Source organism: Prunus persica, chromosome G6 (genome assembly GCF_000346465.2).
Source record: "Prunus persica cultivar Lovell chromosome G6, Prunus_persica_NCBIv2, whole genome shotgun sequence".
Lineage (NCBI taxonomy): Eukaryota > Viridiplantae > Streptophyta > Magnoliopsida > Rosales > Rosaceae > Prunus > Prunus persica.
Window position 1 is genome coordinate 10,710,236 of NC_034014.1, and position 72,089 is coordinate 10,782,324.

The 72,089-nt window shown below is 39.9% G+C and overlaps 7 protein-coding genes across 10 annotated transcripts in view; 6 read left to right on the plus strand and 1 right to left on the minus strand.

The window, feature by feature from the left end:
• Positions 1-358, minus strand: part of LOC18773594 (beta-glucosidase 24) — a 4,303-nt gene extending 3,945 nt beyond the window's left edge. The window contains exon 1 of the mRNA XM_007208392.2: positions 126-358. Coding sequence (XP_007208454.1) covers positions 126-305 — 180 coding nt within the window. The 5' untranslated portion in view covers positions 306-358. The remainder of the gene's footprint in view (positions 1-125) is intronic.
• Positions 25,803-28,493, plus strand: LOC109949605. Its single transcript, XM_020565679.1, has one exon. It carries the CDS (start codon positions 25,803-25,805, stop codon positions 28,491-28,493), a length of 2,691 nt encoding a protein of 896 aa, XP_020421268.1.
• LOC18775332 (capsanthin/capsorubin synthase, chromoplastic) lies at positions 32,781-34,537 on the plus strand. Its single transcript, XM_007205040.2, has one exon. The coding sequence runs from the start codon at positions 32,873-32,875 to the stop codon at positions 34,364-34,366; it is 1,494 nt and encodes a 497-aa protein (XP_007205102.1). The 5' UTR covers positions 32,781-32,872; the 3' UTR covers positions 34,367-34,537.
• LOC18772100 (capsanthin/capsorubin synthase, chromoplastic) lies at positions 37,758-39,541 on the plus strand. Its single transcript, XM_007207039.2, has one exon. It carries the CDS (start codon positions 37,937-37,939, stop codon positions 39,434-39,436), a length of 1,500 nt encoding a protein of 499 aa, XP_007207101.2. The 5' UTR covers positions 37,758-37,936; the 3' UTR covers positions 39,437-39,541.
• On the plus strand, positions 41,693-48,716 carry LOC18774015 (mitochondrial fission protein ELM1). Its single transcript, XM_007207410.2, has 10 exons — positions 41,693-42,113; positions 43,153-43,379; positions 43,786-43,882; positions 45,113-45,262; positions 45,424-45,550; positions 46,854-46,966; positions 47,049-47,112; positions 47,199-47,292; positions 47,396-47,504; positions 48,197-48,716. The coding sequence occupies exons 1-10, from the start codon at positions 41,931-41,933 to the stop codon at positions 48,296-48,298; spliced, it is 1,266 nt and encodes a 421-aa protein (XP_007207472.1). The 5' UTR covers positions 41,693-41,930; the 3' UTR covers positions 48,299-48,716.
• Positions 49,854-51,264, plus strand: LOC18774363 (casparian strip membrane protein 2). Its single transcript, XM_007206741.2, has 3 exons — positions 49,854-50,396; positions 50,478-50,601; positions 50,771-51,264. The coding sequence occupies exons 1-3, from the start codon at positions 49,897-49,899 to the stop codon at positions 50,984-50,986; spliced, it is 840 nt and encodes a 279-aa protein (XP_007206803.2). The 5' UTR covers positions 49,854-49,896; the 3' UTR covers positions 50,987-51,264.
• LOC18773784 (OTU domain-containing protein 5-B) overlaps positions 67,992-72,089 on the plus strand; it is a 6,277-nt gene continuing 2,179 nt past the window's right edge. Inside the window, exons 1-5 of one of the 4 annotated variants that reach the window (XM_020566015.1) lie at positions 67,993-68,180; positions 68,609-68,649; positions 68,730-69,590; positions 70,360-70,521; positions 71,232-71,309. In XM_020566015.1, the coding sequence (XP_020421604.1) occupies positions 68,901-69,590; positions 70,360-70,521; positions 71,232-71,309 (930 nt within the window). In that variant the 5' untranslated portion in view covers positions 67,993-68,180; positions 68,609-68,649; positions 68,730-68,900. Of the gene's footprint in view, positions 68,181-68,608; positions 69,591-70,359; positions 70,522-71,231; positions 71,310-72,089 lie in introns of all 4 variants that reach the window. The other 3 variants (XM_020566017.1, XM_020566016.1, XM_007208403.2) reach the window with 3 other exon arrangements.

The window sequence follows — 72,089 nt, forward strand, 5'->3', positions numbered from 1 at the left end:
AAGATGCCAATATTCATGCTAGATGATCTGAAGTTGAAATCAAATTAAACCTATGTAACTATATGAAACACAAAATTAAAGCAAATTAAAGAGTAACACTAATTAAGCCCCCATAAGGCACTGACTTGGTAAGCTGCTGTAGCTGTGCCAAATGTGAACCCTGGAAAAAGAGTATCGAAATTGGTTCTGTTGAGAGTTGCACAAACAACGGGTGAATCTGTCCTGGCAGCATTGGTATTTGCCAATGCAAAGCCAAGGAGAAGCAGCAGCACACACATGAGCAAAGAGCGGAATTGCAATTGCATAACTGAGTGGAGGGTTTTTGGTGATCGAGCTAGGTTTGCTCTTCCTGCTATATTGCATAGGCTTTATATAGAGGGAGTACGTAACTTCTACAAGTGAAAATAATAAATAAATAAAGGTGTTTATTTCCTTGTCCTTTCTATTTTGTAAAGCTAAAGTATGGGGATAGACAGAGAAAATTTTGGTCCTTCCGGCTTTAAAGCATATTGCGAGAAATGTTGGTGGGTTGTTTTGGTCCCATGTCCGTGTCCATTAAAACAAATTTCTCTCCCATGGAAGTTCATAGCTCCATAGACTAATTTTCAAGAAATTTTAACATAAACCAAATAGGGTTTAACTCTATAGTGGATTGAACATCTAAGGCATTTTACCTAGATTGACCTTAAGTTCCTTCATGCATTCATATCATATATGAAAAGTTGTTTTATGTAAAAATATTGACTAAGTATGAAAAATGGGTTTTCGGAATAATCATTTCCTCAAAATAATTTTTGGCAGCTTTTATTCCTCACACATCAAATAAAAAAACTTGATTTTATGAGATTTTAGTATGAAGTATATATTGACTTAATGAGCCATCATTTTTAACCTAAATCGTATTTTGCACTAAAATCGATTTTTCATATTTTGATTTGGTAGGAATTTGATTTTCTAATATTTTTATTTGAATCCAAATGAGGGGTATTTCCTTATTTACATTATAAACTTAAGTAAATGGAGTAATATAAAAATAAATAAAGTAAAATGACAAAGACATTTACTTAAATGTTGAAAATAGAAATAAGGTAATCTGTATAGCGCCACTGACTAGATTAATATTGAAAATAAGTTAAATATATACTTTTTTCTTAAAATACCACACTGGGCTACAGTTTAGTGTGGTTCCACCCTTGCATGGAAGCTCTTGCTCATCTTTACGGGCGAACTCTAGGTCATTGGTTCCTTAGAAAGTATCTATCTCTCATTGTTAATTGATCTTCGATGCAAAATAGACTTAAGATTGTTGAGAGTGTGAATTTCACTCATTGCTAATCAATTTTGAGTTGGATACTCATATTCAAATAGAGTATCATAAAGTATTATAATCAAGAACCGTGCTAAAATGACTAAATTAAACGGCTTGCAATTTATTTTCAAGAGCTGTTCGTCACCAAACTTATCAACAACAATGAAGAAAACTACAGACTGTGCTTGTTTTTCTGCACTACTGTGAGAAATTTGAAACTTCTGTGAATCAGCGATGCTTAGTTAGGAATCAATGATTTGAAGTGTTGACTGAATGCATGCAATTGACTTCTGCTAACTAATTTGTAGATCGCCTCCTTTGTGCAATCTCCACCAGTTACAAATAACCTAACCATGAGCAGGGATTTCCATGAGAGAGCTAAATATTTTTTGACAAAGAGAAACATATAAAGCATGGGCATTACATTTAGATTGAAATTTACACTGTTAAATTATTATTTTTCTCTCATAAGAAATATGACAGGCAAAGGCTGACCATGAGTTACATTCTTTAACAAATGCCATAGTCATAGGAGGTACGTGAGGTTACACCATGACTATCCTCTCCTTGAATCTCTAGTTGACTTATGCTCTGTACATCACACCTCATTTAAATTCAATTTGAGAGCTTCAGAGTTAACAGACCGCAATTTAAATAGTAAAAAAATGACTAACACTTTGCTTCACAATTCCAACGTGAAAAAGGACATTGACTTGTAATGGTCTCAGGTATGAACTTACATGATACCTTGGCAGTATATGTGAGAAAACTCCCCTTTCTCAATATCGCTTGTATAAAAAAAATTATTAAAAATTATTAATATTCTTCTAAGTGTGAGGAAATCAGCAATCATCTTTGTAAATTAACACAAGTACGCAATAGTCTAAGAAAGATTGTGGGACTAAAAGGACAAGTTAGCATCTCCAAAGGAAATGTCAAATACCAAACATCAAATTTAAATGTGATGGCTGATGTGGTAATTTGACATCTTACACAGCTTTACACTTCACCCGATATGTCAAATTAAATTATTATTTTATTAAATTTTAGTGTTGATTTATTTTTAATTAAAAAGAAAAGAAAAGAAATAATAATAATAAAATATATATGCATTTGACATCTTGCTTTTGGAATATCAAAAATAACATCTCAACTTCCAGCCTTCATTCCACATCAACTTTGACACATCGATTGGAGTGATATGAGATGTTATTTCTAGCCGTTAAATGTCTATATGGCACTTTTGACATTAAGGGCTTGTTTGATAGGAAGGATTGAACTAAACTAGACTAGAAAAATGCATACATTTTCTGTGCATTCAAGGCATAATATGGATATTGTTGTCTAACTTGGAGTATGAAGGAGGACTATTTATAAGAAGTTGATGACTAAAACTTATCCCTCATAATCCCACCATTTTCAAGGGGAGGCTAAGTTTAAGTCATCAACCTCTTATAGATAGTCCCCATTCTTCCTCCAAAGTTAGACAACAATATCCATATTATATATGCCTTGATTGCACATAAATATAGGCATTTTGCTAGTCTAGTCTAATCTTCCCTGACAAACAAGGTCTAAGTCTTTCTAAATTGGACACCCATGTCTTTTGGTTCTTTGTCGAACAACCATTAATTACTATACCTTCTATAAAGCTTTCATATATAATAAAAGACGACCTCGCTGTCTTTCTATATAACTCTCAGAGTTAGGAGAAGGGTTTTGGTATTATTTTTCGTTGCGTTGTTACCATGTGGTTATGTCATTCCACTCCAATCTCTGTCCTACTTAAGCAGCTGTTTGGAAATTACAAGTGACTTAGTTGATACTGTCATATATTTTCCATGAAAAGAAAGAAAATGACTTCGTTCATAAGCAGTAAATCCTTTCAAGGTTTGTTAGTTTCCCAATTTAGGACTGTCACATTCACACTCTCACTCTCACATGCCCCTGCATCTGCCTACGCCCCCACCTATCCACCCAACCCCAAGCCCAATAAAGAGGGAATGTGATTCCACTCTTTGATCACAGCATTGGAGAGGAATATAACTTTTATTGCATCTCTGTGTGACTTAAAAAAACCTAAAGAAGATAACTTCGTTCATAAAGGGATATACTGCACCAATCTTTATCTACTCAGAATTTTCTTTCCGGTGATTAGACAAATTTGCTATACAGGTAAAAAGAAAGTAGATTCAGATTCTTTCTATGTCTTTCGACGCAAAAAGCTAGAGAGGGGGTTAAATTTTTTTTATTTTTTTCCAAAAGTCCATATATATGCTGCACCAATCTTTATCTACTCAGAATTTTCTTCCCGATGATTAGGCAAATTGAGAAACTAAAATGTTGTAAGAATTTTCTTCCCGATTATTTGCTTCACTACTAAAAAAATCTCACACTAGGTACTAGTTTTGATTTGTCCCCTAAATTTATTTTTGGGACAATAAATTGTCTCCACTAACAATAGAGACTACGCAGCCACCATTGTTTTATCAGTTTCCTAGTTTGGTGCGGCTATTGCTTATTTAGGGAGTCAGTCCTCTATTTCCCCTTAAACTAATACCTAATTTCCAAGCCATTTCAATGAAGTCAAGCCCAGTTGAATGGCTCCAAGGCTTGCCTACTGACATTTGAAATGGTGTCTACCTTATCGGGAACGCATCGTGATATATCAGTATGCAATTGTATACTGATGAACCAATACAGATGTCATGTCATCAGTCCCATTAATATTACTTTTAAAATTTGAAATTAATATGCACTTTGAATATTGATTTTTATTTAATAATCTGTAATTGTGAAATACAATTTGTGGGGCTGGTTATCAACTTATTGTACTATATTTAATTCCTCAAGGTTTGATCATCTGAAAACTCAGGCACACGTTCCATTGTGGAGGCGGGAGGAGCTGGTTCCCATCTGCTCTCTTCCAACTATTTTATTTTGTAGATATTAATGGTCTTCTCATCTAGACTACTCAAGAGAATAGTCCAATGAACACTTTCAAAAGTCGACAACAAATACATACAAGTCACTCCATATTTGATGCTTGGTCCTCATCTAGTCTTGTCTTGCCCTAAAAAAGAAAATGCATATGCTTTCTTTCATTGTGCAAGATAGGGGATAGATATATAGAGAGAGAAAGATGGGATAACCCAAAGAAAAAGAAGAGATTCTGGAAGAAAATAGCGAAAAAGATTGGCTCACTCATTCAATGTCATGGCCACAATTCCATGCATCATCATCTAACATCACTTCCCTCCTCAGACAAAGAAAAAAACATTGAAGAATTTATAGAAAGAACAATCAAACCATCTGGAATGTAGGTAATGTTGATGTGTAACCCTTAAGCTGAATGCCTTGGAGCCAAAGTCACAAAGTCCTTTCTATTTCATTTTATAAGTTTTATTTTTTTTCTGATGTAATTTGAGCCATTGGATCATAGTCCAAGTGGCCTCTTATCTTGCCTAGGATCTAAATGTCAGATTATGACAAGTGGGATCATCTCATAGGATGATAGGATCAAAGGCTAGGATTTAATTCCCTTGTAAATCAGTTAGAGAAGCAGCTCACTTCTCTCACTCATATACCAATATACAAAAACAGTGGAATACAATGAATAGTAATCTCTGAAGTTTTTCTACTTTTCTGAGAGCAACGTTCTCTTCCTCACACTCACTCTGTGATCTCTTCATTCTTCCCAAAACATCCAAAATGCTGAAAACATTGAATTCTAACAGGTAAAGGACAATATTTTTGCATGCAAAGAAGTCACCCACTTTCTAAAACACCTTGTGTACAAAAAATTAAAACATAGACTCCTAATAATTATAATTTAGGGAGGTCCCTCATTAGATCTTTCATAAAGACTGACCAACAAGAAGAAAAAATGTCTTGTAGAGGAGCGGGTTCATGTCTGTTCATATCAAACTAAAGGTTCTCTGTTTTATAGAGACATTCTCCTGCCTATTGAAATTTCGTATTTTGAAATCAGCAGGAAATAGTACTTATGCTGCCAATAAGCTTACCATTGTAAATGGAAATTTTTTTAGGAAAAAAGCTAATTTGATTACTCTTTAGTAAGGCTGGGCTCGGTGCAGTTTGGTAACCAAACTCAATACGGCAATACTCTAAAGTCAACACGCTTAACAAAATCATCAAAGAGCTTTGTTTGTAATGACTTTTGAAAAACTGGGATTTTCCAATGTGGGACAAAAAACAGAGCATTTACTTTCAACACTAACATAGTTTGGTTTTGAGCCAAAACTGAAAGCCTAGGTGGAGGAAATTTCGGCACCGATGCCAAACCACTGCCAGACATTTTCAGTTCACTGAAATAACGGTTCAGGTCGGCTCAGTATCTGTTTTCGTTACGGCGATGAAGATGGCAAGCCAGATACGAGACACAGACGGCAAGGTGGTTTTACACCCCAAATCTCCAGATCTTGAGATTGAAGAGAGAGAGAACGAAAGACAGTGACATAAAAGAACAAGGGAGCAACACTAAGGGAGAAAGAGGGAAGATAGAAGAAGCAAGCGGCACAACATCATAACATTATATCACAAGCATTAAATACAATTAAATATTGTTTATCCATAATATTATAAGGTGTTGGTGCTGTTCCGAATAAATAGTCTAACTAAAGAGACAGTCGCTGGTGAGGGATCTCCATCTTAACACTATGGTAAGCATAGTTTTTGTATCGAGAATTTTGTTGACAAGGCAGAGAACCAGCCTCGAGGGGTCTCCAAGGTCTCCTGATAATTCTCCTATGGAACATTCATGGACTTGGCAACCAATGAACATTCCTACTACGAAGATCTTTCTTGGGAAATTTCTTCAGGCTAAGAGGCCAATTTTGGTCTCCCTTCCTTGTCAGCTGGGGTTATGATGCTCATAGTACATTTTTGACTCTGTACGAAGAACTATGATTCTTTCTTTAGATCATAGAAGGCTTTCTTTGACAGTATCTGCGTAGTGATGTGATGTGTTTCAATGGTTTTTCGGTTGGGTGATTGGCTAGATCTGTTTTAATACCCATAGTACGTTTTGGACTCTATACGAAGAACTATGATGCTTTCTCTAGATCATATGAGGACTTCTTTGACTGTACCTACATAGTGATGGGATGTTGTTTTAAGGGTTTTGTGGTTGGGTTTTAGGTATGTATGTTTCGTATAGGTTGTTTGACTATTCTGTTTAGTGAAATAGCATGGGTGGTACTCTTTCCTACTTCGGAGTTTTGTTTTCTCTAGAAAGGTTTTAACGAGACCACCATTAACATGCTAGTTCTTACAATGTAATGTTCCTTTGGGTTTAATGAAATACAATCTTTTCTCAACCCAAAAAAAAAAAAAAAACTAGTAAACACAATTCTCTAATTACTTCTTAAGTTTTGGCAAGAAACACACAGGTTTAATCAATTAACATAGGTCTAGTCACAATATACACACAAGTATACACACTCAAAACAAAACCTCATTAGTGATTTGGAATTTCTATCTTAGGGAGGCTGGTCAAATGTCAAAGTATATACAATTATATAAGGGACATATTGAAATCGGTACTTAGGTGACGATCGGTAAACTTAAAAGATATTCAGCCAAAAATGCAACAAACTTCACACACTCTAGACCTTGGTCAATTACTCTTATGACTAGTCAACTGTCAGATATGAATTATACCAAACAACAACATACACAGAGCATACCATGATGTACTTGTAGGCCTAGAGAATTATTAGTGACAACCTAGGCACTCAGAAGGACCCGTCAATCTAGGCATCCCCTGTGCTACCAACAACTATGGTGAAAGTGTGTGAAGACAGCATAATCAAGCAAACACCAAACAGCAGATAATGATGACTAGTCAACCACAATTCATATGATGACTAGTCAACCACCAAGAACACAAACCTAGAAAAATTACAAGGATGCAATCAGAAATTGTTCACCCAGAAACCCACCATTGGAAAAAACTGGGGGTTATCAACCGACCAGGCAATCCACTAAGTAGAAAAAGATTCTTACAAAGGAACACAAGCAAGCTCAAGCAAAACCTAGATCTATTTAGGAAGATGAGCCATATCTCCTTTGTGCAATCTTCTTCTCCAACTTAGCAAAGCTTGAAGCTCAGTTCTTCATGGCAATGGCAGCTCCTTCTCCAGCTCATTCATCCCATGGCACCAGCTTGCAAGCTCAACTCAAACAGAAACCAAAATTTGGATTCAAAGGAGAATGACCAATTTCTTCAAGAAACCATACTCTTTAAGAAATCAGTAGTGAATCTGACCTAGATATAAATGAGAGAATGTTTTATGAAACTAGATGCAGATTCGTATTTCAAATGCAGTTTTTTCATAAAGAAATCAATTTGGAAAAACTCATAGATGAAATATTGTTCTCTCTTGAGGAAGAAGAACGGAAAGATAGAAAACCAACCTTTCCTCCAATTCCACACAAAAGAGATGGCTTGCCAAAAGAGAAATCCCTTAGCCTTTACAGACAAAAATTCCCTTAGGTCAGAATGACATGTGGCAGCCAAGAGAGAGAAAAGAGAATAGGACAATTAAAGTGGTTATCCAGCTGGAGAGCAAGGATGACTAGTCATACAAGAAACAGATGACTAGTCATCATTGTATGAAAAAAGTTTAATGCAATGTTATGCAATGCACAATTTATCTTTGCCAATTTGCATGAACCTCCATATGATAGTTGTTAGTTAAGAACACCTAGAGAAGCTATTCTCAATCTAAACTTGAGCTTGATAAATAACAATAGAAATCCTATTACAAAGTTGTCAAGGGAAGCCAAAAAAAAAACCCAAAATGCATACATTAACACACATATTTTGTTAAGAATTAATTTTGAAAATTAAGTGGCTGTTTAGAAAAGTCATATGAGTTAATTGTGTAAGGTAGCAAATATATACCAAGTAGGCAAAACATTTAGAAATCGTTCACATGAATAAGCCCTCCCTGTCCAGAGATTCTGCACTTCTCTGTAAAGGAAAAAGAAAGCGATGAGAAAGACATAAGATACCTGGAAAAACAAAGAAAACAAAATAAAACCAAGAGAACATATGCTAACACATGTACAGAAATTGACTGTTATAATCAAATGAGTACGCATCCCTTCTTGGTGCCTTTCAAACTTATATGTTCAAGGGAATCTAATAACCAACTTCCTCCCTTTCCTATATGCTCTAAGCTGCTCTTTCTCTCTAAGCCAATCAAAGCATCTTTGCAAAACGAAGTCCCTTGCTTTCACCATAACAAATATCAAACAGTCGATAATTGAAACCACCAATAAGATAATGATAAAAGACTGATCAGGGGGTGTTCAATTTGGATTTTAAAAGACTATTTTGAGATAAAAAAAAGTCATGTGGTATTTGATTAATGTTATAAAACTAGAATAATCAGAGGATGAGAAGTACCACTGTAATATTGGGAGTGGAATTATATTTCTCTTTGTGGTGTTTACACTGACAGAATTTCTCCTCAGATAGACTCCACTCTTTCTCTTCTCTCTGACTCTCACTCTTTCTCTTCTTCTCTTTCGTATGTTTACAAGCAAATGTCTATTTATAGGCAAAGCAAATGGCCTTTAAGGGAGACATAATGATTTCTCCCCAACATCATTATCCCATCTTTTGACTAATACCCTCTAGCTATATCTCCATCTTTTGACTAATGCCCTATAACTTTATCTATGTGGGCTTCATTTCTTTATAACACTCCCCCTTGAAGACCACATGTCCCTAGATTGGTTGTCTCATTAAAACCTTGTTTGGAAAAACCCAGTGGGAAAAAACCTAAGCGAAGGAAAAAGAGTACAACTTTATTTGGGACATAAGGGTAATGCGCTCATGTTGTCTCGTTAAAACCTTGCTAGGAAAAACCCGGTGGGAAAAAACCCTAGTAAAAGGAAAAAGAGTACAACGCGCATATGTCCTGTGTTAGAGGATTCTTGAATGCTCCCCTTGATTTTGCATGCTCCAACTTGATTTCTTGCAGAGTTGTCGTAATCCGATGCTATGCACTAACTTTTGGAATGTACTTTTCGGCAATGATTTAGTGAAGAGATCTGCCAAGTTATCGCTTGAGCGGATTTGTCTGACTTTGATTTCTTGACTCTTCTGGAGCTCGTGTGTATAGAAAAACTTTGGTGATATGTGCTTAGTCCTATCACCCTTGATATACCCTCCTGTGATCTGAGCAATACAAGCTGCATTGTCCTCATTCAGGATTGTTGGAGTGTCTGTTGCTGAGGGTAGGGCACATGTGTTTCGGATGTGATGGATCACCAACCTTAACCAAACGCATTCACGACTAGCTTCATGGAGGGCAAGTATTTCTGAGTGATTGGAAGATGTGGCCACTAGTGTTTGTTTCGTTGAGCACCATGAGATTGCAGTTCCTCTGCATGTAAATACATACCCAGTCTGTGATCGTCCTTGATGTGGATCAGAGAGATATCCTGCATCAGCATAACCAACAATACTCTGGGCGTTGGTCGATTCACTGGAATATAATAAGCCCATGTCTGTTGTCCCATGAAGGTATCGTAGAACATGTTTGATGCCGGTCCAATGTCGCCTTGTTGGAGCATAATTGTACCTTGCTAACAGATTTACTGAAAATGATATGTCTGGTCTGGTACATTGTGCCAGCTACAATAAAGCACCTATTGCACTAAGATATGGTACTTCTGGACCAAGGACCATTTCATCATCCCCTTTTGGACGATATGGGTCTTTCTTAGTGTCAAGCGACCGAACGACCATTGGAGTGCTAAGTGGATGGGCTTCATCCATGCCAAACCGTTTCAATACTTTTTCAGTATAAGTTGATTGATGCACCAAAATTCCATTAGCACTATGCTCAATCTGCAAGCCAAGACAATATTTTGTCTTTCCAAGGTCTTTCATCTCAAACTCACGTTTGAGATCATCAGTGGTCTTTTGAAGCTCTTCGGAAGTTCCAATCAAATTCATGTCGTCGACATATACTGCCACCATTGCAAATCCAAACTCTGATTTCTTAATAAACACACATGGACAAATAGGATCATTTGTGTATCCTTCCTTCAGTAAATACTTACTGAGACGATTGTACCACATTCGTCCAGATTGTTTTAGCCCATATAATGATCTTCTCAATTTAACTGAGAACATGCCCCGTGGTTTATTTCTGGCTGCTTCAGGCAGCTTGAATCCTTCTGGAACTTTCATGTATATATCTGTATCCAATTCTCCATACAAATATGCAGTAATCACATCCGTGAGTCTCATTTCAAGTTTTTCTGAAACCGACAAACTTACTAACGGAATGTAATTGTGTCCATTACTGGAGAGTACGTTTGCACATAATCAATTCTAGGCCTTTGTGAAAAACTTTGCGCAACGAGTCGTGCTTTATACCTTGAGATCTCATTTTTCTCATTGCGCTTTCTTGTAAATACCCACTTGTAACCTACAGGGTTAACATTGGGTGGAGTTGGAACAATATGTCCAAAAACACTCCTTTTTTTCCAAAAGAATTTAATTCTGCCTGGATTGCATCTTTCCACTTAGGCCAATCTTGCCTCTGTGTACATTCATTAATAGAGCACGGCTCAATATCATCATCTTTTATGATCTCAGCAGCCACTGAGAATGCAAATATATCATCGATAATCATCTCATTTCTACTCCACAATTCATCAGTGGACGCATAATTTATGGAGATTTCTTGACTTTCAGGTACAGTTGCCACTCCAGGGGCACTTGTCTCACCAATGACGTTTTCCTTTTTAGGAAGTACCTGTCCCTCTTTGAGGGCGTTTGAATTATGAATTGTGGGCTCTCTATTTATTTCATTTGGATTCATTTTATCCATCAACTTCCTCTTTCGAGGAACTGAATCCTTTGAGCCTAGTGGTCTGCCACGCTTCAGGCGTGCAACAGATGAACCATTTGCTGGCACATTGCCTTGTCCATTATGGACATCAATCCGTGCGGGTGCATTTGCAGCTGGGATATGAGATTTCGTCACCTTTGCTGCATCATTAAATGCATCTGGCATCTGATTTGCAATACTTTGGAGGTGAACGATCCTTCTCACTTCGTTTTCGCATTGAGCAGTATGAGGATCGAGATGAGACAATGTGGATACATTCCATGATAATTCATGTCGTTCTTCAGGAATGAGTTTGCCTTGTTCTTTAGACACAGATTTTTCTCCACCTAATGATGGGAAGATTGTCTCATCAAAATGACAATCCGCAAACCGTGCGGTAAAAATATCACCCGTCAGGGGTTCCAGATATCTGATGATAGATGGTGAATCAAAACCAACATAAATTCCCAATCTGCGTTGAGGGCCCATCTTAGTACGTTGCGGTGGTGCAATGGGCACATATACCGCACACCCAAAAATTCTTAAATGTGAAATGTTTGGTTGATTCCCCAATACGAGTTGTATTGGAGAATATTGATTGTTGGCGATGGGCCTTAATCGCACAAGTAATGCTGCATGTAAAATGGCATATCCCCAAGCAAAAACTAGCAACTTTGTTTTCATTAGCAAAGTGCGTGCTATCAACTGAAGGTGCTTAATTAAAGCTTCTGCCAAGCCATTTTGAGTATGCACATGGGGAACAGGGTGTTCAATGTCAATGTCTAGTGACATGCAGTAGTCATCAAAAGTTTGAGATGTAAATTCACCAGCATTATCGAGTCTGATTGACTTAATGGGATAATCTGGGAATTGGGCTCGTAATTTAATTATTTGAGCCAAAAGTCTAGCAAATGTCATATTCCGAGTAGACAAAAGACAAACATGTGACCATCGGGTAGATGCGTCCACCAAGACCATAAAGTACCGAAATGGTCCACATGGGGGATGAATAGGTCCACAAATGTCCCCTTGAATTCTCTGCAAAAATGATGGAGACTCAACATCAACCTTTGGTTGTGATGTTCTGATCACCAACTTCCCTTGTGAACAAGCTTGGCAAAAGATGTCACTTGATAACATAATGTGTTTAGTCAACAAGGGATGTCCTTTAGAGTTGGTGATGATTCTGCGCATCATGGTGGATCCAACCCAACCTGCCATGCCAAAGCTTAAAAGCATTTGAGTCAATGGACTCTTGGTCCATGACACTATGTGCCTCAATTGTCCGTATGGTTGTATAATACAACCCTGATGAGAGCGCACAAAGCCTCTCCAGTATATGCTTTTGGGTATCACTGGAGGTAATGCAAAGATATTCCATGTTTTTCTCTTTCTTTGTTTCAACATGGTAGCCATTCAAACGTATATCTTTGAAACTCAACAGATTCCTTTTGGAGTTAGATGAATACAAAGCATCTGGAATGGACAGTATTGTTCCATTTGGTAACATAATTTGGGCTATTCCTGAGCCTTCAATCAGATCTGCAGGACCTGATATGGTTGTTACCTTTGCTTTTGTAAGCATTAATTTTGAGAAATACTTCCGATCTTGAAGGATCGTATGAGTAGTCGCGCTGTCTGCGAGACAAATATCTTTGTCATAGCCTTTGTTTTGAGGGCATCCATAATTTACATCCATGCCTTCAAATAAGCTGAATCAATAAAGAAGAAAACATTACCACTTTTATTGGATTGAAATGAAATTAAACAACACTTCAGCTAATACAAATAGTACATTAAGGAATTTAATCTAATTCGGACTCAGAAGCTTCATTCCCTCTTTCAGTAACAAAGTCAGAAACATCCAAACGCGTCTTGTTTAGCTGACGCGATATTTCTGATGAGCCATCTGTGGCTGGTGGAGCATGATCAATGTAATTTATCTCCACTTTCCTGTTCTTAAGTGAAGCCTGATAGAGATCCGCCAAATGCTTGGGCGTACGACATGCGCGCACCCAATGTCCCTTTGCACCACATCTGTGACAAGTGCTTTCAACATTTCTAGGCACATGGCTCATCTGTGCCCTTATTACGGGATGTATTTTTGCTATTCGTGGATGGACCGCTCCTTGGACCTAAACCCTCTGAACGAGCACCACGATCTTTTCTGCTTCCTTGCCAGCGGCCATGCTTGCCCCCTCGCCCACGTTTGTGGATACTACCACGAGATGAAGTGGCATTCACTTCCTGAGATGCAGCATTTATTTCAGGAAGTGGTGCTGAGCCTGTTGGGCGAGATTGGTGATTCTTTAATAAGAGCTCATTATTCTACTCAGCTAACAAGAGGCAAGATACAAGTTCCGAGTACTTCTTGAAACCGCTATGCCTGTATTGCTGCTGAAGGAGGACATTTGAAGCATGAAAAGTGCTCATAGTTTTTTTGAGCATATCCTCCTCAGATATATTTTCCCCACATAGCCTCATTAATGAGGTAATTCTGTGCATAGCAGAGTTATACTCGGACACTGACTTGAAATCTTGAAATCTCAAGTGAGTCCATTCGTATCTAGCTCTTGGGAGAGTCACCATCCTCTGGTGATCGTATCTTTCACCTAGAGCTTTCCATAGAACCAACGGTTCATCAACCACCACATATTCGCTCTTCAGCGCTTCATGGATGTGGCGGCGAAGAAAGATCATGGCCTTCGCATTCTCTTCAGGCGAAGCATCATTCTCATCTAGAATTGTTTGTCCGAGGCCATTGGCTCGTAGATGAATTTTGGCATCCAGGACCCATGATAAATAGTTGTCCCCGGAAAGGTCCAATGCAGCAAACTCTAGTTTTGCCAAATTTGCCATCCGAAACTTTAGGCTCGAGATCTGGGACATTAAGCCACTTATTAATAGGAATTTCAGGCCCTCATTATTCAGGTATATTAATTGATGATAAAAATAAAGTGCTATGAATTTGCTGGTATGGACGATAAACCCGCACCATACCTTAAATAAAATTAAATGTGCGGTAAAGTAAATTCATAAAATAAATTGCTTGTTGTATGGACGTTAATTCCGCACCATACTTTAAATAAAAGTAAATATGCGGTAAAGTAAATTCATAAAGTATGAGGGTTAATTCCACATCATACTTTTAATAAAAAGTAAATGTGCAGTAAAGTAAATTCATAAAGTATGAGGGTTAATTCCACATCATACTTTTAATAAAAGTAAATGTGCAGTAAAGTAAATTCATAAAGTATGAGGGTTAATTCCACATCATACTTTAAGTAAGAGTAAATGTGCTTGTATGAGCACTAATTCTGCTTCATACTTTTAAATAAAAGTAAAGGCATGGACGATAAACCCGTGCCACCCTTTTAAATAGATACTGTTGTATGGGCAATAATTCTGCTCCATACATAAAAATAAAGGCGTGGACGATAAACCCGCGCCACCCTTTTAAATGAATATTGCCGTATGGGTAATAAACCTACTCCATACCATAAATAAAATAAATGTGGGGATAAAAACCTCCACCTAATGTATATGAAGTGCATAATATATCATATACTGCGGGCAATATAACTGCGCCTGACAGGACCCGACCCAATTTTCGCTTTGAAATTCGAGCCAAGTCCTGTGCGTGTCCGACACCTGGCGAATGTCGGGCACAAAAGACCTTCTTACCCTTCTCGTTCAAAATTCTTTTAAAATTTCCCTTAGACTTCTGCCGAAAATTCGGCAGAGTCTCCTCTGTAATTTGACCAAACCCAGATTTTTCCACCTGTCCAACTGCCATAAGAGAATACTAAGTATTCACCAGCTCCAGTTTTCCACTAGAACTAGATATCAGAGCATTTTCTACAAAACTCTACCTTACTTGGTGGCGCGGAAGCTATGAATGGCTCGGTGGTGGATCCTGCGTACTTCTACGGCCTGGGGGCGAAAAACAAGTTTGAAAATGTGAGTGGACAAAAATAATGTTCTTGAAATCAGTTTACAATCATAATAACCCCCATAGTAAAAATAACTTGATAAGTAAAGCTAAAGTTCACCTGTGTTTAATATAAAGTATTCCTCTAAATATAAATATGTAACAGTATGTATATAGATTCGTAAAGCTGAACAATTATATGAAGAGATAAAACATGCACGTTTATTGAGAAAACTGATATAAGATGATTGAAAAACAATAGCTGCATAAAAGTGCTCAAATTGCTTTAAAACTACCACCTGAGTGTACCCCTGAAAATCCGTCAATTCCCCTGGCAGGTCTCGGGCGTCACGCAGGCTACCCGAGCCGCAAACTGGCGAAATCAGGGGACTATGGTCAGCCTGATCCGCCGGCAGGTCCCGATGACACCAAGTCGACTCGAGCCGCTCTGGCAAGATACAGAGGACCGCAGTCAGCCTGATCCGCAATCCTGGCAGGTCTCGGGGACACAGAGTCAGCCGAACCGCAATCCTGGCAGGTCTCGGGACACCAAGTCTGCCGAGCCGCAAATCCTGGCAGGTCCCGGGGACACAAAGTCAGCCGAGCCGCAAATCCTGGCAGGTCCCGGGGATACAGAGTCAGCCGAGCCGCAAATCCTGGCAGGTTTCGGGGCCACAGAGTCAGCCGAGCCGCAAATCCTGGCACTCACAGTCCGAGCGTCCCCGAAACTCGTGAGGCAATGTCAAGTGCACTGACAGAACTGTAAACAGACTGGATGTTCGTAGACATCGGTCAGTCTGAGGGTAATCACCAAAAACAAGCGGGTACATGGTGGTTCTAATTTAGAAAAATCTGATAATTCACTGTATTTGGCAAGTCTGAAACTAAGCTGCTATTTTCTCTGATATAAATCTCAACTATGCTTTCTATCACGTTCTACCATGTTCAACTAAGCAGCATAGAAATAAAGATATTTTTACGGCACAAATCATGCTCGGAAAACATTCGGTAAAACTTATTCAAAATCAAATAATGAAATTTACTCATATAAACTCATTTATAAAAAGCTTTATATAACTCATTTATATAAAATCATTTATGAAAGAAAGTCCACTCACAGTTGGTCCGAGCTCGCTGGACCTCTTGAAGGTCCCTCCTGTAGGTCGACTGGACTTCTGATGTCTGATTAACCATGAATAATAAATTAATAAACTGCTGAATAAAAAGAATTTAAATTAAACACCCTGCCCCCGGCTCCTAGAAATACGCGCACTCGTTATAAAATTTCTCTTATACCCACATTAGCCTTTCAGACTCTTAGATCAGTTTTGGAAGACCCGACGCTTAGTTAAGCGATAAGCTGCTAGATCGGCCGACCCGGGACCCGTGGGGTCCATGATCTCCGATGGTCAATCTGGGCTTCTCTGAAGATTCCTCATAGAGAAGGAACCATGTTCCGCGAATTCGGTCCGAAACGAACAGTCGGATTAGCCGAAATCGCGTTATCGCTTAAAATCCAAACTCTAGCCCCAGCGTTCGCGATTTCGGAGTATCCGGGACTCCGATTAGCAATCCGTTGAATCCTACACGATCCTGGAATCATGTAGTACGACATATCCAAAATTCAGTGCGATCTGACGATTAGACGACCCCAAAAAGTGACCAGAAACAGTAGATCACGGCGGCCGAAGTTTCGACCGATTTTCAAGTTGCAAATCAAACGTTCTAGAGCCAAAATCGATTGAAACCCATATATCCATCAGATAGACCACGAAAAATAGCTGAGAAACCATGCCTTACTCGATCGATTTGGTGGAGAATTGAAGGAGAAAACTGAGCAGGAAGTTTGAACTGAAAATTCGGCAACAATGGCGTTTTCCGGCGAGGTCCGGCCACGGCAAGGGCGGTGGCTGGTCAAGAAATGACGGCGGTCGAGTGTTGGTTCGTTTGGAACCGGTCTCGGAGATCGGCTCCAAGTGTGGTGGCCGGTGCGACGTCGGGAAGTCGCGGGGGTCATGGGCTGGGGCGAAATCGGGAGGAGAGAGGGAGAGGAGAGAGAAATGAGGAGAGAGAAGGGGAGGAAGGGATAAAAAATCTGACTTTTTGACCAAATTACCATTTTGCCCTTCGCGGTATTTTGATCGTATTTTCTTCGTTACAACTCCGATTCGGGTCTACTCCGTGTCTGCGGACTCGTTTCGCCGTGATCTACGCAATGGCACAAACGAAATTTCCAAATTCTTTCTCGATCAAAAGTCAATTTTTTTTCCTATTAAAATATGCGAGGGCAAACTTGTCTTTTTGCTAGAAGATATTAATCTTACTTTTTAGATATTTTATTTCTTTTTAGATATTTTGTTTTGGGTTATTACAGCGCCACTATTCAAGATATAATAGATGGGTTTTAAGATCACACCATCATTTTATTATAATAATTTGTGTTACAACGCGATGGGTAAAAAAAATTACACCACCATAAAATAACAGGACGAGGTATAAAAACCACGTCATTCCAAATTACGTTACAAAGAAGTAAATTAAACGAGCATGGATGAAACAACATAGAAATTGTGAGAACACAAAAAAAAAAAAGTTTGCATGTCGTCGTAGTAGTAAAGTGAGAGTAGACATATGACAGAGAGGAGATAGAGAAATAACCACATAGTGTTGAGTTGGGAAAAATTCAGAAATAAAAAGGAGAGACTTTCGTGCTGATAACGTGTTATAAAACTAGAATAATCAGAGGATGAGAAGTACCACTGTAATATTGGGAGTGGAATTATATTTCTCTTTGTGGTGTTTACACTGACATAATTTCTCCTCAGATAGACTCCACTCTTTCTCTTCTCTCTGACTCTCACTCTTTGTCTTCTTCTCTTTCGTATGTTTACAAGCAAATATAATGTCTATTTATAGGCAAAGCAAATGGCCTTTAAGGGAGACATAATGATTTCTCCCCAACATCATTATCCCATCTTTTGACTAATACCCTCTAGCTATATCTCCATCTTTTGACTAATGCCCTATAGCTTTATCTATGTGGGCTTCATTTCTTTATAACAATTAAGACTTTTAAATAATCTAAATAAGTTTTGTGGTATTCAATTAAAACTATTAAGATTTTTAAAACAAAGTTGTCAAATCTAGTAGGCCAGTTTGACCAGGGTTAAGATAGTTCGACCTTTGGTTGACCGTGAGTCTTCCGGAGTAATCTCACCTTCCTAGGGGTATTATCGGGTGCTAGACCATTGTTGAGGTTTACAGAATATTAGTACTAATAAATATAATTATATATGTTTGTACAAGGGTACAAAAGAGTCTAGAATGTCAGTTTGAAGTGCTATACGCACTACCTTAGGTACCTCCCCGGATTTTGGTTACACTACAAATATCACCCTGTGAAAGTTAGGTCCCATGTGGCGTAGGTTATCCAGCGTGCGGACAGGCCCCATACGTGGCGTTGGTTGTACCGGCGTATGAGGAGATACTGTGATGTGATGTTGAGGTCTCACGTGGCGTAGGTTATCCAGCGTTGAGACAGACCCCATACGTGGCGTTGGTTGTACAGGCGTATGGGGAGATATGTGATATTATGTTGAGGTCGCTCCTGGCGTAGGTTATCAGGTGTGTCAACAGACCCCATGCGTGGCGTTGGTTGTACCGGCGTATGGGGAGATATGTGATATGATGTGCAGATCTCGCGTGGCGTAGGTTAGCAGGCGTTGAGACAGGCCTTATACGTGGCGTTGGTTGTACCGGCGTATGAGGACATATTGTGATAGTATGGTATGGTCGCACGTGGCGTAGGTTATCCGGCATGTTGACAGGCCGCATACGTGGCGTTGGTTGTACCGGCGTATGGGGAGATATTGTTATAGTATGGTATGGTCGCACACGGCGTAGGTTATCCGGCGTGTTGACAGGCCCCATACGTGGCGTTGGTAGTACCGGCGTATGGGGAGATTATGTGAGATACAGAGAAATGAAATAAGGTATTGCCTATGTGTGGACTTAGGTTTTAAGGGAAGAACTACGTGTGGCTTGATCCCTCAAGGAGGGTACGTAGGCAGCCTAAGGTTATTAGGTGCAGCAGCTGACTAAATGTTAGTCATATCATTATAAGGAGATTGGTTCGGACCTTGTTATTGGTCTTGAAATTGAGGTGAAAATGTGATTGTGTTAGGAGGCTAAAACCTCGTATGTTGAAATGTGAAAGGTTACAATGATGCATGTTGAAATTTAACAATCCTAGTTTATATTTTGAATTTATCGTTTGCCTTGCTTAAGGCATGAATTGATTTGCTAGCATGCTTGGTAGTTGAGAATTTTAGGAAGGCCGAAGGCCATTTATGTGAATTGCATGAAATTATATTGTGCATGCTGCCCGTTGGGAATATTAAATGTGTTTTTATGCAGGTTGAAATTTTGGGAAATGTCCAAGTTATAGGGGAAACTCTGCCGAAATTTCAGTAGAAAGTCTCGGTCTTTATTAAGTGGGCCCGGCATCAGGGTGATGTCGGGGGAATATTAAATGTGTTTTTATGCAGGTTGAAATTTTGGGAAATGTCCAAGTTATAGGGGAAACTCTGCCGAAATTTCAGTAGAAAGTCTCGGTCTTTATTAAGTGAGCCCGGCATCAGGGTGATGTCGGGAATTTTCCACAGAGTTGACCTCGGGTTTTGGGAAATTCGAGGCGGGTCCTTTCATGCATCTCCGCTGAAAAATTCCTTGGTCCGCCGCTGCCCATGCCATGCAATATCAAGTTCATGCAAATTGCAATTCCGGTTTCTTGCAAGCAAAACAAGCATGACATGCAAAATCCAACTCAGTAAGCAACAAAGCAAGTAACTCAAGTAAAACATGCATTACCAAACACCAAGCAATTACATTTTGTTTCAATTGTAATCAAGCAAGCAAATTATAAGTACGGGGAAAACTCGTACTCTCTTATAAATAAAAAAAACTCACTCAAAACTATGCCCTCACAATGATATTGCCAAAACCATGTTAATCTTCATGCCAAGAAAAAGATAAGAAACTCAAAAAATGACTACGGCCAAGAAAGCAAGTATGGACACTTGAAGCATATTAAAGGCTGCTAAAAGACCATTATGATGATGTTAATACTAGACAAAACGAACGATGCCATTGCCACTTATTTTGGGCTGAAAATTGATTATTCGTACCATTTCAATACTCTTTCATGGCCCCAATAATCAAGATGACTAATGTTGAGGCCCACATTGTCACGAGAAGCCCAATGATATATATTTAAAGTCCAATATAACGTATAATGTTGGCCATGCATTAATCCAAACTATTTTTTTGGAATTAATTCAGTAAATAAATATAAAGGTATTTTTATAAAAGTTCGAATAGTGTACATTCCATGCCAGGCAAATATTAAATATGTGCAAGCTAATACATTTTCCTATGCTAAACCATCTGACACGCTTAAGTGGGCCCAAGCCACATACATGCCCGAAACTTGCTTAGTGGGTTGTGGTATGAATGGTTATAAGTGTTCTTAAGGCATGTTGAAGGATCAGACAATAGAAGCTTTGGGGCTGCTTGGGAATAACAAAACTCAGGCTCACTTTCCTTAGCCTAATTACACAGGTAAGCAGAGAGAGAGAACTCCCAGCCTCTTCTCCAACATTAAACCACAACTACCAATCATATTAAAATTTAAAACCCATTACTATTCATTACTATTCATCACTGTACACGTAATCATTACTGCACACTCACGGATCCATTATTGTGAATTATTGTACATTAATGTACGCTCTCACAATAACTGAAGCCTATGCATCCCACCTTATAAATAGAGGAAGAAGGAACACAGAAAAACACAACAAACCAAGGAAGAGGCAAGCTCACCTTCTACTGGAAAACACACAGAAACAAGCCTTAGCCAAACCCAAAAACAATCCTTATCCATTCCAAACCCACACACACAAAACCAAGCAAAGGCAAGCTCATCCTCCAGCTCCCCAAAAACCCAAGCCTTAGCCATTCCAAACCCATGAACAAGCAGAGGCAAGCTCATCCACTAGCTACTACAGACACCCAAAATTGAAGCCTTAACCTTTCCATGCTCCTTTTCTTTCAGAATACCACTTCAAGTCCATCCTCTAGCTGTTAAGAAGTACCAGACTCAAGCATCAACCTTTCCCAAAACACCACCCAATCATTCAACAATACACTGCCATAGTCATCTATTTCTCAAGCAAATCACTCTATCTTGCTAAACTTATGGATTCTTAACTCCCACACACAATTCTCTCATGCCAAGCCTATACGTAATATCAGTGCAGCTGTCAAAGACATTCAAAGATCTCCAAAGAGCATTTGAAGACATTTAATACCACTTATTTCAAACATAGAACCGTCAAAACATTTGGTGGAAGAAGAACAGAGTATTCCCTCGGACTTGCTTCTCCTTCGAGATACAAGCACTTGAAGGCCATATTCACATCTTCCCAACTATCCAACCCAACTAAGCCTTCTCAACAAAAAGACACCCACAAATTTTAAAATTAAAAACTATATAATAAAAAATTAAATTACAAAACACAATTGGTACACGCTAAAGGGTCTAGTGTATGACATGTTTACTAATCCGTAATCATAATCAAAATAAGGAGTTAGATTCCACTTACGTATTACTTATGTGTTTACTTCACAAAAAAGAATGAAAATGCAAGTGGGGTCCACACAAAATCACGAGTTCTAGGGTGAGTGGTGGTATACTAATTTATAAAGAACAAACCCATTAGGTATTCATCTTATTTACCCATTATATCATCACACAATCAACCCAATAAAAATTTGCATATAAATTAATTTATTTAGAACAAGGGTATTTTAGTAACCAAACTAATTTCAATTCTGATTCAAGGGAATTTAGTAACAATTTATAGGGAATCAGTATCATTTCTACTCTGATTCTAGATAGTTTATTAACCATCTTCAATGCGAATCCGAATCCTGACTCCTTCTCAATTCAATTCCTCCCCTCCCAATTTCGAATTAGTAAGCATACCAATGAAATGAAGAAAATTTGTTTAATTCATTCAAATTCTAAAAGTTTTAATTGACCTTGTTTATACCGAAATAAACGGCCTATTACCACCGAACACGTGGACAGGATCGATACTGATCACAGAACCCCTTCGGCATGCTCCCTACCAAAGCCATCTATCTTGGCCCTTTTACCATCAGACACGTGTCATGCTCACAATCCATGTCCAGAGTCCCACATCGAAAATATGAGCACAGTGCACACCTTCCAAGGTCTATATAAGGAGACCCATATCCCCAAAAGGAGGGGATCAGAACTAACGGTACGCTATCCATTGATCTGTCAGTTAACTTTACTAAATCCGTACTTACTTAAGCATCGGAGAGCCTTCGGCCGGTACCGCACCGGTACCCCAAGGATTTACCGAACGTGTCCTTTTGTAGGTACTTGCCCCTCCGAAGTAGATCACTTACCGAGGACAGTCACCTACCGAAGGGATAATTTAACTAAGTTGACGAAATACGTACTAAACCACTTTTTCGCATCAACAGTTTGGCGCCGTCTGTGGGAAATCGAAAAATCATCAACCCATTATCTCCTAAACACATGGGGGCACCGTTCGGAAGGCAGAGCGGAGCTAGCCCAGCGCTACCTCCAAGCACTCCCTTCGGAAACACTCCCGCTACCCAAACAACCGCCGAAGCCGAGCTGGCAGTCCAGATCGCGTCCCTACGGAAGGACATGGCGAGGCTTCAGGAACACAACAACTTTCTTTCGTCCAAAGTGGACGAAACCCAGTAGCTGCTCCACCAGCAACACACGCAGAACATCCAGACAACTCGCTCTTCCGAGAGCTTGCAGACCCCCATAGGAAGAAGAAACGCGAGAAGGTACAGAAGGCAACGCCCGCACCTTCCAGAGATTTGGTAGTTCCTCCACCCAGGGATCAGCCGCACATCCCCAAGAAAGTCTACTCCGATTGCCGACATCGGATCAACGACCGGGAACATCGGACCAATGATCGGGAGGCAGAGAGACAGAGGTCACCGATCAGGATTAGCGCACGAATAAGAGACTCACGGATGAAAGCCCTAGGGGACAAGTCGCCTATTCGGAGAATCAGAGGGCTGGACCCCGCAGAGGAGTCGGAATCCGAGTATACCCCTTCCAGGACGCAAACTTCCACCTACCGTTCGGCAACGCCTACACGGTACTCAGGGGTTGATCCACCAAACCAACAAAGACGACCGAAAGATTATGATTCCGAGGAAATCCCTAGCCGAGACCCTGTTGTCCGACTCCTTTTTCAGAAAGTCCAGAAAATGGAAAACGACAAAGCTCGTTCCCAAGAACCAGAATGGGGAAAGCTTCGGCCCGGACCATTCACCAGGCGCATCCGGGACTCTCGGCAGGATATGGAAGGGCAGCAACTGCGCATACCGTTCTATACGGGAACGGAAGACCCCTTGACACACCTCCACTCATTCCAATCCGCCATTGGATGCAAAGGCCTGAGCGATGAAGGGTAGTGCCTGCTATTCCCGTCCTCCCTTACAGGGGCAGCCCTGAACTGGTTCTACCGGTTGGAGCCGGAAACTGTAGACTCCTTCGACGAGCTGAAGCAGATCTTCTTCAATCACTTCATGATCCAAACGGACTGTCTCTACTCCGCCGATGATCTGTACACAATTCGGCAAGGAGGGGACGAACCGTTGAGGGAATACGCGGCGCGTTTCAGTCATGAGTATTCAAGGTGTCCAGAAACAGATGATAGGGCAGCCTACGGCGCCTTCAAGAGTGGCCTTTGGTCCTCGCATTTCCGATACCTAGTACACAGCAGAAACTGGCGCACGTACGACGAACTGATGAAGCAGGCGGCAATCCACGCCAAGGCCGAATACTTCAACTCGAAACCCACGGTTCCGGCCCCGCGAAGAGATGCCGAATCAAGTGCTTATCCGGTAAAGGCGCCACCCTACGAGCGAGTCGACACCTACTCGGCAGGTCATAAGAGGAAAGACGACCGTGCCGATCGAAGGAAACACTCGAAGAAAGGAAAAGGGAAGTATGGTCGAAATGACCACCGAGTGCCCCTGCCGAATCGAGACCACGGCAATGAAGTCTTCACCCTGTTGAACACTACCTACGAGGACGTCCTGATGAACGAACAAGAGATCATACCGAAGCCGAATGCCCGAAGACCCAATCGACAAGACAACCGGGATACCGATAAATTCTGCCGATACCATCAGCACAACAGCCATAATACGGAAGACTGTATAAGCCTGAGAAAAATTGTCGAACGGTTGATCAGAGAGGGGAAGCTAGACCAGTATATCGCCCGGCAGCCACCGGCGCCGGTGCCGAACACAACTCGGCAGATAAACATGATAAGAACTATTAGCGGTGGCCCCACCATCGCCGAAATAAGCAACCGTTCAATGAAGCAATACGTGCGTGCCGCACAGTTTCCTCAGGTATTCGGCATAGAGGTGAATCGGCACCAAGAAATACCGAAAGTCCATTGGGAACCGATCACATTTTGTGAAGAAGAGGAAGAGGGCATCCTCTATCCCCACGACGACCCGATGATCGTCCGAGCAGAAATTGCCGACTACAATGTAGGGCGGGTACTGATCGATTCCGGGAGATGGGAATAAAGGACAGCCAGGTCAACCAGCAGTTGACACCTTTGTTAAGTTTCTCTGGCGACCTGGTCCAACCGATCGGTAGTGTGAAACTGCCTATTACCTTCGGCACCGCCCCAAGGAGAACGACGGTATATGATCAGTTCCTCATTGTTGACTGCCCGACGGCGTACAACGTGATAGTCGGCCGAACGGCACTCACCAGGGTCAAGGCACATCTTTCCCCCCACATGCTATTGATGAAGTTCCCGACCCCTAACGGCATAGGAGCTGTCAGGGGGAATCAGCTAAGCGCACGGACATGCTACGCCACGGCAATCAAGTCGACCTCTTTCAAAATTCCCGACGAGACCATGTCCATACAGGGGATACCGAACGACACGGGACCAGTTGACGACCCGAGAGATGAGTCCCCGACTCCTCATACACAACCTGCCGAAGAACTGGAGACGATAACCCTGAGCGAAGAGCAGCCCGATCGTCGGGTTAGAATCGGCACCAGATAACCCCTGCCCTCCGAACGCAGTTCATAGACTTCTTACGGCACCATTCGGAAGTGTTCGCATGGTCCTACGAAGACATGCCCGGCATAGACCCTGAGATCATCAGCCATAAACTCAGCATTTCCCCTGCCTACAAGCCTGTAAGACAGAAGCGCCGTTCGTATGATGCCGAACGGTACGAAGCCATGCGCACAGAAGTCGACAAACTTCAAACCATCGACTTCATCAGGGAGGTTACGTACCCGGTATGGCTGGCAAATTCGATCATGGTCCGGAAGGGTACAGGCGAGTGGCGAATGTGCCAAGACTATACCGATCTGAACAAGGCCTGTCCGAAGGACAACTTTCCGTTGCCACGGATAGACCAGCTCGTGGACGCCACCGCCGGACACGAACTGCTCAGCTTCATGGACGCCTATTCATGATACAACCAGATTTTCATGCACCCTCCCGACAGCGAGCACACCGCCTTCATTACAGACAGAGGGTTGTACTGTTACAATGTCATGCCGTTCGGCTTGAAGAACGCGGGGGCAACGTATCAGAGGCTTGTCAACAGAATCTTCGCCAAATACATCGGCAGCATCATGGAGGTCTACGTCGACGACATGTTGGTAAAAAGCAGAACTGCCGAAGAGTACCTGCACAATTTTTCAATCATGTTCGGCATACTGAAAGACTACCGGATGAGGCTAAACCCGATGAAATGCGCCTTCGGTGTATCTTCCGGGAAATTCCTCGGATTCATGATTAGTCACATGGGTATCGAAGCAAATCCCGAAAAAATAAAGGCCATCATCGACATGGAGAAGCCAAAGACGACAAATGACATTCAAAGCCTTACCGGACGCGTGGCGGCCTTGACTCGCTTCATATCGAAGGCTACCGACAAATGCGTACCGTTCTTTAAAGCCTTGAAAGGGGGCAAACGGACTATCATATGGACTGCCGAATGTGATAAAGCGTTTCAAGACTTAAAGGACTACATGGGCAAAGCACCCCTTCTGTCAAAACCACTACCTGGGGAGACTCTCTATCTATACCTTTCGGTATCTAGCACTGCCGTCAGTTCGGTATTGATCCGAAAACCAGAGAGGGCAGAGCTACCGATTTTCTATGTCAGTAAGGCACTCCAGAGCGCTGAACTTCGATATCCCCCATTGGAGCAGCTTGCACTAGCCTTTGTGGTCTCGGCACGAAGACTTCGGCCATACTTCCAAGCACACGGGATCAAAGTCCTGACTAACCAACCGCTTCGTCAAGTGCTCCAAAAACCAGAGACTTCTGGCCGATTGATCAAGTGGGTGATTGAACTCGGAGAATTCGATATACAATTCATGCCAAGGCCCGCCGAAAAGGGTCAAGCCATTGCCGATTTCATCTTTGAGCTCACCCCATCAACGGCACAGGAAATACCCGAGCTAGTTATCGAAACCGGAACGCCGATGGAAGTAGACGCCGAACGGTTCGACGCCTCAAATCCCGTATGGATTCTGCACGTCGACGGCTCGGCAAACCAACAAGGGTGCGGAGCAGGCTTGGTACTGACAACACCGGAGGGACTCAAGATCGAGTACGCCCTCCGATTCAACTTCTTAACCTCCAACAATGAAGCAGAATATGAGGCTCTCTTGGCCGGCCTTCGGTTAGCCAAGAGCATGAATGCAAAACAAATCAGGATTCACAGTGACTCCCAGCTCATTGTGAACCAGGTAACGGCAGACTTCTCGGCCAGAGACGCCTCCATGAACGCCTACCTTTCGTCTACCCACCAGCTGCTCCAAAGCTTCCGAGCCTACGAAATCAAGCAGATCCCCAGAAGCGAAAACAGCCATGCCGATGCGTTGGCACGGCTAGCTTCGGCAATCAATGATAAAATCGGAAGAAAGGTGCCGGTGGAAATTCTTGCCCAACCGAGCACGGTAGCCTCCGAAATATGTACCGTACGGTACGAAGATACGTGGATGTCTCCTATCTACTCGTACCTGGCTAACGGCACCCTTCCAGAAGACAAGGCCCAGGCCCGAAAGCTTAGGTACCGATCGGCAAGGTATACCGTCATCAACGACGTCCTTTACAAACGTGGCTACACAACTCCATATCTCAAATGCCTTACGATAGAACAGGGGGGCTACATCCTTCGGGAGATCCACAATGGTGTGTGCGGCGACCATTCCGGGTCCCGGTCACTCGCACACAAAGCCTTTCGGCAGGAATACTTTTGGCCGACCATGCACCAGGACGCTAGTTCGCTAGTGAAGAAATGTGATAAATGTCAGCGCTTCGGTAACATACAGCATATCCCCGCCGAACTCCTGACACCGATCGTGAGTCCTTGGCCTTTCGCACAATGGGGACTAGACCTGATCGGTCCGATGCCGCAAGGTAAAAGCCAGGTGAAATACGCTGTGGTTGCCGTTGACTACTTCACCAAATGCGTGGAGGCCGAACCTCTGGCAACCATAACGGCAGCAAGAGTAGAAGACTTCGTCTGGACTCACATTTGTTGCCGTTTCGGTATCCCGTATGCAATCATTACCGACAACGGCAGGCAGTTCGATTCGGAACTCTTCAGGCAATTTTGCACCCGCCTGAAAATCAACTTATTTTTCGCATCATCGGCCCATCCCCAGTCAAACGGTCAGGTAGAAGCAATAAACAAAATCATCAAGAAACTGCTGAAACGGCAGCTGGACAAAGCCAAAGGAGCCTGGCCAGAAAAGCTTCACAAAGCGCTCTGGGCCATTCGGACCTCCTACCAAACGTCCACGGGAGAGACCCCTTTCTCTTTGGCTTTCGGTTCGGAAGCCGTTGTGCTGGTGGAAATTGGCGAACCTTCCTACCGAACGGAAACCTTCGCACCGAAGCCAAATGAAGAAGCACTTTCTCTAAGCCTCAACCTTCTTGAAGAGCACCGGGCACATGCCAACCTTCGGAACGAAGCCTACAAGCAACGTGTCTCTCGGTATTACGACTCCAGAGTCAGACACCGCTCGTTCCGAATCGGTGATTGGATCATGAGGAAGGTGTCCCTAGCAACTAAGGATGCCACGGAAGGAACCCTCGGACCTTCCTGGGAAGGACCTTATGAGATCATCGGTATCCTTCGATCGGGAACCTACCGCCTAAGGGACTCCAACGGCAAGACCCTCGGTCATCCTTGGAACGTGGAACATCTCAAGTACTATTTCAAATAACCTAGCCTACGGTAGGACAAAATTGTAAATGCCTTTCGGCAGAGATTAATAGAAAGCCTTCGGCACTATTACTTCAGAAACTCTTGTTAAAATTACTCTACTAGCCTACGGCTGCCAATATAGGCAAGATAACGTTCTACGGCATCTTTATTAGCCTACGGCAATAAATATTTTCGAAATTGTTACCCTACAGATTCCATCGGAACTTGTCCATACGGAGCCTTTCGGCGATAAGTACGATCGGCAATTTAAAAAAATGGTTCAGATCGATCAAACAAAAGTAAATAAAAGCAGTAAATCAACTTTTAAATTAAGGATGCACTCGGCACCAATGTGTTCTGAATACATAAAAGCTTAAATCTAAATTTACAAACAAATCTAAAGAGGCCCTCAGGCTTCGTCACCAGCAGCAGCCTCGGCGGACCCGGAGCCTTCGGCGGCATCCTCCCCCTCATACTCCTCGATCATTTCCTCAGTTATCCCTTCCGGTAGGGGGGGAGGGTCGGCGATGAAGTTCAAGTTCAGCTTTTGCCCAGGGTTGTACCGCTTGAATCGGTACAACAGGTCCGCCATCTCCGAGCCCACTTCCTTATCCAGAAGGATAGAGAACTCGGACAACGAACGGTACCCCCGGATAGCTGACTGAACCGCAGCCTCGATCTCCGCAGCCTTGGCCCGTTCTGATTCCTCCAAGGCCACCTGCGCCGCTGTCTTCGCTCGCTCCGACTCCTCCAAAGCCGCCTGCACCGCGTCTTTGGAAGCCTCGGCATCCTTCGTTGCCTCCAACGCCGCCTCCAGAAGTCCCTTCATCTCCTCCACCTGCCGTTCGGCAGATTCTTTCTCCTTGACCAGGTGAGCGTGCTCCTAGAGCGCTTTGCCAGCCTCGGCAACCTTGGACCTGCCGTCCTCGTACGCCTTCTTGGCGCGCTCGGCAGCAGCGATGGCCCGCTTGACGCAGAGCCACATGTCCATGGATGCCTGCACAAAACAAAGAAGGTCAGAAGCGTGCCCCACTTTAAAAAAATAAAAATAAAAGGACGAAAGAAGAAATACAGTCTTACCGAGGCCTGAAGCCGGAAGGCGCGTCCCGCCTCCTCCCGAAGAAACTTCTTCGGTAGTTCGTCGATCTCCGGCAGCTCCATCTGAGAGCCGATGATCATATGGTTGACGAACTGGACGGTTTTCGCCGGGCAGGAGATGGTGACAGCCTCAGAAGGACCGTCCTCGTCCTCCACCGAAAGGACGGCCCTGGGAACCTCCGGTTGGCGAGGGCGCTTGGGGACCGGCTCGGCCTCCAGATCGACCGTCTCCGGTCGCTTGCCAGCAGCCTTGGAGGTGGCAGCCTCGGCGTCCCGATGCCTCGGCGCAGCGGCTTCATTGGCAGTGTGCCTCGGAACGGCCTCGGCATCAAGCTGCCGAAGGCGATCCGCGAGGGTCTGGTCCTCCGGATCCGGCACCGGCTGCCGAACGGAAGCTGCCTCGGGCTGTTTTCTCTTCTTCTTGCCCTCCAGGCCCATCATCAGGCGCCTCCTGGAGGACTCGTTCATCTTCTTAGCCTCGGCAGCCTTCCTAGCGTCCGTCACTGGCCAAAAATATTCGGTCAGTCGGCAAGCAAAGGCAACAAACGAAAAACAAAACAAAAAGAGGAAGAAAGATCTACTTACTCTCGGCAGGGTCGACGAGGCCGGCTCTGATGAGGTTGTCGGTGAAGAGGAAGCGCGGATAAACTCGCTCGGCAGCGGGTATTCTCAACCTCACTCTGTCAAGCTGCCGGATCTCGCTCAGCTTGGGGCTCGGCTGCTTGAGTTTGCCTGTCAAACAAAGAAAAATTAATAAAATACGAAAAGAAAGAAGAGAAGCCAGTCTACCGATCGGTAGTCCGAAAACCTACCGGCAGTCTGGAATATCGTGGGGACCGGGAAGCTAGGGGGTGTTCCCGATGGCGACTCCCAATTGCCAGAGAGCAACACCCGCCGATTCCTCCATGACTTCTGGGAAGTCGGCACCGAGCTAATGAAATGCCCCCGCTAGGAAGCCTTCAGGCAGTTTGCCTGAACCCAGCCGCCGTGATCGGCGCTCTTGGACTTGGTGACACTGTACAAGTAGGAGAACTGCTCATAGGAAGGCTCCCCCTCCTCGGCAATCCCGAATGCAGCGATCACCCCCATCAAGGCCACCCATAAGTTAGGGTTGTACTGGCCCGGAGCGTACCCGATCTGCGCAAGGATCCTCTGCACGGCAGGTTGCAACGGCAACCGAACCCCTTGCAGAAGGACGTCGGTGAAGAAGGTCATCTCGCCGTTCGCTGGGTCGCTGAGGGACTCAACCGGGCTCGGAATCCTCATCCTTACCGAATCAGGGATGAGGTATTCGGCCATAATCCTCTCCAACTCCCGTTCGGTGATCTTATTGGGCTCCAGGTAGTCGACCCCGAACAGAGTCTTCTGGGGCACACCCACCGGTATCCTAGGCGGTCCTCGGTGGACGATGGTCACCCTCGGCCGAGAGGGACCGGCAGTGCCCTCACTACGACCAGAGGTGGAGGCCTCAGGCTGGTGCTCGAACGGCCCGACACAGGTACCGTCCTTGTACACTACGGCCAAGGGTAGCGGTTGCCCGGTCATAAGCCCCTTGCCGATGCCATGGGTGGGAGCGGAGTTCACCTCCTCACCGAATAACTCGGCATCGGAGTCTTCTCCGCCCTCGGCACCGAGGCTCACGGCCTCGCTGGACGTATCCCAGCCCGAGGACAACTCCTCATCGAAAGCGTTGGGCTCACTGCCGAACGGTGACTCGCTATTGGACATCTACAAAATAAAGAAAGGAAAGCTAAGGCTCGTGCCACAAACTACCCTACCGATACCTACATCGCTACCTATGGCCACTAGACTACCGAAGGAAAATCCTACTTAACGATCGGCTAGCCTATGCCATGGACAGACGTATAATAAAGAAAAAATTCAGGGGGTACCGAACGGTATCTTACCTTGAGTAGTGTGGGATGATTGGGTTGCCGTGCAGTCTCGTTGGAAATCGCCCTGTGTGCCGAGAACCGTTGTGAAAAATCGCCTTTGTTGCCGTTCACTCTCTTCGGAAGTCGCCTGCGCAGAGCTCTCGCGTCAATCTCACAATTGCAAAGTGAGCCTTACACCCGGAGCCACCTCTATTTATAGGGAGCGAGGTGTAACGGTATGCCTCGGAAGACTAAACGGCTCATTAATGCACCGTCATGCGTGTTTTTGCTGGCCACGCGTCACCCGACGAATGGCGCCACTAACTGCGCGCCAGGCACGGAAGACGAAGCGTCTCTCTGCCCACTTGCCTCTCAACATCGACGACCCCTCGGGTCCCAGGTCAATTTTTCCCGAACGATACTTTCCGAAAGGACCGACGCAAGCGTCTTCCCTCCCCCCAAACGAGCATACCGAACGGCAGGGTAACCTCCAAGCTGCCATAGAGAACTAAATTCCCTTCCGAAGGACCTTCGGAAGAGAACTTGGGGGACTACTGTTTATACCGAAATGAACGGCCTATTACCACCGAACACGTGGACAGGATCGATACTGATCACAGAACCCCTTCGGCATGCTCCCTACCGAAGCCATCTATCTTGGCCCTTTTACCATCAGACACGTGTCATGCTCACAATCCATGTCCAGAGTCCCACATCGGAAATATGAGCACAGTGCACACCTCCTAAGGTCTATATAAGGAGACCCATATCCCCAAAAGGAGGGGATCAGAACTAACGGTACGCTATCCATTGATCTGTCAGTTAACTTTACTAAATCTGTACTTACTTAAGCATCGGAGAGCCTTCGGCCGGTACCGCACCGGTACCCCAAGGATTTACCGAATGTGTCCTTTTGTAGGTACTTGCCCCTCCGAAGTAGATCACTTACCGAGGACAGTCACCTACCGAAGGGATAATTTAACTAAGTTGACGAAATACGTACTAAACCACTTTTTCGCATCAACAGACCTAAAAAAAAAATATTGGACCAATGACATGACTATTTGTTTTGCCCTAGCCAAGGTCCATGAAAATATGATATGTCCTTGATTTTTCCACTCCCTTTTTATCCACTTACACTATTTTTTTAAAATTATATATTCTCACTCCTCTTTTGTTCACTTAAACTCCCTTTTATCTTATAGTAAAAAGTATTAAAAAACAAAAGAGAATATAGATGGATAAAAGGTGAGTGGGAAAATCACCACCTAAGAATAATTTTGCTTTCTAAAAAAAATAATGATAAAAAAGGAATAATTTTGTTAGCAAGGAGTTTCAGATTCCATTCTGTCGGTATCCCCTTCGGCTGTTCTTCTATTAATAACGACTTTCCACTTCCCTTCGACTTTGTACCTCTCTCTCTCTAATGGCCACCCTTTTCAGGCCGTTTTCACCTCCACCAGCAGCAAAAGCTAGTCAATTCAATTTCTCTGATTCATCAAACTCTCCATTTTCTATTCCAAAAACCCATCACCCATCTTCAAGAAAATCTTTCTCCAAAATCCAAAGCAGCAAGTTTGGCAATTTCCTTGACTTGAAACCCGAATCAAAACCCGAGTTCTTCGATTTCGACCTCCCCAAATTCGACCCATCAAGCCGTTCTCGCTTGGACGTGATTATAATCGGCACAGGCCCTGCTGGGCTTCGTCTTGCAGAGCAGGTTTCAAGCTATGGCATTAAGGTATGTTGTGTTGATCCTTCACCCCTTTCTATGTGGCCAAATAACTATGGTGTCTGGGTCGATGAGTTTGAAAGCTTGAACCTTGAAAATTGCTTAGACAAAACATGGCCTATGGCTTGCGTTCATGTTGATGACAATAAGACCAAGTATTTGGACCGTCCTTATGGTAGAGTCAGTAGGAAGAAACTCAAGACTCTGTTATTGGAGAGATGTCTCTCCAATGGGGTTCAATTTCACAGGGCCAAGGTGTGGAAAATTCAGCACCAAGAGTTTGAGTCTTCGATTTTGTGTGACGATGGGAATGAGCTCAAGGCAAGCTTGGTTGTTGATGCTAGTGGGTTTGCTAGCAGTTTTATAGAGTATGAGAAGCCAAGGAACCATGGGTATCAGATTGCTCATGGTATTTTGGCTGAAGTGGAAGAACACCCCTTTGATTTGGATAAGATGCTTCTGATGGATTGGAGAAATTCCCATCTTGGAAATGAACCTTATTTGCGTACTAGTAATTCTAAATTTCCGACGTTTCTCTACGCTATGCCATTTGATTCAAACTTGGTATTCTTAGAAGAAACTTCACTTGTTAGTAGGCCAGTGTTATCTTATATAGAGGTTAAGAAACGAATGGTTGCGAGGCTAAGGCATTTGGGAATTAGGGTGAAGAGGATAATTGAAGATGAGAAGTGTTTGATCCCAATGGGAGGCCCTCTTCCCCGGATCCCCCAAAGTGTGATGGCAATTGGAGGGACTTCTGGGGTCGTCCACCCTTCAACTGGGTACATGGTGGCTCGGACCATGGCTCTAGCCCCGATATTGGCTGAGGCCATTGCAGAGTGCCTTGGCTCAACCCGAATGATTAGAGGGCAGCCACTTTATCATAAAGCATGGAATGGCTTGTGGCCAATTGAAAGGAGATGTGTACGGGAGTTTTACTCTTTTGGTATGGAGACTTTGTTAAAGCTTGATCTGGATGGGAGTAGAAGGTTCTTTGATGCTTTCTTTGACTTGGATCCTTATTACTGGCACGGGTTTCTCTCCTCAAGGTTGTCCCTTAGAGAGCTTGCTTTGTTGAGTTTATCGCTGTTTGGCCGTGCCTCTTTCCCATCTAGGTTCGATATTGTTACAAAGTGTCCCTTGCCTTTGGTTAAACTGATGGGTAATCTAGCACTTGAAGCTGCATAATACTGTAACACTTGGAAACAATTGCTTTTTGTTTCATTTTGTAATGTTGTTCGTGTTGTTAGCTTGGACTATACACATTGGTCCATTCCTTATACAGTATACTTTACCAGAATATTAGAGCTCTAGGTTGAAGTGCTCCTTGTTAAATGATTGGATTAGAACCTCATCTCACATTCCCTTAGTTTTCTGTTTACATCTCATATTCCCTTAGGTATCTGTTTCTGGTGTGTAAAACGTGACGGCACGCAAGGGAGTGCGTTTCTAGTACATCTACTAGTGGTCCTGAATCTGCTTAAGCTTCTAAAGTATAGCGGTACCGAAAAATTTAATGCAACAGCATTCTCCACGAAATAACTATTTGTATGTTTGCTTTCGCACCCCAATTGAGAAATTTTGACCTGCTACGTATTCATTGCCCCAAAAACTTGTTAAAATAGCAACACAACCATGATTTCCGTTTAAGAGAAACTGAATATGAAGGAAACATTGCAGCAACACACAAACTTTGATGGTTTCAAAAGCAAACCTTACTACTGGAGATGAAGGAGATTTACCATGGAATTTCAGTGGTTATGGAAGGGGGTGAAGGGGTGGAGGACCTGGAAATGGCTGATGAGTTGGTGTGAAAGGTTTTTCAAATATGTAGTTGACTTCGTGAGTGAGTTGATTTTATTTGGTGGTGGAGAAGTTGGAGTTTGGGTGGCCTCTGAGTTGGTGGACAAATTGAGAGGTTTTCTTGAGTTGGAGGAGATGGTGTGGTGTGGGTGCTGGAACAACAAAACGAATAACAAAACATTGGGTCAATTAGGCTTTGTAACCATGTGAGTTTGGTCATTTATCTTTTAAAGATTAACAAAAGAGTGCTGCTAAACGAACCCTAAAATTAACTAAGTACACCCTATTACCAAAGTATTTATTGAATTACTAATTTACCCTAATATAAAATGACTAAAAAGGATATATTGAATTGTGAAACAAATAATTTTAATAAGTACACTATATTCAACCTTCCCTGTCTAAATGCTCGAAAATGAATATTAAAATCAAGGTAAGATGATATGATATTTACTGAGCTTTTACAAAATCGCTCTCATCAATCCTCTCCTCTCCTCTCTAGCCACATTAAGGAATGGTTTTTTCCTTTTGCTTCTCATTTTTACAACTAATATTCAATCTTGCAGTAAGGATGCCTACTTATCAAGGATGCCTGTTTCTATTATAAACTTCGTGAAGGCTATATTAAGTCAATGGCTATAAACTCATGGTATAAACCCAGGGCATTGAGAATTGGGGCCGAGTGCAGCCCTTGGCTGTACTCCTTGGTTTATAATGGATCTGGTAGATGCAGTAATAGAAGCCGCACCCTAAGGTCCTGCCTGTTCTCCCACAATTGTTTGATTGAATCAACCTCAGCGGCGTTGGTGGGTTAAGCAGCAAGTTTGGCAGCAAGGTGGGTTTGGTGTTTGTGATAAAGTGAATTAGGGTGTACCAGGGGTATTTTTGGTAGTTAAATAGAGTGTACTTAGTTAATTTCACATTTTGATTAAAATATTATGGTATACTTAGATCATAGGGTGTACTCAGTTAATTTTAGAGTTCGTTTAGCAACACTCTTAACAAAAACAACCATAATGTTGGACATCATTACAGCATTGACCCCCTCTAGTCTAACCGTCAAGTCAACCGTTGTTTATCCACGTAACACTTGGTGGACTCATTTATTTACGTAATCGCTAAACCGATGTCATGTCAACGGATCAATGGATGCTATGTGGACAACATATAAGTAACCTCTATTTGAAGGGCTTCTCAAAGCTCAAAGAAAATCATCTCATAGAGAAAGAAAGCAACCTCCACCAGTGGTGTCAAATTAATACTCAAAGACAAAGATAAGCACTAGGTGACGCTACTCGTGGTCCTGTTTGATTCAAGATCAAGCCTTGATCGCCATTGACAAAACCTAATTCCGATTCAAGATCAAAATGTTATTACCCTTGAATCCAATTTTACTGTGGAGATCGACTTCTGTGCAGAACCTAATGTGTTTTTCTTTATTAGGTTTTTGCTTATCTTTTTTCTGCTTAAAATACCTTTATTTACGGACCTGGGAACATAATGAAAATACCTCCCTGCAAAAATTATATAAAATAAATAAAAATTTCGTTGGAACAAATAATGTGAAGACAAACATAGTCTCTCCGATGAAAATGAAATTTTGATGATGTCAATTAAGCGGCTGATTTGGCTGAATTTTTTATTTTTTTCTCTGACGGGGATGATTTTTAAAAGGGGTATATTTTTTTTAGACTGTGTTTAATGGATACCTTTAAATCATGATTCTATTTAGTTTACACTATTATTCAATTTTCATAAAAATTATAAAATTTCTTTCCAGTTTTAGATTTTTCAACAACAACTCTTTACTCCAACTTCTTAACCCATAAATTTATTCCAAATTCATGAACCGCCCCCGGATTTTTTTTATTGATTCCTGTCAAAAAGAAACAATTTGAGTAAAAGGTCTGTACTTAGAAAAATAGTGAACCTCGAACGTGTCGACAGATTATTGACATGTTACTTCAAACTCGAAGTAAGAACACCATATACCAACCATCAAAAACGATTTAAGTAACAAATAAATTATAGATTTTTCACAAATTTTATAATTTCAAAAAATAAATATGAACTTGAAAATGACCTCGTTACACTATAGTCTTTCAAACATGACTGCACGCTATAAAGACTAGACACCTAACACTTTCGCTATCTGGCGGCTATACTAAAAACATTGATTTTTTATATTTTATTCTTGTTGTTATCGGTGGCCGTGGCCCTATACCAAATATAATGCAATTCATTTCAATAATGAAACACGAAATCATATGCATGCACTCAATAATTTCATTGATATTATGTGAAGTCGTGATATTATAAGTATGAAATTCGGTAGACCAATTGCATGTGGAGTTTTGATCAATCTGGCCGCTGCCCGCTCATATTTATTATTTAATTTGACCATGAGCAGAGCAGGGCATGGGACAAATTGTTTTTTTTGTATTTTAAGTATGGGCATGTGGATAAGTTATCGCGATCACCACAAGAGTAGATTGTTTTTTTTCGAAGGCTAAATTTGACTTTCAAGGGCCATCATTGAAGAAGACTACTTGAGCAATCTTTGGGATAAATTTGCATGAATAAGCGCCCAAAACAAAAGCAATATGGTTAAGGAAACGATCTATAGAAAAGGAATTGGTAAAAAGTATTTTGGACAATTTGCTTCAAAATAAATGGATAAAAGTTGTTCGTGCCACGTGACAAAACAATCCAATAAAAAAAGTAATATGTATTTAAGAAATTAACAGCTTAACGAACACATGTTATTTTTTAACTAAATTGTTTTACTAATCTGCTTTAGGAAATGTCTTATAAAAGTTTATCAAGATTGTTTTGTTATATGTACGTTTTGCTCAAAAGTATCCCCAACAAACACATAAAAAAGTCTCATTTCCTTATAAATAACAGTATTTTAGAATTCATTTCTACTGGTTCATCTCTCTAATAAACTCTCTAATGGGTACTCTTATGAGGCTATTTTCACCACCACCAGCAACCCAGAGCTGCCAATTTTTTCATTCATTCAATCCTCCATTTTCATTTCCAAGAACCTGTGGCACATCTTCAAGAAATACTCCTTTCAAAGCCCAGAGCAGCGAACGTGGAAATTTTCTTGATTTAAAACCGGAGGCAAAACCTGAATTCTTAGATTTCGACATCCCCCAGTTCGACACATCTACTAGGTCCTCCTCAGACGTGATCATCATCGGCACTGGCCCTGCCGGGCTTCGCCTTGCAGAGCAAGTGTCACAGCATGGCATTAAGGTATGTTGTGTTGATCCTTCACCGCAATCTTTGTGGCCAAATACCTATGGCGTTTGGGTTGATGAGTTTGAGAGCTTGCAGCTTGAGAGTTGCTTAGAAAAAACATGGCCTAGGTCTTGCTTTTATATTGATGAAGACAATGTCAAGTATATAGACCGCCCTTTCGGTCGAATTAGCAGGAAGAAATTCAAGACTTTGCTAATGGAGAGGTGCCTCTCTAATGATGTCAAGTTTCATAAGGCCAAGGTTTTGAAAATTGAGCACCAAGAGTTTGAATCTTCGATATTCTGTGACGATGGCAATGAACTCAAGGCAAGCCTAATTGTTGATGCTAGTGGGTTTGCAAGCACTTTCATGGAGTATGACAAACCAAGGAACCATGGGTATCAGACTGGCCATGGCATTTTGGCTGAAGTGGATTTTCACCCTTTTGACTTGGATAAGGTTGTTCAGTTGGATTGGAGAGACTCACATCTCAGAAATGAGCCTTCAATGCTCACTAGAAATTCAAGATTTCCAACTTTTCTCTTTGCCATGCCATTTGATTCAAGCCTAATATATTTGATGGAAACTTCATTGGTTGGTAGGCCAGTGCTGTCTTATGAGGAGGTGAAGAAGAGAATGGTTGCAAGGCTAAGGCATTTGGGAATTAGAGTGAAGAGGGTTTTGGAGGCTGAGAAGTGTTTGATCCCAATGGGAGGCCCTCTTCCTCGGATGTCTCAAGAGGTGATGGCTATGGGAGGAACTTCCGGGCTTGTCAATCCTTCAGCCGGGTACATGGTGGCGTCGGCCATGGCCCTAGCCCCGGTGCTAGCCGAGGCCATTGTGCAGTGCCTTGGCTCGACCCCAATGATCCGAGGGCAGCCACTTTATGATAGAGTGTGGAAGGGATTGTGGCCAATTGAGAGGAGATGTGTTAGGGAGTTTTACTCTTTTGGGATGGAGACTTTGTTGAAGCTTGATCTGAATGAGACTCGAAGGTTCTTTGATGCTTTCTTTGACTTGGATCCGTATTACTTGAACGGATATCTTTCATCAAGGTTGTCCCCAACAGAGCTTGCCTTTTTCAGTTTATCTCTGTTTGGCAATGCCTCTGTTTCATCTAGAGTTGAACTTCTTACAAAGTCTGCTGTACCCTTCGTTAAAATGATAGGTAATCTAGCACTTGAAGCAAAACAATATTATATCTAACATTTCAATGCATAAAATAAATGTAAGATATGTTCTGGTGACTTTTGGTTAGTCATCACAATTCAAGATCTTTTTCCAGGTAAATATATAAATTTTTAGGGTAAAGTGTTGTTTTGTCCTCTAAACTATTACCCTAATCGAACTTAACCCATTTTATTATTATTTTTCAGCCAATTTAGCACTCGAACTCAATTTGATAGTCAATTTAGCCCTTATCATCAAAATTTTCAAATTTCATCCACTTTTTTGTCCAAAAATCACATGCCTTCCACGTGATTTATTGTTTTAAGGTTTTATTTTTATTTTTGACGTTTATTAAAACCTAAAATATTTAGAAAATAAAAATAAAAATTTTAAAGAAATCCCAACCCAGCTCACCCCATCCTCCGCTCCCAACCACCACCCCTACTTGGCCACCCCCACCCTCCACCCTCCACACACAAGAAACTTGCAACAAAAATTTTTTTTGTTTGGGATGAAATAGGGGGGACAAACCCCAAAAAGAAACAACAACTAACTAGTACAGATCAAGCGAGCCCTAACAACTCCTAATAATCATCCTCCAAAGAAGAGCTAACCCAAGAAGGGGCCTCATCCAAATAGCTAACCCCCAAATTCAAGTTAAAGCTCCAGTTAGCCATACGATCAGCTGCTACATTCATTTCTCTATAAACATGAGTAAGGTGACAGTTACCAATACGCCTCATAAGAACACAACAGCTCTGAACTAAAGCAGCAAGAGGATGACAACTCAAGGTACCAAACTGCTGAACAAGGGAAACAACAATTGCTGAACAAGGTTTCCTTCTTATAATGATGAACTATTTTAGTAAAAGGATTGAAGGTGAATAAAGGGCTATGGTGCCAGATCCCTGGCGATGGGAGGCAAAGGCAGTGGATGTCCAGCAATGGGAAGCAGCGGCAGCAACTCACAGGAGATAGGCCATGGCTAGTGGTGATCGGCAACAAGTGGGCAGCAATCGGCATGGCAGGAGGTGAACATGTGTAAAGATGGCAATGGGTCGAATCGAGGGTGGGTATGCCATTTCCATCCCCATCCCCGTTAAGCTTTTTTCCCCCATCCCCGCCTTCATACCCGCAATATTCATATCGGGGATTCTCCATCCCCACATTCGTTAGGGAATGGGTTCCCCGACCAGCCCTATTACAAAAGAAAAAATCAATATATAACCACTCTGTTTAAAAAGAAAAAGTATTAAGGCACAATATAAGAATGTTTATATATGAACTAGAAGTTAACTAAATAAATAGGTAGTGTGGCTTAAGACTTGTATAAATTATATAAATATAATATAATAGAAAATATAAAACTTAGTTGGTATAATCACTTTAATAGCATATTTATATATACTATAATATATATATATATATATATATATTCTGAATGGAGAGAGTTCAGGTTGGGGATTAAAATACCATCCCCATCCCTCCCCAAACACCATACCCAAAAAATTCCTCGTACCCATTTTTTGTCCTTCATACCCAACCCATTAGGGTCGAATCCCCGAAAGACCTTAATGCACAGGAAAAATTGTCATCCCTAAACATGTGGCATAATCAGAGACAGAGTTGTGTTAAGGCCAGGGATGGCCTTGGCCCCACAATTTACTTAACTCCTTTTTTAAAAACTTTTATTTAACTCCTCTGAATGTATATATATATTGGGTGTTGTAACAAATGTAAAGAAAAATTGCTATGCTTAAGCCTATGACCCCTCACCACAAATCATTACTTGTTAAAATTGTATTCCAATATGAATATAGTAGTAAAATCATACTACATTTATGAAAAAAAATCACTCATTTCAATTTAGTACACTTGTTGGTAATAGTTTACTCAATAGGCCAATAAAAACATATAACTAAACTTTGTGTTGATGTTTTGGCCTCCCGAAATATAAAATTCTAGTTCCGTCCTTGGGCATAGTGTGATTGACTTAGAAGGATTGACAATGTGTGTAATTCTAAAATTTTTCAATTATATTATTGTAAATTATATCTTATTTTTTAGGCATTGAAATTAGGTTACTATTTACCACAATAATAAATTCCCTATTGAGTTTAAACCAAACCTCCCAAAAATTTAATTGCAGGGTTTTGGTAGGGTGAAATTGATATTTACTTGTTGGGTCAACCTAAAAGATTTGCACAGTTTGAATACGAAAACTCTAGACGACGTATAATTGTAGAGAATTGTATATGGATGATGATATGAATCCTGAGTTGGGCTCTACCTCCTGTAACACCTCATAAGGCCCAACCACAAGAAGAAAGGCGTCACAGAATTGCCTTGTTCTGCTGGGTGACTTTCTGGGCAACCAAAGAGTAGACAGAGGCAGGCCAGTCGAGTAAAATTAACTACCGTCTCTATTCCACCATCCTTCGCGGTTCTCACAGATTCGTTCCTCTAACCCTCAACTTTGCTCGCCCCTTGGCATCAAGTTTCGAATTGAAGATCCAAAATCTCAAGTTCCATGAGGCCCATACAACTTCCGGAGCCGCCCAGTCCCAAACTGGGCACGCCGGAAATCTTCGAAGGTGGCGTATACGGCGTCGTTAGGCGCGCCGTTGTGATTGGCAACGGCTTCCCGGGTTCGGAGAATCAGAGCATCGGCTTGGTTCGTGCTCTCGGCCTCGCTGATAAGCATGTGTTATATGTAAGTTAATTACTTGATTTCACTTAATAACGGGTTTAATCCTTTTGTTTTCTTCAAACTATGATTATAATTGTGAAGATTAAACTACCTATTAACTAAATTTTCTTTAAGCGGCTTCAGTTTTAAGTTCAAGAGCATATAAACAAAGAAAAGAATGGTTGGCTTCATAGCAAAGTTTCCTTTATAATTTCTATATAGAAATCATATCACTTATAAACCTAAATATGTGATTTCTAGTGCCTTAATGTACATGACATGAGTATGAGGGTGTTAGCAACTTAGCACTGAAGTATCATCCTTTGATAACTCTAGCAAAATATCACCATAGAGCTAAATTTTAGACATTTAACATTAAACTAGTTTAGTTAAGGTTGATTTCATTATCAAGTCCAACTAGAATTGGTATGAACCAATGTACAGTTTTCGAAAGACTGTTGTCTTTCAAGATGTATGGGATTTCCAATGGTCATTGGTAGAGGATTTTGTGGCTTTGCTTTGTTGATCATTTATTTCTCAGTTGTGAAAAGAATACTTAATATGAACGATTAGGTGGTTTTTGATATATTGGTGTCTTCATCGAAGATGGTGGCCTGAGCAACCTTGAGTGACCACCACATTGTTATTGCTTGTTACAGTCCTTTGCTTGCAGTAAAGAAATTATTGCTTCCAATATGTGTTTGAGGGTTCGTTTTCCCTATAAGTTTTTTATAGTTTAATTTTTAAACTCACGCATACATGTTAACTATATATCCCTTTGTGATGTAAATGGCTGAACTATCACGATTCAGTTTTTTTTTTTCCTTTTTTTTCTTCCGGTCTTTATATTATGTACGGGATTCTGCCCTAATTACATTAAGCAACAACATCATAAAATCATGCTTTATATAAATCATGTGATTTGAGCACTACTGTATTATAACCAATCATTTTCTGGGGATATGGTCTTAACATCAGTGTTTTACTAGCCTTTCAGCTGCAGTTTTACTTACATGTGTACCTTTTGATGTTGTTTATCTTTTAAATTGACAATGCCATGCAGCGGGTTACAAGGCCAAAGGGGGGAATGAATGAATGGCTTCACTGGCTCCCGGTTTCTCTTCACAAGAAGTTAGATTACATCATAAGGCAGATCTGTGTTTTATTGATATATCGAGGGCGGAAAACTTTGCCTTTACCTACAGAAAATGGTGGAAGTGCGGGCTTGAAATGTGTTTTAGAAGCTGATGTCCAGCAGATTGTGACAATGGCTCGTCAGACTTTTGAAACGTAAATTTCATTTTTCTTGTATTTTTACAGATATAAGAAGTGCTTTCTTTGATTGCTTTCCTAAATTGTGTATTCGGTAAAGAGACATGGGTTAGTTGAGTGGTTAGGCCTGTGGTTTCCTCCGACGTGGTCTGGGATTCGATTCCATAAGGCACCTATCTAGCTATTTGCTTGAGTTTCCACCCTCCCAAAGAATGTAGGGTTTGGTAGGGAGCCCCAGTTTCGAACTGAGTCTGTGAAGCAGGTTTGGGTGATTTCTGGGTATCCAAAGAGTGTATTCAGGAAACAAACATGCTCAATAACCAGAATGGGTTTTGCTTCTTAAAATTTAGAATCTGGTGCTTAACTTGATCCCTGTTTCATATTTGGTACTTATTCTTTTCTTCTTCTTTTATTTATTATTTAGGGATGGACCTATATTGGTGGTAGCTTCAGGCAGGGATACCATTTCTGTTGCAAGTTCTATTAAACGACTAGCATCGGATACCGTTTTTGTTGTTCAGGTTTGTCAATGGGACCTGGCTTTATCAGTTTGCAGTTAACTATATATTCTGTTCTGAAATTACTTTGAACTATGAACCTATATTATATGACATGGTTTAGTTGTAGATGCGGAGATAACGATAAATGAATATGTCAGTGTTTACATTTATTGTGATGCTGTATGTTCACAATATCCTTTAACATTAATAATTTCCTACATGTTTTGCTTGAGTTTAGGTCAACTTGAGATAGTTTTTATTTTTACTCCGTACAGTTTTATTTTGTGGTAAATTTTGATTGGAATAGAGTAAATGTTGTTCTTCTTTTTTAACACATAACAGCCTTGTTATTGGTCCATTATATGCCATTGGACATTTCCTTTTCCCTTTCCCATAGTTTTCTTGGCTTTACCATGCTCCACAAGAACAGAAACAGCAGTATATATGCTCCACTAGGAGGAAAGCAAACATAGAGCAACAACAAAAAAAACTTGCATTCTCAGTCAGGGAGAAGCCGTATAACCAAAATCAACACCAAATCTTGACTTGTTGGCTAAAAATCTGTCAAAAAGCTACTTCAAGACAGCTCCCATGATTAGAACAAAATCATATCATGATATTCAACTATATATTAGAGTGAAAGGGGAAGTATGAGAGAGAGATTTAAGAAAAAAAAGGTTTTGGGTCTGATGATTAACAGCCCTGTCACCTAAATAATGAATTTATATGATAAGGTTATTCTACAAAAATAGGAGATTACAATAATACCTCCAGCCTAGCATAAAATATCCACTCTAACATTGTGCCATCCTTTTTTATTTAAGACAATGCCTCTATGCTAATCCGTGGTAGTTTCTCTTTCTTCAAATGCTTTTCCTCTTCCATTATCAATTTTTATTAGTTTATTATGGTTTTACTCATCTGTTTGGCAATGAGGACTTAGGGAGTTTGAAACTATCATGTTTGGGAAGCATACATAGCGGTTTATATGGTTTTATTGTTTAAAGTACACAATTTTATCTTCATTAAGTGCTAAGGTTAGAGAGATCTTTGGAGTGGGAGCCTATTGGATACAGTTATGGAATCATTTGCTGGCTTGCCAAATGACTTTTACTTTGTGACTAGGTTCATAAGTTTCAGCATCTTAACTATGGAGATCTCTTTTGTGGCTGCGGTCATTTGTTGCCTTGTCATTGGAATACCACAAAATGTGTTTAAGTATTTGATTGACCCGCCTTTTTCCATTTGCAGATACAACATCCCAGGTTGCATCTAAATAGGTTTGACTTGGTGATTACCCCTAAACACGATTATTATCCTTTGACTCGTGAAGCACAAAAGCAGGTTCCTCAATTTATTCATAGGTGGTTAACTCCTCGTGAACCTCCTGACAGGCATGTGGTATGTATGAAGACCTAATTATTTGCACTGCAGATTTGAGAAGCTTTAACCTTACTTAAATATCAACTGCTCCCTGCACTTTGAAGCTTTATGCTATTATAATTCCCTTCCCCTGCCCCCTCCTCCCAAAAGCTATGATAACTAAAAACTTATAAAATCAGGTCCTCACTACTGGAGCTTTACATCAAATTGATGCTACTGCACTTCGAAACGCAGCTAGTGCATGGCGTGATGAGTTTGCAACTCTTCCGAAGCCCATACTTGTGGTGAACATTGGTGGCCCTACAGGTAATCTTTTGTTATACACTGAATCTTTCTTGCTTGATGTTTTACAGGATTGGCATTTAATTATTTGACCAACTACATGATGATTGCTATTATGCTGTTTTTGAATCCAAATACCTCCTTCATGTTAGGTTAGATTAAGCTCTTTGGAATGCTATTAAAAAAATTAGCGTTTGGCTGTGATGTTTTCTTCTCTCTTCTAATTTTTTTTTTTTTCTATCAATCGCTTGTACTAATGAGAAAATACCAGAAAAAGAGCCCAGGATACACAGAGTATATGTCACAAGTGTAGTGAATCCATGAACTTTATATAAGTACCCCTGCTACCCATATTTCTAGTATTGGACCAGTCAGAGAAGGCAAAACTTCTTTCTTTAACTATACAACAAGATCTTTGTTGTCCTAAAAACTCCATCTAGTCCTCTCCTTCCAAAGGGAATACTATCTGGAGTAGATTGCAAAATAAATGCCCCAATTTTGTGACAAGAGCAGCCTTGCCAACACCCCACAGCAAGGCCAACAAACCAGGCAATATCCACTGGATGCCAAAGACCAAATAACAATATTAGTTGGGCAACAGAATAGTGAAGGGAAAAAAAAGTGGTCTACACTACTTGGGCGATGTTTCACTTTCTACATTACACAGTATAGTATCACTTCACATGTGGTACAATTTTCTTAGAATTTCTTTTTAAATACGTGTTAATTTCTTTTTGCCTTTTCGTTCATCAACTAATTTGATAAGATATAGTAGTTTATAAACCAATAGACACATAAGAGTTTACAAGTCCCTAACAAAACATATTTGTGTACTAATTGATGCGTTAGTGAGTGGCTGTCCTCCCAGAAAGAAATTGTTTCAGTTAGCAGAGGTTGCGACTTATTTAGCAAAATGCATTCCTTGACATAGGGAGTGACTTATGTTGTGTGGCATACTTTTTTCCTTTCATTTTATTTTCACCGGCTCACTCCAAATTTGTACTTCGAAGGATAATGCAAGAATTATTTTATAGCTCTCCTTTTTCTGGAATTTGTTTGAATCTCAAGTTCAAATCATTATGACCTGTTAAAGGACATTTAGGAAAGCTTAAGATGTTTATCTTTTATGTTACAGAGATTTCCATTGCACGTATGTGATTAAGAGTCAATATAGACCTCATTCGTTTGAGGAATATTAGATCATTCATTTTCTTAATGTTCTAGAATGTTTGGAATAATTTTTCTCATCCTACTTTGTTATTGTTGTTTGGAATGGTCCATTTATTCTAGTTAAGGATTTATTTTGTTTTTTTTTCCTCTTTAATAGGAAATTGTCGTTATGGTGCTGACCTTGCAAAGCAATTGACAACCAATCTGCATAGTGTTCTTGCAAGCTGTGGAAGCATCAGAATATGTTTCTCTAATAGGACGCCTGAAAAAGTATTGCTACAGAAAACATTTTGTTAGAAAAATTTGTATTACTATGGCTGGCACTCATTGTTTCCCTTTTGCTTGTCCACAGGTATCTAATGTCATAACAAAAGAGCTTGGAGATAACCCAAAAGTTTACATCTGGGATGGTCAAGGTATCATGTGAAATTTTTTTTTTTTCAGGTCAAATTTATCGTTGAAATGATTTAGGGTTTTTATGTTGTACTGATATGATTGCCAGAGCCAAACCCACACATGGGTCATCTAGCCTGGGCCGATGCTTTTGTTGTCACTGCAGATTCTGTCAGTATGATAAGTGAGGTTTGCAGCACTGGGTAAGATTAAGGAAGTTACATCTGTAATTGACGATTTAGGGCATATTTTCTTTAACATTATTTTGTATTTAAGTAGATTAATTCTATCTGTCCATATTTTCAGGAAGCCTGCCTATATTATGGGAGCTGAGCGTTGTACATGGAAGTTCTCAGAGTTCCATAAATCACTCAAAGAGAGAGGAGTAGTTCGACCATTTACAGGCTCTGAGAATGTAAGTAAAAATTAATCTGTTTCTTTTACTCTTCCTATACAAGGGTCATCTGATTGTAGAAGGATGCCCTTTTTAGGATTGAATTGTTCTTTTCATCATTTTCTGTCCACTCTGATAGACAAACTGACAGACAGTGTTGGGAAATAAAAGAGACAGAAAAACAAGGGGGAGAGGTTATGTTGATATCCCTTCAGATCGCAGTTTTGACCCTTTTAATTGGCCCTTGCTCACCTAGAACTTCTGCCGATTATTTTTTAAACTAACATTTCTTGATGAATCCATATTTATATGCATGAAAATTCAGATGTTTTCTTCTAATTAAATGTTACTTTGTATTCAGTTGTAGGTAACTATTTGCTCGTAAATGTGTTTTTTCTCTCTTTGGATGGGTTCTGTTTGATTCTTTAATAGTTTCATGAGGTTTATGGGCCCTTATAGTGTTAAAGGTTCTTACTCTTCTAGTTTTCTTGGTGGCATCACAAATGTGTACATTTTAGTTTGTTTATAATGATAAGTTAAATATTCGTGCTTGGAATTTGCTTTAAAACTCATTCTTTTACTTACCCTTATTCTAACCATATTCTTACTTTCTTTTGATCGCCATCTTTACAGAATGAATATTTATATTGGTCTGAATCTTACTTCTTTTTTCTCTGTCTTATTATCTCGTTGCTTTATTCAAATTTTGACAGATTTCAGAGAGCTGGAGTTACCCTCCACTTAATGACACTGCAGAAGCAGCGAGTCGAGTGCATAAAGCACTTGCTGAGCGTGGATGGAGATTGCGGCCATAGGAAGTGAATTGATAATCATTGCTTCTTGTAAACACATTCAAATCTTATGTTAAAAGGTACACCCATTACAAATTAGGTTTTCCTGATAGCACGTATAGGAATGACAGCTAAAGGCTGTGGTAGCTCGTATATTTTGATTTTTGCCCTTTTTGGGGTCTTGAGATGTGTAGAATAAAGGCTATCTATAATTGTGCGGCTTGTAAATTTGAGGGGCGAGCTTTTATTTTTTTAAGGTTGGGTCTTTATTCTGAAAACAATTCATTTGTAATTTAAAGTGGTTTACTAGATTTTTTTTTTATATTTCCAGTTACTTAGGGCAATTCTGTAGTAGATTGTTATGAGATCGTTACCATACCTTTAAATAAGGTCCCAGATTATTAATAGTTAATATTGACAGGGTAGCAACATAAAATTTCCCAAAAAGATGTTACGTTAATCTCCTCTTTTATCTTACATTTCGTTTCCTAATTGATTTGAAATTAGTATGATCAGAATTGTGTTTGTCTGGAGTTGTGTTCGAAGACTTTAGCGTTGTTTGGTGGACAAGGCAAGCTTAATCGAGCAACATAACACCCAAGTATGAGATAGTTAGTGGATTAACTTAATTAATTTGACTAACTAGAACTTGTTTTAATGTTTTTTTACTTTGGTTGATTAGAATTTTATCAAATCGTCCTTCAAGAGCCAGTTTGTACTTGAACCTGAACGTTGGACTTAAAGTTCACTAGTAATTGGAGTTCAAGGGAGGAGAAAGAACAGAGCCCTCGAGAACCAGAGTCTTACAATTGTGAAATTCAAAACTTAAAGTAGTACCAATAAAAATATTTTGGGTAATTCTATAGAGTACACTCAAGTATTCACAATAGAGGTGCACCTAGTTCTTATTTGAATACAAGTGATACTCTAAACTACAAGGAGGAGAATGGTTTCTCACACACATACTACCAAGATGTCATGAAAGTTCGAACTTAAAATAATTAGTCTGCAAGTCAAAACTACCGTTAGCGAGGTGCACTCAGTTCTTAAATGTACTACAATTATACAACCAGCAACATTTGAAAATTGTTCAAAATAAATCCTCAAATTTTCTTTTTGTTTATTGGGAAAGTAATATAAGAATTGAAAATTAGAGAAAATTTAGTAAGGGAAGGAGTAAAAGAACTGAAAATTCGAAAACTACAGAAAGAAACCGCCTACTATTTACTAGTGTTTGGTCTACTTAGCTTGGTGGATGTGCTTTTTTCAAAGACCTAGAATGGTACAGCTCCTCTAGTGTTTCTGAATATATACCATGTGAACTAAATTAACTCAAGGAAATCTTAGCATCAAGCTTATAATTACGTTATGTGTAAATTATTTCGTGATCTCATTGCTGACTAAATCCCACCACTAATCTGATCCATCACCCAAACCAATTATTATATACTAATTAAGTGCAGATTATACTCATATCATTGTCATACATAAACTTAATGCATAGGTTGTACATAATTAAACACCATCTCTTACATAACACTTGCACTTCCATTCACATTTGCCCATGATGTTGCATAGGTGGAGCAAGTGAGCTTTTGGCAACAACTCCTGTTCCTCTATACATGCGTTTTATGATGTATGCATTAAAACAAAGAACAAAATTAACTAACCCATTAACTATAAATCTCTCCTCTCATATCATATCCCTATATAAAACCCGTATATCCCAGCATCCCTTTGCACAAATACAGTCTATCCCAAGCCCTCTCAATAACCTGATCACAGAAACCTCTCACATTCTACATTCTAATATGGACTCAAAAAAGAGTGATGAGGTGGCAATGAGTAGTGATGCCAAGGCCAATTATGATGCCAAAGGAAAGGCTGTTGAAGGTGCTCCTCCTCCACCTCCTCCGCCTGTTGTAGTTACCACAAAAGCTACCAAAATCCGGAATATCAGAGGAAAGAAAGGTCTGGCAATTATAGACATCGTGCTGAGGCTCGGCGCAGGTTCAGCTGCTCTTGCTGCTGCTTACATTGCAGGGAATACTGAACAGATTCTTCCCTTCTTCACACAGTTCTTCCAGTTCCATGCTCAGTACAATGATCTTCCAACTTTCACGTATGCAAACTTCTGATTAACAAATATTATGTGGGTTTAATTAATTTAAGAGCAGTGATGGTTTCATTAATAAATATGCAGGTTTTTTGTGGCTGCAAATGCAGTGGCTGTTGGATACATAGCCTTCTCCTTGCCCTTCTCGATAGTCTGCATCGTTCGACCTCATGCAATAGGGCCAAGGCTACTACTTGTTTTCCTTGACACAGTAAGCTAATATAAAGCCATTTGACTAACAAATTACATATATAAATACTAGGGTTTAGGGCTTTTCTCTTGCTTGTTGGATAAAGATTGACTTGCTGAAAACATTGCTTGCTTGGTCTTGAGAAAGAGGTAAAAAATGGATACCAAATTTTTTGTTAAATGATGTGCAGGTTATGGTTGCTCTAGTTATGTCTGCAGCTGGCGCTTCTTCTGCAATCGTATACTTGGCTCATAATGGGAACTTGAACTCCAACTGGCTTGCTATTTGTATGCAATATAATGACTTCTGCCAGGCGCTTAGTGGGGCTCTTGTGGCTTCGTTTGTCGCTGCAGTCTTTTTCATATTGCTGGTGGTGAATTCTACTTTTGCTCTAAAAAGAAAATGAGAAACCACCTCCTTACTGAATATCATGCTTTAGTTATCATGGCCATCACAAGCATATTTCAAGAGAAAGGAGATGGAGAAGAAGAAGAAACCACAATGGTTCTAGTTTCTGGTATCTGTTGTGAATTAGTAAAGTGATGGAGTGGAGGAATTGTGTTGGGTGGGTTTGATTGAATGCCAGGGACATATGTTATCTGTGTATATTATTAATTGCATCATAATAATTAGGATTTATGTAAACTATTAAAGTAATGGAGGAATTGTGTGGGTTTGTTTCAAGGTGTTTTTCTTCATTTTTTTGTTTATTTTCCCCAGTTTCTGGAGAATATTCAGTGATAAGGCCCCAGTCGGAGTGTTCTTGGCCCGTACCGCAGTAGCCCTCCCTTACATTATTCTTTCTCGTTTTGTAGTTCTTAAAATCTTTTCTCAAAGTGTGCGAAATTGTTACCCAACATAATATTGCTACAATCCATCTCAATACTTCATTTTGCATTAGCTATATGGCCAAATGCAGTACTACTAGTTTAGATCATAGGAGCCTTTTCAAATTAATTTCGACTACTTTAAAATGACAGAAGTTAGTAGGATAGGGTTTACCATTACTTGACATGAACACTAATATGACGCAACGGGCTAAAACGAGAGTATTTGAGTGGAGTTATTCTTAGGTTGTTATAAAATCAATTTTCTATTTCTAACATATTTGTTGTAGGACCGGTCCTAAGATTTTGAAGGTCATGTGCAAAACTTAAACTCAAGCCATCACATAATCTAATACGAAAATACTAAAAAATAATTTATCATGACTTAATGCCATAAAATAATTGTTTATAATTAAAATTCATAATCAAATCATATTTAAAAATAATCACAAATCAAATTCATAAAAGTTTTTATGTTTCAATTTGAGAAAGTTAAATATTAGTATGTTGAGTACAAAAATAAGAATCCATTGCCAATATCATGGATCTCCTCATTAGTTCCATAAAAAGCCAAATTATATTTTCCAATATACTTCACTCGATTTGGTTTTGAACAACTCCACCAATTCTTTTTTTTCTTTTTTTTCTTTTTTTTTTGAGTGTGGGAAAAAGAAAAGAGAGATTGATGATGATTTCTCCAGAAAATAAGAGTTCAAGAGGAATAATAAGACATGAAATTTTTTTGTTATGTTTTGAGTGGGAGAAACCATATATAAGGACTAACCCACAATGGGGTCAATGGGACCAAACGACCCTATGGACTCCATGAAAACAAGCTAGAAGGTCTCCTTTACCTGACTGTGTGACCCCATGAATGGACTGAAAGAGAGGATTGCTGGTGTGAGGAAGAAGAAACTGCCCAGCGTGTTTTTTTTTTTTTTTAACATGCTGGCCAAAACGGTGTCGTTTTGGCCCAGCGTTTTTTTTTTTAAAACACGCTAGCCAAAACTGCGTTGTTTTGGCCCAACAGTTTTTTTTTTTTTTTTTTATGAGCTAGCCAAAACGGCGTCGTTTTGGGCCAACGAATTTTTTTTTTTCAAATGACCTTGCCAAAACAACATCATTTTGGTCCAGATCTTTAAAAAAAAAAAAATTCAAACAGTTTCAAAACCCCTCCACTCGACTTCAACATCTCCAAAACCCCCATTCTTTTCTCCTCAACCCTAAATCCCCAATTTCCCCCCCCCCCCCCCCTCCCCCCCAAAACCTTTAAGCCCCAACTCCTCCATATTGCTGAACGTACTATAGTTAAATTTTCAATATTTTTTTAATCTTAAAAAAAAAATTTGAACTTTTACATCATGACCTTATAAGATAAGACTCTTGGGTCCGTCCCTACATATACTACAATTTTTTTTGGGTAAATTGCCTTTTGCCCTCAAACTATGACATTGTAATTTTCATTTCACCCAATAATCTTTTTTATTTTTTATTTTGGTAAATTAAAGATACAAACTATATAAAAATAGCCTATTTCTCCCTTATTGTGAGATTTCAGACTCCATCCAATTTTTCATTAAAAAAATGTCATATGCTTCGCACGTGGAAAAGAAAAAAATAATTTCAAAATGGAAAAATCTCCACTCGAATTCGTCGCCAATAGCCAGATCCAAGTCAACGCCATGAGGAAAAGAGAAATAAGAGGGAGGTGGAGAGATGAGGTGATGGGAGAGAAATAGAAATGGAGGAAGAGACAGAAAGGAGGTCGCACGTCGCCGGAGCCAGTGTGGATATCGTTGCTGTGAATGGGCAAGGTCAACTTATTCTCGAGGTGGTTGATGGCAGTGGGGTTTTGTATTTTCTCTTTTTCTAATTTTTAAAATTTTTAAAACTATTATTTAATATTTTAAGAGGCTGTAAGTTTGAGATTTGGGGGCAAATTGACAATTATGACATAGTTCAAAGGGTTAAATGGTAGTTTATTCTGCTTCTTTTTTGTGTTGATTGGAAAAATTGTTGAACATGTTATAAAATGAACGAAATATGTGCTAAAATATTGAACTGCATGTAAAGTAGATGAGACACAGCATTTAATGAGGTTCGGCTATGCCTACGTCCTCGGAGAGCAGCAGCAGTAACTTTTCCACTATATAAAATAATAGGGCTACAACTTTAGTGTTTACAATATGTGTGGCTCACTGAATTTTCTCTCTTGGAGAATTTTTTTCTGCTCTCTTTCCTTTCCACTCACTCACCTTCTTTCTTCCTTCTCTTCCTCTTCTCTGCCTGACTCTCATCCTTTTCTCATCTGGAGGTATCTATTTATAGGCCAAAGACATTGGCTGTTCACTTCACAAGCATACGGCTTCACTTGAATAATTGGCAGACAAACATCATTAATATTCTTCAATCAATTGGGTAGTGGGGCTTGCCATTTTGGGATCCACATTGTTGACTTTACAACACTCCCCCTTGGAGACCACAAATGATATGTCGGTTGCATCATTAAAGACTTGCTTGGAGAAAACCTAGTGAGGTAGAAAACTGATGGAAGGAAGAAAGAAGAGTACAACAATCAGTATAGCATACTTCTGGATGCTCCCCCTGATTAATATCTCCCCTTGATGTCTTCATGACTATCTTTTGGAGTGAGAATCTTTCGGAGTGAGTGGAGGATGTAGCCATTAACAATTCTCGTAGTTGAGTAAGTAAATATATTTCCAGTGAGTTACCTCTATGTAAATCATAGAAATTTTCAGAGTCCGCGTTTCCAACAAAACCTAGGCTATTTGTAAGTTCACTTGAAAAGAATATGCCCATACATGGTGTTATGCGGAGATAGCATCAAATATGCCTCACATCATTCCAAAATGATGGTGATGGAGTTGAGCTCTATTTGAAAAATACGATGTCCGGTCCAATATACTTCCGGAAAATCCTTAAAGTGCCCAACGGATAATCCTCATAAAAATGCTTCAATACTTTCTTAGTATAAGCAAGAATCTTGTTGGCATAATGCTAGATCTTTAAGTCGAGACAAATATTTCTTGAACTCTTCAAGAGTTTCAATATGTTGCAAACATATTATAATCAATGTACTCACTGAGGCAATTTATGCGTATTTAGAATTGAGTACAGGTTTTGTGCTTCAGGCACATGTCCTTTAGGGACTTGCTTAATGCAATTGCAATCCTTTCAAGAATTTTGTTTAAGCGATTAAACTTTATGACATATTATATAGCTTTAACCCAGCTATTTATACATCTTTAGGGAATCACTACTGGTGATATGCTCCGTGCATTTATTAACCCTTAAAGATAACATGTTGGTCTCCGTAAATGTGCAATAAGGAGGCACAATTGAATCTGTAAATGTGGAGAAAACCCAACATTCCTTGTTTCTACCAGAAACATTGTGTCATACAAAGTAGGTATATTCCCTTTTATTCCGAACACCCAAGTATAACTTTCAGTATTAACATCTTTTGGGGTTTGTACTGTGGGTTTGTTCTTTCACTTTCATTCTCATCTATAATGGAATTGCCTCATTCCATTTTGGCCAATGATATTGTCGACATTTAATAATTGAACGTGGTTCCAATCAACACAGCCCATTGATGATTTGAGTAGCTACTCCAAAATCAAAATTTGTCATTCATTAATTCATGATCTCACCATTCTCATTTGCATGCGCATGCATCAATTATAAGCATTTCTTTATTTTTGGGTACCCAAGCCACTTCAGGGGGCTTTTATTATGTGAGAATGTGGATTATAACCTCCAATGGAGCGTTATTTTACATAGGGCGTGGAAAATCTCCATTTTGGGAGTTGGAACATTCAGAACCCATACATCTGTCATGCTGCAGGCATGCCACAGATTAATACATACATGTCAATTAATTTATGGGACTTTAACCCATATAATTTGCTACGCATTAGGCGTGCACAATATCAATATTGACATGTTAAAGGATTGTCCTTTCGGGACTTCAATCCACGTCATTTGCTACGCAACAGGCGTGCATCATATTGATCACTGCTATACCCATATTCTGTTCTTATGTGACTTTAATCTGTGCAGTGTATTATCAATGTATCCAACTTGCAATCTGTAAAATTTGCGTTAATAATTCATGGATACATACAAGCCATTCTTTTGGAACGGACTTATCTCCCCATTTGGTTACCTTTCAAGATAAAATATCAAATAAGTATATAAGCATAGAATAACACAAGTATTGCTTACATCCTTAGGTGGGAGAAACTTTTCTCAAGTATCATTCAAGCTCGTATCGGCCCAGTAAATATAATGTAGCGCTTGATGATCTAGTTATATTCTGCAAGAGCAAAAATCACAATTCTTCTCTCTGTCAAAAACAAATAACCCTCAGAGTTAGGATCACTTCATGGATTCTTTCTTCATATGTTCATTCTAAAGAAATAAAATCTCTTATGAACAGAGAGTTACAAAAAGAGAAAAAATGCAAAAAAAAATGTGATATTGATTGCAAGACAAGGTAAGCAATCAGGGAAGGAAGCTGGTGGGAGCAGACAATAAGCTCTCATTTCTCCTAGTCTAGAAGGACTTCCGGAGATTAGAGCATAAGGTCGCCTTCACAGTTTCCTTATGTAGTGGAAACGTGATCAGGGATAGTCTCGCTTCCTGAATGGATGATCAGAGATAGTCTTGCTTCTTGGGCATATTGAGTGCTCACTGATAAGAAAAATAAGTAGATATTGCATCACTAGGTATGGAGAAAATTGGATGTCTTCTGCAAAGAAAATTTCGTTAGTAACACATTTATACACAAATAAGAGGAATAAGTAAAACCAGTGAATTTCAAATTAACCATAGGAAAATTGCGAGATTCTCGGGGCACTTTTGAAAAAGTAGCTCCGTGAAATCCGCAAAGCAAGATCGGCTTTGACAAAAATAATACTTGGAAACGCCGAAAGTGCCGACAAACATTAATGGAGGCCGCGTGAAGTTTTGGAATCTGGAAAAGAAAAGGAGAATATGGGGATCTGAGATAATATTGGGATCCTGGAAACTGTAGCCATATTTCCTTCTATAGATATTGCCTTTGCAAAACTTGATTGGAGCAACTGCATTTCAATTCAACTTCCTTCATTTTCTGAAACTTTAGTTTTTCTAAGACTTTCTTCGAAACCTTCTTAAAATGGCTTCCTCTTCTTCCAGCCCAAATTATTTCAATTTAAATGATGCTCCCACAACAACCAGTGACGCCAAAGTTTGGCGTCCCTCCTTTGTATCCCAAAATCATTATCTCACAGTTAATGATTCTGTGATGATGAATGATGCTACTGCTGTCATAGTAGCTAGGAATTTCATTACTCCAATGGATGAAATGCTGTTAACAGGGAGGTCTGAGGAAGAGGCTATTGATGACTCAATGGCTTCTAGCATTCAGAGTGCTGCTTCTGTTTCTAACATGGCTGATCATTTGCGTGCTAGAGCAAACGAGGTTCAGAAGCTAACAACTGAAAATTCGTCTCTTCAAAGGATGCTTCATGAGTCTCAAAAGGATGTTGAGAAACTTAAAGGAGAGAATAATGCCTTGTTGAAACTGGTGAGTTCGTACTCCGTTGATACACTGAGAAGGCTAGACATGCTGCAGGTCTCCAATGAAAGAATTTTGGGAGACCACGAGAGGCTTATGGCTAAGCTTAAGAGGCGTCGTCCTCTTCCGTCAGAGGCTTCCAGAACATGATGTAATTTTATAGATTTTACAGGGCATGCACCTTCATTGCAGGTGGAAAAATCTATCTGTTGTATGCTCCTTTCCTGTTATAATAATTGCACACATTCTTAAATTTGCACCTGTGGTTTTTATGTCTTTTCAAAATGACGGTTTGGAACCTTGTGCCTTATAGGTTCAAATAACCACATCGACTCTCCCAAATTTCATATTTCAACGTATGGGAGCCCGGAACTTTTGGCCTGGGCTAAACACAAACTCAGAATTTATTCGCCCTCTTCAAATGGACATGAAATATGAATTGAGTAAAAGCCACGATAATTTTGCAATATAGTAGTGAAGAGCATTAACTACTATATACCCACAACCTCAAGTTCGAGATTTCTCATATATTTGAATCCATGTGCTTCCGGCCTAGATATAACAAAATATATGGGGAGCCTCAATTCATCATTTGAGGTTTATATTGATATTATCCATTTCACGGTGTATTCTTAACAACCAGAATTCACAAAATATATTTCTTCCTTGAGGTGTCGATTATAACATAATCGAACTTTATTAAATTCATCATTTTCTTATGTCAAAGAAATATGTGGTGTACCACAATCTGCAATAATACATCAAGGGTTGTTCATTTAACTGTTGGAACTTTAGGTTCTCAACACTGTTAGATTTTTAATCTCATGCCAAAATCACATATTCTCATGGCATAGACATTCAATCCCCTTAGATTTTGAACTCCGGGTCAAAATCACATATTCTCATGGTATGGATATTTTTACAATTTTCTGTACATATTTCGGGACTTCAAGCCCTTACATAATTGTCCATATTTTGAGGAACTTCTGGCATCTCATTTAATTGCTCATCCATGAGTTTAAGGAACTGCAGGTTCCCTTTTGTATATAGTGACGGTTTACCCCAAAATGGTTAATATTTATTTTAAGGACCCGCCCCGAATTTTCTCAAAATCCGAGACGAACCCTTTGGAATTCCTGACATCACTCCGATGTCAGGCCCACTTACTAAAAACCGAGACTTCCTGCCGAAATTTCGGCAGAGTCTCCCCTATAAATTGGACATTTCCCAAAATTTCAACCTGCACAAAAACGCATTTAATATCCACAACTGGCAGCATGCACAATATAATTTCATGCAAATTCTCATAAATGGCCTTCGGCCTTCCAATAATTTCTCAAACAACTACCAAACAATTCAAATACAAATTATGACTAATATTTAGTCTGCGGCTGCACCTAATAACCTCAGATTGCCTACGTACCCTCCTTGAGGGATCAAGCCACACGTAGTTCTTCCCTAAAACCCAATTCCCCACTTGGGCGATACCTTATTTCATTTCTTTGTATTTCATATAATCTCCCCATACGCCGGTACAACCAACGCCACGTATGGGGCCTGTCAACACGCCGGATAACCTACGCCACGCGGGACCTCAATGTCATATCACAAATCTCCCCATACGCTGGTACAACCAACGCCACGTATGGGGTCTGTCGACACGCCGGATAACCTACGCCACGTGCGACCTCAACATAATATCACATAATCTCCCCATACGCCGGTACAACCAACGCCACGTATGGGGCCTGTCTCAACGCCGGATAACCTAGGCCACGTGAGACCTGAACATCATATTACATAGCTCCCCATACGCCGGTACAACCAACGCCACGTATGGGGCCTAACTTTCACTTGATGGTACTTATAGTAATTCCAACATCCGGGGAGGTACCTACAGTAGTGCGTATAGCACTCCAAACTGACATTCTAGACTTTGTTGTACCCTTGTACAACCAAATACCTAGATTAACATATATTAAATTTGGGACCATCCGACGGTCCCAACCTATCGAACCCGGATAACGCATAATATGCGATTATCCGTTCGATAGTCAAACGACGTCCGAATTGAGATCCGCGAAATCCTACGCACTCGTGACGGCACGAGGATCTCAAAACTGCCCAGAGTCACTCCACCACCCTCGCCCACACGCTGCCACATGCGCGGGCAGATCGGGTGTCCAAAGCGATTATGGTTCGTCGAAAAATCTCGGAACCAAGACTCCAAACTCCTATCCTAGGTAAAACACCTCATTTGGAGTCACGTTTGTTCTTGGACCTACCCCAAAAAGTGACCAGAAATGCCCGATCACGGCGGCCGAAGTTTCGGCCGATTTTCAATTCGAAAATTGAGTTGCCTACGCTAAGAATCGATCTAATCCTACCCAACCATCAGCTAGAGCAGCTCGAGAGCTTCAAAATCCATACCTGGGTCGACGGATTTGGTGGCCGGAGGAGGGAGATCGACGGCGTTGAAGTTCCGGCGACATCCGGGCGAAAATCGCCATTTTCCGGCGGCTGGAGCAACGGCCGATGGCGGGGATGGGCTGGGTCGTGACGCCGAGGTCGAGCCGGTTCTTTTGACACCGGCCCCGTCCGCAGCCGCGGCCGGTGGCCGGAGTTACGAAGAGAGAGAGAGAGAAGAGGCCGACGGGAGAGAGAGAGAGGAGTCGCGGGAGAGAGAGAGAGAGAGAGAGAGAGAGAGAGAGAGAGAGAGAAAAATCTGAGTTTTTATAAAAATCTCATTTTAAAATATTTACGGTTGTGCCACTGGGCTTCTTTTGACCATATCTCTCTCGTTACAACTCCGATTCGAGCCCACTACGTGTCTATGAACTCGTCTCAGTACGACCTATCCAAAAATATAAGTCACGGTCCCAAACTCTCTCCGGTTAAAAATATGACTAAAATACCCTTAAATAATTAAATAATTAAATGAGGGTAAAATTTGGGAAAATTTGGGGTCGTGGTGTTACATTTATGCATACATCACTATTCATGTATACGGTACTATTCATCAAGTCATGAATACGTATCTATTCATGTGTACAGTACATTTGCCAGTACAGTTATTATTCATGTGTACGACACTTTTAACCAATACGGTACTGTTACATCATTAAGGAACCCCAGGTCCTTACTTACATGTCAAGGATCAAGGACCCTTAAGTCCAATCACATGTTTACAAATATAGTACCGGAGAGACTGCCAACTCTCATATTAATATCATCATCAAGGATTTTCAAGTCCTGATGTAATTGTATGATGAGGATCAAGGAACTTCTGGTCCTGATCTGCATACTGTAAAAACTCATCATACAGCACAATTAATCCATAAAATAAATTGCTGGTAAATAAATTACTGGTATGGACGATAAACCCGCACCATACTTTAAATAAATGTAAATGTGCGGTAAAATAAATTCATAAATTAAATTGCTTGCTGTATGGACGTTAATCCCGCACCATACTTTAAATAAATGTAAATGTGCGGTAAAATAAATTCATAAATTAAATTGCTTGCTATATGGACGTTAATCCCGCACCATACTTTAAATAAATGTAAATGTGCGGTAAAATAAATTCATAAATTAAATTACTTGCTGTATGGACGTTAATCCCGCACCATACTTTAAATGAAAGTAAATGTGCAATAAAATAAATTCATAAAGTATGAGGGTTAATTCCACATCATACTTTAATAAAGTAAATATGCTTGTATGGGCACTAATTCTGCTCCATACTTTTAAATAAAAATAAAGGCATGGACGATAAACCCGCGCCACCCTTTTAAATAGATATTGTTGTATGGGTAATAAACCTACACCATACAGTAAATAAATTGTATGAGCAATGAACCTACACCATACAATAAATAAAGTAACTGTGTGGATAAAACCGCCACTATATATATATATATATATTCATAAAGTATATCAGTATTATAAATATATATATATATACACACACACTTTATATAACGTGTTATATTATATTACCACCTTTCAATATTAATATTATAATTATATATATATATAAGATAACCATATATAAAAGTAAACAATAATCGAATGATAAGGATGTGTTCTGTGTATATGCATGCTCCCAATTGCATATGTTCTTTTCTTTTTGCCATTATAATATATTAAACCAAAAACAGCTTTCCAACATATCTTATCATATTAAATTGGTTTTGTGCATGTTTGAATTTAAGCCTATGCTTTTTCAATGTCACCAGTACACCTGCACTAACCTTACTATGTATTAAATATTGTAAAGAAATAATAAAATAATGAAAAAGTTTAGAGACAAAGAGCTTATCCTTCCAGTTGGTTTGCTCGTATATCTCTCTAGCAGACCACAGCTCCTTCACTACTTTTCTTCCTTACATCAACATAATGGTTAGTAGTATAAATAATAGTGTAGCACAAAAATTATACCTGAGAGCTTCTCGTGCTGATAACGTGTTATAAAATGAACGAAATATGTGCTAAAATATTGAACTGCATGTAAAGTAGATGAGACACAGCATTTAACGAGGTTCGGCTATGCCTACGTCCTCGGAGAGCAGCAGCAGTAACTTTTCCACTATATAAAATAATAGGGCTACAACTTTAGTGTTTACAATATGTGTGGCTCACTGAATTTTCTCTCTTGGAGAATTTCTTTCTGCTCTCTTTCCTCTCCACTCACTCACCTTCTTTCTTCCTTCTCTTCCTCTTCTCTGCCTGACTCTCATCCTTCTCTCATCTGGAGGTATCTATTTATAGGCCAAAGACATTGGCTGTTCACTTCACAAGCATATGGCTTCACTTGAATAATTGGCAGACAAACATCATTAATATTCTTCAATCAATTGGGTAGTGGGGCTTGCCATTTTGGGATCCACATTGTTGACTTTACAACAGAACACTCATTTTTGTCAATATCATGTGCGATGGCACCACTTGCATCACTGTAGTTGGGTGGACAACTTTAATATAAGAGTATGGTAGGAGTAATTCTAAGGTACCATTACATCATCACGTGTTGTTATCAATGCAATTATTATAATATGGGTGGACGACGACAAGGCTCATATGTTATAAATCCTTAAACCTAAAGTATAGTTTAATATATATTTATATATTACAATATAAATAGATTGATGACAACACGTTGCAATGTAATTGTCACTTTGAATAACCACTCACATGAGGTACTATAATATGATGTGGCATTGGATTTTAAAAACACAACTTCAATTATATTTTAAAAATCATCTGATCTTATTTAAGCCCTAAAATCTAAATGATTCCCCAAGTATCCAAAGTCACTAAATGCGATTCCTGCTTGTTTCTTTATTGGGACGCACGCGGCATATAGATTCCTTAATTATATGGCCTACTCGAACACAACCAATTAATTGTAAGTGTTTTCTAAGTAATACTTAATAATCAAGCATTACCTTGTTAGCCCTTTAAAATTAAAATTAAAATACAAACTAAGAAAATGAAAGCTCCTAAATTTAGATATCTTGTTGACCATGCATGCATCTCATTATTGGGATAAAGTTTTTTATACAAGACCGAATCTAGGATCTCAAATGTATGGATAAATACTCTTAATTACTTGAGCTACAAACTCTTTATTATCATTGAATAAAGTAACTATCAATAATTAGACCACATAACATAACGTTATCAGAAGAAAAATGCACTAATTATTCGTAACTCTATAAAAAGGCAACAAATCAGTCTCAATGTCCAAGTTTCTCTTTCAACGTTTCCACAAAATCCAATACAATAAAGCCTACTACTTATTCCCCAACCCCATAACCATAATGCACACAGATTTTCTCTTTCTCGCTCTTATTTCCCGAAAAATCTTCCATGATCTCCTCAGTCTTTAATTCCTTGCTTAATAATTCCCCAAGGCTGCAATTGCGTTCGTTCTCAAAATACCTTCAAACACTAAACCCTGAACCCTAATTTTCTTTGTCATTTGCAAAGCATGCATTCACACCAACCCTTTGATAACGTGATGGCAGCTGAGAAAGCCATTGTCATGAGAAGCTACCAAAACTTCAACAAGGAGATTCTGATCACACTGTGCTTCGCATTCCCGCCTCTCTTCTTAGCCCTCTGGTGCTCCTCCGCGTGGTATCCGGCCGCCGCCAATCTCTCCCACCAGTTTTACGGGGCACTCATTGCACTCTTCGGCAGTCATCATTTGTACGCTTTCTTGCTCTGCAACGTCCTTATTGTTGCCATCTACTCTATGTCCCCCATTGGGCGATCACCCGATGTCTACGAAGAGTCCGCCATCAACAGTGAGTATTGGTGGAATATATATCTGGAACCAGAGACAACGCCAGAGGAGGAGGAGGAGGAGGAGGAGGAGGATCAGAACAAACAAATCGCATGGTCTGAGGATATTAGTGCCGTAGTGCCTCTTGTTGATGACAACACAAAGATGAGTTGCAGCGAAGAGCCGACAGGGAGGCATCCAAGTGCTATGGAGGAACTGAACGATAAGGAATTCCAGCAGATAATAGATGATTCCATTTTTAGATCGAAGAAGGATATTCTGGGGGAAGATATTCAAAGTGAAAAATGTATGAAAGAAAAAGGAGAAGAAGAAGATAATAGGGCAACCACATCAGCATATATGTCTCTTTCAATATCTCGTTAATCAATAAAGTCTGTTATCAAAGGTAATTTCAGTAGGAATTAGTATTTGACTATAATTAAAACCGTTAAATAAGTAGGAGGTAATCTGAGTAGGAAAATTAGGTTTTTGACTATTTTATCACAAGGTTTATTAGCTGCCAAGACTTATGGATTGGGGCGTATGTATTTTCTTGTTGACTGGCTTTAGGAAGAAGGCTTGTTTGAAACTGAAAAAAGACAGAAAGAATGGCTCCAAGTCTTTTTTGTCAATTTATGATGTTTAATATGTGTTGATTATTCGCGTTTTCTTACCTGAGATATCCTGACAATGAATTAAAGATTCATCGAGTAATTCTTCTATATATATCCACTACAATGTACATAATCTATTACAGGACAAACAATTGGAATCTCACTCAAAATGACACAGAGATGTGTTGAATGGTTTTTTTATTTTATTTATTTTTTTAATTAATTAATTAATTTTTATATGAACAAAAGTTTAGGGGGTGATTGGCTACTTTCACTATTAGAGCCGGTCCTGGATTTTCTAAGGCAGCTTTTTCTCAAAATTGGGGGTCACCCACAGCAAGTTTTAAAAGCAGGTGAGAGGTTGCTTCTAAAAACTGCTGCGGGAAGAAGCAAGCGGAGCGGAGCGGAGGAGTTTAATGAAATTTTCAGATTTTCCATATTATCCTTATCTGTTTCAACAAATTACACGCTCTATCCTTCTCCTTTTTACGCTCTATTCCTTCTCCTTTGACTGTCGTCCCTGCTCCTAGGTATTGAAATTACCCAACAAGGCATGAACCTTTCACTTCAACAAAATTGAGACTGAAAAAACTGAAGCTCCAAGATCTGATTGGACCAAACAACAAAAGAAAATAATGTATTTTAGGAATTTATTCCGACCCAACTCTAGAAACCCATCTCCTCCGACCCATCATCGTCGACTGCTGCCAGGAGAGAGAGAGAGAGAGAGAGAGAGAGAGAGAGAGAGAGAGGAAAAAAAAAGGGGGTCTGGGAAGGAAGAAGAAAAGAGAAAAGAGAAGAGGAAGAAAAAAAACATGATGCTGCTACTGCAAATAAGGCTGCACTAAATGCTTCTCAGCCAATGCAGCTGATGTTGCTAGAATTGGATTGAGAGTATCCAAGAGACAGAGAACATAGGCTCTTAGTTCTTAGTTTATGCCTTCTATTGTGTTTTGAACTAGTACAACTTTTGATTTTGTGATGTGGCCGTTTTGTCAACTTTTGATAATTTTTATAATGACTTGGGAATGGTTTTATTCCAGATTAAGTAATTATGTTCATTTTGTATTTTGAATTGCAAATGCTGGAAAAGGATGTATGTATTTTGAACTCAATATATAATGGTAATTGCCTTGAAGCAAACAGTCTATACATTTGGAAATTGCCTACCATTTCATACATAAACATCTTTCGTACAAATTGACATGGGAGATTACACAAAACCACTTTCATACACATAAAGCACTTTGATTTTCCAAAATGTTCGACAAATGGCCACTAAAAACATCACCCAAGTCTCCTAAATTGTAGACCCTAAAATTGAAGTGCTAATTTCACATTCTTGGAAGGTCCATCCTCTCTCAATTCCAGTACTAGCATTCCCAACAATACAATAAAAAAAATCCATGAACCTAGAAGATTTATTCGTAGAAATCTTTGTGCTTTCAAGGCAGCTTTAACCTTTATTTTCAATTTTTGGTTTCCCTCTTCCTCCTTGTGTAATCGTTTCAATAGCCTACATATCACAATCTTTGACCTTTCGCATACCTGTGGATCATACCATTCAAAGAATGCACAATCTCTTCTTACTCCATAATCGATGCAGCTCTAAATTCTTCTCTGAGAGTTGTTATCAGTCCATGACGTTGTCAGACGACATTGATTGCGCAACAACAAATGGGTGAGCACACTTCGAATCTTAGATTTGCAGACATGTCGTTTTTGTCTTCTTCGAATTGGAACCTAGGGAACGATTTTTGTCAATTTGGGGCTTAAGGTATGAGGGGTTTGGGGATGTTTTGAACTTAAGGTCTAAGGATTTTCGTAAACTTGAGATGCTAAAAATGCCCTTCAAGAATTGTCCAGCTAGATGCCACGTAGGCAAATAACTAATTTCCTGACGATCTCGCTAACGAAGGGAGCAAATTGTATGGCTTTTGGGAGTTTGAGTACGTACTCGTAAATGTCTCTAAAATTTAGTATGAACTTGAAAATGACCCCATAGTTTAGCGGGTTTTATGTAGTTTTTCGTTCCTTTTTTTTATTTTTATTTTAATTGGTTTAAAAAACTTATGAATATTGTATTAAGAGTGCTACTATTTTCACACCCTTGTTCTATTACCCTACCAACCTTATCTTTAAAATTTTACAGACAAATGTACCCATTTGTAAAATGACTTCCAAAGAACATTCCCCACCCACCATAATTAGCTTTTAAATCTTTTAAAATATTTAAAAATTCAGAAATAAAGTAAAAATAATAATATAAAATAACATTTGAAAAAATAAAAAACAAAAGAAACATATATCTCCTTTATCTTTCCCACCTACCGGACCCAGCCCCACCGTGAGGCTATTCTCTACAGCAACCCTCTCCTCGAGCAATACAAAAATAAAAATCGAACTAGCAAAACTAAATAGACATATAAATATAATAAACGCATTCTTGACCAATCTTGAATTTCAGATTTATCTGCTATGGCTTAGTTTTGCTGAGTCCAAGCCAAGAAAGATGGAGGTATTCAACCCACAATCCTCGACCTCATCAATTTGCAGCAACGTTGCTTGATTACGATGATGGAACCCAACACCCAATTAAGATGGACCAAAGTCGTTTGCCAGGGAGAAAAGGGAACTTGCAAACCAATACCCGATTCAATAAGCCAAAGTTATATCCAATCACAAATGGCTCAGATTCCATGAACAACTTTGACTCAAAGTTGGGTTTTCGGGGGTTAAACTTTTCTGGGTATCATGAAAGTTCGAGGATTTGGTGATAAAAAATCAATATTTTCAAATATTTTTATGGGGCGTATTTTTTGTGGATTTTAGCTTGGTTTCATGGCCTTATCTATGTCTGGTGTTTCCTGGCGGAGGCGGGTCGCTGTAGAGAATAGGGCCTCACGGTGGGAGAGAAGTGGTGGGGCACGACGTGAGTAGGTGGAAAGATAGGATTGTGTTTTTTAAAATTTACGTAGTGAGTTGGAAGATAAAATGAGTGGAGAAATGGTGGAAATAACAACACTTTTTATTAAAGATTTTAATTTTTATTAATATTTTATCACCAAAATATCAGAAAATGCCATTGGTTAATGTAAACATTAAGAATTAAAATTATTAATTAAATGAGGATAATATGGTAAATTCACAATTTTTCATATTAAAAAAATTAAAATTAAAAGAACATTCAGATAATGGATCCTATTTTTATGAAACACAACTATCCATTATCTTTTTTAATTCTAAAATAAATTTAAATTTTTTATAAAAAAAACCTCTCGCAGGCGCAAAAGCGCGTGCAGAGAGGGTAGTTATACTTAAGCAAAAAAAGTGGGTCCCATAGTGTCATTGTAGGGAACTAATAGAGAGATTTGACGAAAATCCTAACGGCCGAATCACATTGTAACAAATTGAAAAGAACGGGATATGTAATTGTAAAAATTGAGAAGATAGGAACTAACATACCTTAAGGGTGTAATCACAGGGTACCAAATTGTAATTAACTCTAATAACTATGTTGTTTGTGATGTTGAGAGTTGTCTGCTTCACTTGTGTATTGAGATGAAATTAATTAGAAAGTCCAAAATTTGAAAAGAGGTTATGAATTCATGTAAAAACAGAAATCTGTGATAAAGTAGATTATGGATATTTTTGATAGTTAGATAAGTTATACTTAGTTAATTTTATATTTTAATTTAAATATTATGATATACTTAAATTATAGAGGATACTCAATTAATTTTAAAATTCGCACTCATGCATATTTTCATCGCATCCATATGAAACGAAGCACGAGAGTGGAGAAAATTACCCTTGAATCAAAGACTTGTTTGTAAAAGATTTACTCAATAACAATTAATGGTTTGATCACACCATTAATTGTCAGGTGACTTTAACGAAGTGGAGAATAGAAGTTAACTTCACTCGCACGCGCGCACTAAACTGACTGACTCCTGTTCCACACGTGTAGTCAGCGTAGGGGAACTGGACACGTGTAAGCCTCTGGTGTCTGACTAGCCGTAGCTGGTAAAGTCCACGTCACGTGGCCGTCTCCCACTCTCCGTTAAAACGCAGCCTCCCATTTTCTTCCTCGTAAGTTCTCTTTCCCTTTCTTCCTCCTCTCTCTGCTCTTTTTCACCTTGCAAAATCAACAAAACCCTTAACACAAAAGTTGGGAATTTTGTTAAAATTTAATTAAAATTGATTAAATTTCGCTCAGCTTTTGCAGATCTCAGAGTCGCGCTTGAAGCTTGAGAAGGCTCTGTTTCTATCTTTGTTCTCAGGTGAGTCGCCAACTCGTGCTGAGTCAACCCTAGGGTTTTCTATTTAATTCACGGAATTTGTTAATTATGTGCGTTTTTTTAACTGGGTCGTCTTTGATGCCCCTGATTAATGTTTTTCTGCCGTGGGTCGTGGAGTTTTGGAGTTTTTGATTCGATTGTGTTGGATTTGTGTCTGCTTGGTTGCTGAGGTAAGGTAGGAAAAGGGAAACAAATTGAAAGAAAGTAGAAAGATTTGAGTTTTGTGTTTTGTTGATGTTGTGCTTTTTGGATAAAGTGATAAACTTTCCCCAAGTTTAGTAAGGGTTTTGTTATAATCTTGTTAGTTTTCCTATCTTTTTCCTCAGAAGCCAAGCGGATTATTAGAAAGCTGCGTTTTTGTTTTGTTTTGTTGATTTTTCTTGGAAATGTATGGTGTTTGTTGCTTGCAGCTTGGGATAGTTGAAGGGTGAAATTTTTGGCAATTTTTCGGGTAAAATTCGAGTAGCTTAGAGGGTTTTCTTGTTTAAAGTTCGAGCTCTGGGTCTCATGAGAATTGTTAGGGGAATGCAGAGATCGTTTCCCAAGGAGCAGAACGTGCTGGGCTGGAAGAAAACCTTCAGCCAAGGGATAGGCGTGACTGCGCCCAAGGCCAGAACCCGTGACAAGCATAACTCTAAGTTTGGGGTTTTGTGAAGGAGATTAGGCTAGGGTTTCTGTTGAAGACGTTAAGCATTGAATGCAATGACTCGGATTCTGGTTCAGCGAGGTTCTTCAAGTGGTTCTTCTTCGAACCCAAGCCGTCCTTCTTCCTTGTCTGGGTCCTCTTCAGGTTGGGCACAGCCACAGGTTAATAGTCCTCAGGTTGTTTCAGTTGTGAAAGAAGAGGAAATTGGAGAGGAGGCACAGGAACATGTTATTGTTGATGAGCTGTCAGAGTATTGTGGGAGTGGTGACAATAAGGCTGTAAAAAATGACGATCTATTGACCGAAAGCATTCATAATGATGACAATGTGAGTTCAAGTGATGAGCTAGCTGAGGGGGAGAAAGTTAGCAAAAATGACATTGCAGACCCAGGGGAAATGATGAAAGGTTTAGGTGGGTTGAGGATTTCTGAAAAGGTGACAGTTGAAAATGTGGACTCAAGCAGGGATTCTTTACAAAATGCGATTGGGAGTTCTCAGCCACCACCTCCTCCTGTTCCTCCCCCGAAACTTTCCTCAGCAAACTCAAATTCAAGGAGATCTGTCTCAGGAAGTTCAAATTCTGTGCGAATTGGACCTTCGAGAAGAGCAGTTGCCTGGCCTGTTGTTTCAACTAGGACTTCACCAACTGGGTCACGGCCTTCTTCCCCCAGGTCTCATGGTGAAGGCGAGGGGTACAATAGTGCTGATGAACAGAGCCCTTGCTTTGTATCCTCCTATGATGATGTTGTAAGTTTCTGATCTCATATATACAAACATCTAGGCAAGTCTGTTTGTCTCATGGATTTTATTGCGTGTATTCCTGGTGGTTTATACTGAATTGAAAAGTGTGGCATAAGATATTCATCTCTTTTAGCGATTTTTGTTACAATATTTAAAATTTTGCTTTCGTTTTTGGGCACGCAAGCCTAATCGCATCTCAAAATTGAACCTCCTTACATTATATCACAAAACAATACTTTGGGTTTCTCAAATTAGAGCTCTACTTATATCCAATTGTATCCTCACATCTTCCTTGACAAAACTATGATGCTTATTTTTTCAGTTCTTTTATATGAACTAAGATAACTGTATTAAAAGAAATGAGAAGTACAATCAAAGTGGAGCAGCAGCCCACAGAAGATACTACCCTTCAAAAACAAGAAGCCACAGCTAAAATACAAGAAAAATCACTCGACCATAAAGAATCCAGAAACACTGACCACTTGCATTTTATTAAAAACCTTAGAAATAGTAACTTCCTATGTCCACCAAACTACACTCCAAACTACAAAATCGATTAGAACTACAGTAAGGGGAATGCCTTTGAAATGTTTCAACAAAGAATCTCAAACAGAAGCTAATCCTCTAAGAGGATGTATCTTTGAAATGTTTATTATTTTTCAGGTGAAACTTTGGAGGTTGCATTTTGCACTCTCAATTTGATGTTATCATTTGTTGGCTCCATTCTTCACTTCAAATTCAGAAATCTCAATTTGACATTTTCAATGTATGTCAGGAAAGAGAACGACAGTTTGAAATTGATATTAGACGTGCAAAAGGTTTTGAAGTGAAAAGAATGCTGGAGGATGGGAATTGTCTCTTTCGTGCTGTTGCTGATCAAGTTTATGGAGATTCTGAAGCATATGACTTGATCAGGCAAATGTGCATAGATTATATGGTGTGATTCCTTATCCATGATCTTCTCTGTTGTATGCCATTGTGATCATTTTAGCCACTGCACAGTACTACATATGTACACATTTTTTCACTTTTTAATTCTATGAGAGGTTAATTGGGAATATGGTCATTTAATGTTATTACATGCTCACAAATAATAAAAAGAACTCTGAATTCTTATTGAAAGTATTCCATATCTATATGGTTTGTTCTCCAACAGTGGTTTGCCGAACAATGTTATGTACTGTCTGAGGTTGGTTCATCATAATGAGTTTCATTCATGTGGTAGATGCTGTTGATAAATGATATTTCAAGTTGATTGGTGGAATGAGTCGGTAGATGTTCTGTTCAGTTAGTGGGTATCTCAAGTCTTAACAATAATTTATTTGTTGTGCTTTATGCATTCATAATGAGAAGAAAAATGAAAGAACTGAATAATAGAAGGGAATAAAATCAGGAAGAAGAGTATATGTTTTGTTCATACGAAAACAGTTGTATTTTATATTCCTAGCCACTAATTGGTAAAGAAAATAAATTACCGGAGAGAAAAGAAATGTTGCCTTTCACTATTATAATCTCATCGATTAGCTGATGGTTTTCCAAAAGAAAGTCATACTAGACCAGAAAGGAAATTATCATAATCTAACTTGTACCCTCTTAACGCTGTAGTTCATTATGATTCTTGATACTTAGTTCTCTATATTTTTCCAGGAGCGAGAGAGGGATTACTTTTCTCAATTTATTACAGAAGGATTCACCTCTTATTGCAAGAGGAAAAGAAGAGACAAGGTATGCAGTATCATAATTTCATTAATGTTGTTTCCTTGAAATATATTATTGAGCAGAGGAGGTATGGCTGCACATGTAAGAAGCTCCATATAGTTTCTCAGATTGGCATCCTGAATTCCTCTCCTTTATTCCCAAATTGTCATCAAAGACACTCATCATATTTGAATTTGATCCCTAAATTCTTCCTCTTAAAGTTCATTAACATAATAGTTATGTCTATGTTGGAGATTAGCGAAAGTCTTGGTAGTATCTATTAAGATGACAAACCTATGGCCCACTATTACCAACACTGATGGTGTCCGCAACTTAAGCACCTATATAGCCCAGCAAGTGTGAGGTTTTATTGCAAAAGGCCTCAGTGTTCCAGGCCCTCTTCACGTGGGACCACCACATAGTGGGACACATGTGCAGCCAATTCCACATTGGTTATTGATTAACTTTTTGTTTAATTAAAGGTATAGGGTAGTTCAGGCATGGTAAATTGAGTCCACCACCTGAAGTCTTTCCAAACCTAGCATGGCACCCTCAGAGACGCAATTGCCCTAATTGGCTGTTGTTTTCGAGGATGATAATTGCACTGTCCCGTTGGAAGTATAGATACTAGGTTTCCTATGCATGCTGATTGTGAGAATGTGCAAGGTCTAGAAGTTGAATTATGGCACATTGATGACTATCAGTGATTGTCAACAATTATGTTAGGTGATTGAGGTGATTTTTGAACCTTATATCTTATCTCTAAGATTGGATGGTACCTATTACTCTTCCTCATAGCCTCCTTAC

Excerpts from the sequence above, each read along its gene's own strand:
- LOC109949605 (XM_020565679.1), top strand. The coding sequence starts at position 25,803 with ATGCCGTTCGGCTTGAAGAACGCGGGGGCAACGTATCAGAGGCTTGTC.
- LOC18775332 (XM_007205040.2), top strand. The coding sequence starts at position 32,873 with ATGGCCACCCTTTTCAGGCCGTTTTCACCTCCACCAGCAGCAAAAGCT.
- LOC18772100 (XM_007207039.2), top strand. The coding sequence starts at position 37,937 with ATGGGTACTCTTATGAGGCTATTTTCACCACCACCAGCAACCCAGAGC.
- LOC18774015 (XM_007207410.2), top strand. The coding sequence starts at position 41,931 with ATGAGGCCCATACAACTTCCGGAGCCGCCCAGTCCCAAACTGGGCACG. Across the intron at positions 42,114-43,152 it reads CTGATAAGCATGTGTTATAT|CGGGTTACAAGGCCAAAGGG; the intron begins GTAAGTTAATTA and ends AATGCCATGCAG. Across the intron at positions 47,505-48,196 it reads CATTTACAGGCTCTGAGAAT|ATTTCAGAGAGCTGGAGTTA; the intron begins GTAAGTAAAAAT and ends AAATTTTGACAG.
- LOC18774363 (XM_007206741.2), top strand. The coding sequence starts at position 49,897 with ATGCGTTTTATGATGTATGCATTAAAACAAAGAACAAAATTAACTAAC. Across the intron at positions 50,397-50,477 it reads AATGATCTTCCAACTTTCAC|GTTTTTTGTGGCTGCAAATG; the intron begins GTATGCAAACTT and ends ATAAATATGCAG. Across the intron at positions 50,602-50,770 it reads TACTTGTTTTCCTTGACACA|GTTATGGTTGCTCTAGTTAT; the intron begins GTAAGCTAATAT and ends AATGATGTGCAG.